The 70,393-nt window shown below is 41.8% G+C and overlaps 4 protein-coding genes, 2 long non-coding RNA genes and 5 other non-coding genes across 12 annotated transcripts in view; 6 read left to right on the top strand and 5 right to left on the bottom strand.

The window, feature by feature from the left end:
• LOC139559911 (uncharacterized) overlaps positions 1-1,128 on the bottom strand; it is a 1,619-nt gene extending 491 nt beyond the window's left edge. Inside the window, exons 1-3 of the long non-coding RNA XR_011671845.1 lie at positions 957-1,128; positions 351-458; positions 176-252 (exon numbers count right to left, since the gene is read on the bottom strand). This is a non-coding gene — a long non-coding RNA (uncharacterized lncRNA). The remainder of the gene's footprint in view (positions 1-175; positions 253-350; positions 459-956) is intronic.
• A 9,063-nt stretch (positions 1,129-10,191) lies between these two features.
• LOC139560114 (uncharacterized) lies at positions 10,192-11,610 on the bottom strand. Its single transcript, XR_011671868.1, has 4 exons — positions 11,491-11,610; positions 11,034-11,141; positions 10,859-10,935; positions 10,192-10,619 (listed from the first exon to the last, which is right to left on the bottom strand). It is a non-coding gene; the product is annotated as an uncharacterized lncRNA (long non-coding RNA).
• Positions 11,611-12,443: 833 nt separating this feature from the next.
• ccdc39 (coiled-coil domain 39 molecular ruler complex subunit) lies at positions 12,444-30,036 on the bottom strand. Its single transcript, XM_071376629.1, has 20 exons — positions 29,826-30,036; positions 29,453-29,572; positions 29,061-29,207; positions 28,694-28,852; positions 28,397-28,489; positions 28,028-28,156; positions 27,412-27,603; positions 27,017-27,120; positions 26,597-26,729; positions 25,922-26,116; positions 24,182-24,346; positions 23,762-23,899; positions 23,401-23,609; positions 22,549-22,672; positions 20,625-20,784; positions 18,816-18,922; positions 18,216-18,356; positions 17,769-17,948; positions 17,092-17,180; positions 12,444-12,735 (listed from the first exon to the last, which is right to left on the bottom strand). The coding sequence occupies exons 1-20, from the start codon at positions 29,913-29,915 to the stop codon at positions 12,558-12,560; spliced, it is 2,853 nt and encodes a 950-aa protein (XP_071232730.1). The 5' UTR covers positions 29,916-30,036; the 3' UTR covers positions 12,444-12,557.
• A 558-nt stretch (positions 30,037-30,594) lies between these two features.
• On the bottom strand, positions 30,595-34,113 carry LOC139560113 (DCN1-like protein 1). 2 transcript variants are annotated; one of them, XM_071376630.1, is made up of 7 exons: positions 33,957-34,113; positions 32,923-33,136; positions 32,306-32,474; positions 31,934-32,064; positions 31,748-31,830; positions 31,488-31,584; positions 30,595-31,241 (listed from the first exon to the last, which is right to left on the bottom strand). In XM_071376630.1, the coding sequence occupies exons 1-7, from the start codon at positions 34,056-34,058 to the stop codon at positions 31,165-31,167; spliced, it is 873 nt and encodes a 290-aa protein (XP_071232731.1). In that variant the 5' UTR covers positions 34,059-34,113; the 3' UTR covers positions 30,595-31,164. The 2 variants fall into 2 exon arrangements, with proteins under 2 accessions (XP_071232731.1, XP_071232732.1); XM_071376631.1 differs by having other exon boundaries at positions 31,161-31,300; positions 33,957-34,103.
• Positions 34,114-35,381: 1,268 nt separating this feature from the next.
• Positions 35,382-41,241, top strand: LOC139559645 (eukaryotic initiation factor 4A-II-like). The gene is made up of 10 exons (XM_071375818.1): positions 35,382-35,476; positions 36,284-36,341; positions 37,583-37,774; positions 38,063-38,219; positions 38,453-38,556; positions 38,949-39,090; positions 39,525-39,653; positions 39,764-39,853; positions 40,120-40,196; positions 40,299-41,241. Exons 1-4 carry the CDS (start codon positions 35,448-35,450, stop codon positions 38,117-38,119), a joined length of 336 nt encoding a protein of 111 aa, XP_071231919.1. The 5' UTR covers positions 35,382-35,447; the 3' UTR covers positions 38,120-38,219; positions 38,453-38,556; positions 38,949-39,090; positions 39,525-39,653; positions 39,764-39,853; positions 40,120-40,196; positions 40,299-41,241.
• Positions 36,472-36,542, top strand: LOC139560691 (small nucleolar RNA SNORD2). Its single transcript, XR_011672030.1, has one exon. It is a non-coding gene; the product is annotated as a small nucleolar RNA SNORD2 (small nucleolar RNA).
• LOC139560693 (small nucleolar RNA SNORD2) lies at positions 37,442-37,517 on the top strand. The gene has a single exon (XR_011672032.1). It is a non-coding gene; the product is annotated as a small nucleolar RNA SNORD2 (small nucleolar RNA).
• On the top strand, positions 37,913-37,983 carry LOC139560692 (small nucleolar RNA SNORD2). The gene has a single exon (XR_011672031.1). It is a non-coding gene; the product is annotated as a small nucleolar RNA SNORD2 (small nucleolar RNA).
• Positions 38,698-38,878, top strand: LOC139560688 (small nucleolar RNA SNORA81). The gene has a single exon (XR_011672027.1). It is a non-coding gene; the product is annotated as a small nucleolar RNA SNORA81 (small nucleolar RNA).
• On the top strand, positions 39,258-39,437 carry LOC139560689 (small nucleolar RNA SNORA81). The gene has a single exon (XR_011672028.1). It is a non-coding gene; the product is annotated as a small nucleolar RNA SNORA81 (small nucleolar RNA).
• Positions 41,242-47,372: 6,131 nt separating the features above from the next.
• LOC139560053 (lactosylceramide 1,3-N-acetyl-beta-D-glucosaminyltransferase A-like) lies at positions 47,373-49,124 on the bottom strand. Its single transcript, XM_071376546.1, has one exon. The coding sequence runs from the start codon at positions 48,813-48,815 to the stop codon at positions 47,664-47,666; it is 1,152 nt and encodes a 383-aa protein (XP_071232647.1). The 5' UTR covers positions 48,816-49,124; the 3' UTR covers positions 47,373-47,663.
• Between the last annotated feature and the right edge of the window lie 21,269 nt (positions 49,125-70,393).

Here is a 70,393-nt window from a genome sequence, read left to right as displayed (position 1 = left end):
CCAATATATATACTTGTATAATAGATAAATCATATGCATTGGAACTTTATATAAAATATATACATACATTGCTACCTGGGATATAGATAAGAAAGAAAAAAAAAGCAAACCACCATGATTGAATGAGGAAATGTCACCTGACTCAAGACGGGATCAACTGTGGTCTAAATATTACCTGACTCAAGACTGGATCAACTGTGGTCTCATTTAGCTCCTGATAAGATTGGACAGCGATCTGAAGAATTGCAAATCCTATATTTGGGCAAGAATATTCAAATTATTTCAGTAAATTAAAGACAATTAGCCGAGTATCATAATTCAATGTATTTACTTTATGCTTAAATACCCACCACTTTCCAGGGGTTTAGTACCAAAAGGTGGGTCCACGTAAGGGGTAGTAAGAGTTGGAGGTGTTGTCACCTGTGTCGTGATAGTCCTTGGTCCCATTGTAGTTGAAGCTGATGGGGTAAATATTGACATGAAGCTGTATCTCTCATTAGCCTGAAATCCAAACCTGTTTTAGGCTAAACATTCCACTCCCTGTACTCCGTGTCTTATGCAAAACATTACATTATAAGGAGTGGAATGATAGCACAAACAGACTAGTACCCATTCTAGTATATCTACTTTATGATCACAACAAGCAATACAAATATACAAAATAACGTCGTTTTCACAGTAGTCATCACACTTCTCTACTTCCTACTATATTTTAAATATCAGCATTTGATCCACATTCAATCATCTGATTTGTTCAATTGTATTGTTCTATTCTTTTCCACACATCATTTTTGTTGTTGTTGACTTACTCATGCTCACTACTAATGACTGGAAGACACGTCTTCACTGATATCTGAGTTTGGTCATGCTTCAACAGTCACTGTTTTCTGGACTAAACCTCTGACATTTTCTTTTCAAATCATGAACATTAAAAACATGTTAAATTGATAACTTACCAGAGGATTGCCCTGCAGACAAAGCAACACATCCAACACAAAATAATAGGAAAAGCATGATGTTGTTTCAGAAGACAGAGCACCGACTGAGCTGTGATGTGGGAAGATTCTGTTCAGCGATTCCGTCTGACAATCTTTGTTCAGCATGAGGAAGTTGTCTCCTCTATTCATTGTGGGAGGGATTTGCCTTTTAAATAATGCCCAGGTTTTCAAAAATTCATTTGAGGCACAAGTGATTTCAGAAAAAGGTCTGACCGCCTCCTCTTGAACTATTTTAATAGCTACGAGGAAGGTGTTCCATATATCTGTCTCACAAGATTTTATGTCAAAACCTCAACCAGTATTTTTTAAAGGTCCAATGAAGCCGTTTTTTTATCTCAATATCACATCATTTCTGGGTAACAATTAAGCACCTTACTGGGATTGTTTTCAATTAAAATTTCAAAAATAAACAAAAATTGCTTCTTAACAAAGAGCAATTTCTCAAACAAGAATTTTGTCACCAGGCAGGCCAAAACACCATCCCACCAAAACAGTCTGAAACTTCAGGTGGCCTTTTCAAACAGCTCTTACTCTAAAAGGGCATTATCATAATTTTTACAGTATTATTCCAACCTCATCGTGTGGAAATATATAGAAAACACAGAAAAAACACGTTTTTTGACTACATTGGGCATTTAAACAAAACAAGTGTATTATCAACTAATTGATCATTCTGACAAGCAACCATCAATTTTATTGGGATATATCCAGAAACACATTGCCAGGAGTACAAATTAATTTACAAAGAGTACATAATTTTTATGCACATTTACAATACAATTCTATAAAGGTTAGCTGACAAATGGAAAATATGTGCATTTCAAAGAAAGGTTTAATCATATATTATTTAAGTGTATTTCTCATATCACTGCCAGTTGTCCCAGTTTGTAAAAAAAAAACGTAAAAACATGCAAACAAGCTATTTTCAGGTCTCTCCAGAGATGTTTGATCGGGTTCAAGTCCAGGCTCTGGCTGGGCCACTCAAGGATATTCATTAACTTGTCCCGAAGCTACTCCTGCGCTGTCTTGGCTGTCTGCTTAGGGTCGTTGTCCTGTTGGAAAGTGAACCTTCGCCCCAGTCTGAGGTCCTGAGCACCCTGGAGCAGGTTTTCATCAAGGATCTCTCTGTACTTTGCTCCGTTCATCTTTCCCTCGATCCTGACTAGTCTCCCAGTCCCTGCCTCTGAAAAACATCCCCACAGCATGATGCTTCCACCACCGTGCTTCACCGTAGGGATGGTGCCAGGTTTTCTCTAGACGTGATGCTTGGTATTTAGGCCAAAAAGTTCAATCTCGGTTTCATCAAACTACAGAATTGTGTCTCTCATGGTGTGAGAGTCTTTAGGTTCCCTTTGACAAACTCCAAGCAGGCTGTCATGTGCCTTTTACTGAGGAGTGGCTTCTGTCTGGACACTCATTCATAAAGGCCTGATTAGTGGAGTGCTGCAGAGATGGTTGTCCTTCTGGAAGGATCTCCCATCTCCACAGAGGAACTCTGGAGCTCTGTCAGTGTCCAACGGGTTCTTGGTCACCTCCCTGACCAAGGCCCTTCTTCCTCATTTTCTCAGTTTAGCCGGGTGACCAGCTCTAGGAAGAGTCTTGGTGGTTCCAAACTTCTTCCATTTAAGAATGATGGAGGCCACTGTGTTCTTGGGGACCTTCAATGCTGCAGAAATGTTTTGGTACCATTCCCCAGATCTGTGCCTCAACACAATACTGTCTCTGAGCTCTTTAGACAATTCCTTCGTCCTCATAGCTTGGTTTTTGCTCTGTTAATGCACTGTCAACTGTGGGACCTTATATAGACAGGTTTGTGCCTTTCCAAATCACGTCCAATCATTTGAATTTATCATAGGTGGACTCCAATCAAGTTGTAGAAACATCTCAAGGATGATCAATGGAAACAGGATGCGCCTGAGTATCATAGAAAAGGGTCTGAATAATTATGTAAATAAGGTATTTCTGTATTGTTATTTTTTTACATTTGCAATAAAAAAAATATTATGGGGTATTGTGTGTAGATGAATGATAATTTGCTTTAATTTAATCAATTTTAGAATAAGGCTGTAATGTAACAAAATGCAGAAAAAGGGAAAGTGTCTGAATACTTTCGTAATGCACGGTATGTATTACAAGAACATTTACTAGCCCGTCTTTGGTACACTACATGGTAATACAAAGTTGGAGTTTCTTAAAGATCCCAGTCAAAGTAGTGAGCACTTGTCATGATTTGGTTTCAGACCGGATAGATTGGCAAAACCATCTAAATCTTTGGTGAGTGCACTTATGGAGGCCGCTCGAGGACAGAGATGGAAGGTGGCATCTTCTGCAAAGGTAGAAATCTTGGTCATAAATTCATACATGTCTAATCCTTCGATCTTTATACTATTTATTAACTTTATAGCTCGTATTTCAATTCCAATTCCAGATAGATACAGTGAGAGCGAGCAACCCTGTCTCACTGCACTTGATAGTTTTAAACTATCAGAGATGTATCCATTATCTACTTCTCTAGTGAGCCGACTCCGAGCTGGGGTAGTTTGTTCGGCCTGTTCCGCGAGAGGACAGAGTTAGCCGTTTGAGAGTGGTGAATTTGCTGCTAAAAAACAAATCCAGGGGACGCAGGATAACATAACGAACAAACGACTGTTCATCATTCCAGTTGTTTGCAAAGGAGCAGGCGTGATTAGAACTCAGGGTGTGTTCGTAAATTCAATCTGGAGTGCCAGAGTGCACTCTGGGTGTTCGTAAATTCAGAGCATTGTCAGATTGTCCGTTCGGAAAGTCATCAGTTATTCTGCGTTCTGGCACACTCAGACAACAGTGCTCTGGAATCGGAGTAGACAGCCAGAGCGAATTTATGAACGCACCCCAAGAATATAAGCGTTCTGAGCTTTGATCAACGCTGGGAGCAATATTTAGATGGTGACCCATAATTGATTTCCATTGTCTACAAAATATATATTTCTATGAATCAAAAAAAAAATTAATTAGGAAAATTTACAGAGGTCCTTGATGTCCTCATATAGATACGGTCATGATTGAGACGCAGTCCGATCAAAAAACAGATATCTCTTTCTTAAACAGACAGACTTTGAACAATTTTTTATTTGAATTATTATGACTTGAGCAAAGAAATTATTTGAATACGTTTTTATATACACTACCGTTCAAAAGTTTGGGGTCACTTAGAAATGTCCTTGTTTTTAAAAGAAAAGCCAATTTTTTGTCCAGAAAAATAACATCAAATTGATCAAAAATACAGTGTAGACATTGTTAATGTTGTAAATTACTATTGTAGCTGGAAACGGTTGATTTTTGTATGGAATATCTACATATGCGTACAGAGGCCCATTATCAGCAACCATCACTCCGGTGTTCCAATGGCACGTTGTGTTAGCTAATCCAAGTTGATCATTTTAAAAGGTTAATTGATCATTAGAAAACCCTTTTACAATTATGTTAGCACAGCTGAAAACAGTTGTGCTGATTAAATGAAACAATAAAACTGGCCTTCTTTAGCCTAGTTGAGTGTCTGGAGCATCGGCATTTGTGGGTTTGATTACAGGCTCAAAATGGCCAGAAACAAAGACCTTTCTTCTGAAACTCGTCAGTCTATTCTTGTTCTGAAAAATGAAGACTATTCCGATTCAGAGGGGTTGGGTTAAATGTGGAAGGCACATTTCAGTTGTACAACTGACTAGGTATCCTACATTCCCCATACGGAAGAGTACATTTTTCCCATTAACACTACATTCCCCATACTGAATAGTACATTTTTCCCATTAATGCTACTCCATGCTTATCCATACTGAATAGTCTCGGAAATTCCAGACCTAGTGTATGCTGAAACATTGGTTACATTGTGGGAGGCAACTCATCTGTCTAGAGAGACTACAAACAGAATAGTACCTCTTTGTCCATTGTGAAATGGATATTTGCCTCTTGCAGTCTTGTTTAAAAATCCTGACGGTAAGCCCTTGAACACCAAACACATACACATGCCTTGAAAAACAAACACATCCACATCAGTGGACGCTCCTCAGTGAATTTCATAAAAATAAAAATGGTAAAACATTAAAGTTATCCTTTTTAGATAAAACTATACTAAATATAATCACGTCACCAAAGAATTGATTAAAACACACTATTTTCCAAATAAGGTCTACGGTAGCATCAACAGCACTCTGTAGGGTAGCACCATGGTGTAGCCGGAGGACAGCTAGCTTCCGTCCTCTGGGTACATTGACTTCAATACAAAACCTAGGAGGCTCATGGTTCTCACCCCCTTCCATAGACTTACACAGTAATTATGACAACTTCCGGAGGACGCCCTCCAACCTATCAGAGCTCTTGCAGCATGAACTGACATGTAGTCCATCCAATCAAAGGATCAGATAATTAATCTAGTACTGGAAGCATAAACTACAGCTAGCTAGCACTGCAGGGCATAAAATGTGGTGAGTAGTTGACTCAAAGAGAGAGAAAGACAGTAGTTGAACAGTTTTCAACAAATCAATTTCTTTAAAAATGAAGGAGAAGCAAGAGAGAAATAGTGTATTTCTTTTCACTTTCAGTTTGACTTACTTAGCTAGCAAATGCAGCTAGCTAGTTTAGCCCACTGAAACACCCTGCTCAAACAGAGGGATGCTATGTTAGCTAGCTGGCTATGATTTTCCAACACAGCACTGGAACTCTTCCAAGTCAAGGTAAGCTTTTGGTTTTACGATTTGTTTTGCCACCGGGGCCCGCTGGTGTAACTGCTTACTTGACTGTACAATGTAACGTTACTGCATGATTGTAGCGGGTTTACAAACGCGTTAGTTCTATTAGCTGTGCTGACTATGACGTTACTTTAGTTACTATGTTGACAACGATGTAGGCTGTGTGTAGCGGTTTGGCATGGAAAGGTTTTTTCACCTGGTCACATACAGTTAATATGTTATGCAAGTCCACAAGCCAAGGGAAGAGGTGAGAGGAGAAGAGCACATAGATGCTAGAAGGAATACAACGTGGCTTCTATGAAAGTGAACTGTGTCTCAAATCAAATAAAAATGTATTTGTCACGTGCCAAATAGAACAGGTGTACATTTCACCTTACAGTGAAATGCTTACTTACAAGCCCTAACCAACAATGCAGTTAAAAATAAATAAATATATAAAAAATTACATATATACCTAAAAAAAATAAGAATGAGAAATAAAAGTAACAAATATTTAAAGTAGTAAAATAACAACAGTGAGGCTATATACAGAGGGTACTGGTACTGGTACAGAATCAATGTGAGGGGGCACCGGTTAGTCGAGGTATTTGAGGTAATATGTACATGTAGGTAGAATTATTAAAGTGACTATGCATAGATAATAACAGAGAGTGCAGCAGTGTAAAAGGGGGGGGGGGACAATCCAAATAGTCTGGGTAGCCATTTGATTAGATGTTCGGTAGTTTCATGCCTTGCAGGTTGAAGCTATTTAGAAGCCTCTTGGACCTAGACTTGGCGCTCTGGTACCGCTTGCCATGAGTTAGCAGAGAGAACAGTCTATGACTAGGGTGGCTGGAGTCTTTGACCATTTTTAGGGCCTTCCTCTGACACCGCCTGGTATAGAGGTCCTGGATGGCAGGAAGCTTGGCCCCAGTGATGTACTGGGCTGTTCGCACTACCCTCTGTAGTGCCTTGCGGTCGGAGGCCGAGCAGTTGCCATGCCAGGCAATGATGCAACCAGTCAGGATGCTCTCGATGGTGCAGCTGTAGAACCTTTTGAGGATTTGTGGACCCATGACAAATCTTTTCAGTCTCCTGAGGGGAGACCCTCTTCACGACTGTCTTGGTATGCTTGGAACATGTTAGTTTGTTGGTGATGTGGACACCAATGAACATGAAGCTCTCAACCTGCTCCACTACAGCCTCGTCGATGAGAATGGGAGCGTGCTCGGTCCTCCTTTTCCTGTAGTCCACAATTATCTCCTTTGTATTGCTCACGTTGAGCGAGAGGTTGTTGTCCTGGTGCCACACGGCCAGGTCTCTGACCTCCTCCCTATAGGCTGTCTCATACAGGAGGGGACTGAGCACGCACCCCTGAGGGGCCCCGTGTTGAGGATCAGCGTGGCGGATGTGTTGTTACCTACCCTTACCACCTGGGGGTGGCCTGTCAGGAAGTCCAGGATCCAGTTGCAGAGGGAATGGTTTAGTCCCAGGGTACTTAGCTTAGTGATGAGCTTTGAGGGCACTATGGTGTTGAGCGCTGAGCTGTAGTCAATGAATAGCATTCTCACATAGGTGTTCCTTTTGTCCAGGTGGGAAAGGGCGGTATGCAAATTGGAGTGGGTCGAGGGTTTCTGGGATAATGGTGTTGATGTGAGCCATGACCAGCCTTTCAAAGCACTTCATGGCTACAGACGTGAGTGCTATGGGTCGGTAGTCATTTAGGCAGGTTACCTTAGGGTTCTTGGGCACAGGGACTATGGTGGTCTGCTTATAACATGTTGGTATTACAGACTCGGACAGGGAGAGGTTGAAAATGTCAGTGAAGACACTTGCCAGTTGGTCAGCGCATGCTCGCAGTACACATCCTGGTAATCCGTCTGGCCCTGCGGCCTTGTGAATGTTGACCTGTTTAAAGGTCTTACTCACATCGGCTGCGGAGAGCGTGATCACACAGTTGTCCGGAACAGCTGGTGCTCTCATGCATGTTTCAGTGTTATTTGCCTTGAAGCGAGCATAGAAGTAGTTTAGCTCGTCTGGTAGGCTCGTGTCACTGGGCAGCTCTTGGCTGTGCTTTCCTTTGTAGTCTGTAATGGTTTGCAAGACCTGCCACATCCGACGTGCGTCGGAGCCGGTGTAGTACAATTCGAACTTAGTCCTCTATTGATGCTTTGCCTGTCTGATGGTTTGTCGGAGGGCATAGCGGGATTTCTCATAAGCTTCCGGGTTAGAGTCCCGCTCCTTGAAAGCGGCAGCTCTATCTATGCATGATCAGGATTGTATCCATTCCGCCGATTCTGTTGAAAAACGTTTCTTAAATCGGAAGCAAACGGAACAAAACGGGGATAAACATACCTGAATTTCTCCAATAGAAACTTTCGTTTAGGGCTGTTGGGGTGACCATATTACCGCCACACCTGCGGTCACGAGTCATGGAGGCAGTCAAATTCCAGATGATCGTTTAGTCACGGTAATTAGGTTTCTCCAAGCTCTGATGCTGGTCAATAGTAGCTTACCAAACTTTCTAACTGCCTGGTACTCATTACTCTATTGTCCGTCTAATCACTCGGACAGCAATGCAAATGTGTTTTAAAATCTAATCAAACACTTCATGAGAGCCCATGAACTCATGTTGCGCAACATTTCTATAGGCTATGCAATTGCCTGAGATAACAGATTGATGGCTGCTAATAAAAAGAGGAGGATCCCATCAACTTTCTATATGCTAGGCCCACTATATTTCTTTCTCAACTTTCCTAATATTAAGCACATGTCTTATATTTGCAACAGGAGTATAGACTATCTGGCTGGCATGAAAATAAACCACGGGGAAAAGCGTCCATTCTAAATCAAAACAAATTACACACATATATTATGTAGTATATGTAAAGGAGTATAGACTATAGACTGTAAAAAATTAAATCAAGAATAGTCTGATGGGTGACAATATTAGCCTACCACTTGTGAATTATATATTATTACTTGTGAATGATGCCCAGCATAAGAAACAAAGCCTCTTTTTGGCAACTTTTTTTAATCATAGTCACACACCTCATGTAGACTAGCCCATAGGCCTATATGTTTTAATAAGTTGCAGTGCGTTCGGCGTGGTGTATACCTTGGATTTATCGAACGTATGCGTCAAACTGTCTGCGTAGACGGCTTCATAGAAAAGGTAGCAGAAGGAAAATGTTAAACTGTTGTTGCATACATATCCAGATGATGCTGCGTCCTGTTTTGCGTATTGATACTGTCGGTGTGTTCGAAGTGTAATACAAATTGAAACTCAAGTCCCCACTAAATGACAATACAATGGGTGCGTTCGTAAAAAATAATAATATCTACTCTGATTTCAGAGCACTCTCGTCTGTGTGCCAGAGCGCAGAATAAATGAACGCTCAACACCGGTTGAATATGGCCGGTGTCAGTAATTGTCGGTTAAAAAAAGTGTAATTAAATTGTTGCCAGTCACCAACGCTCTGGATAACATGAAAACAGCCTAACCAGCTATGCTAGGGCGAGTAAAATGGTCAGTGTGAGATTGTTCTCTCATTTGTGTTTGGAAGTAGCTAGCAAGCTAGCCAACGTTAGCTAGTTAGCTTGACTGTCGTTGTGAGGTCAGAAGGCTCGTATCAACCCTAGTCCACGGCCAGGGCGTCCAGTGTGCGATAGCGAAACGCTCTGAATTTACGAACGCCCATAGCACTCTCTGGCTCTCCAGATTGAATTTACGAACACACCCAATGTCAAACATACTCCACAATCTGATTCTAGCCCTGCCTGTCTAATGCTTTTGCAGGAAGTGGGCTCAGTAAAATTAAAGAATTACACCAACAACTGGATTTTCTCATCTACAGCATCGACCTGGGGAATAGTTACAGGGGAGAGGAACGGGCCAATTGTAAACTGGGGATGATTAGGAGGCCATGATGGTATGAAGGCCAGATTGGGAATTTAGCCAGAACACCAGGGTTAACACCCCTACTCTTATGATAAGTGCCAATGGATTTTTTTGTGACCACAGAGTCAGGACACCCATTTAACATCCCATCCGAAAGATGGCACCCTACACAGGACAATCTCCCCAATCGCTGCCCTGGGGCATTGGGATATATTTTTTTTAGACCAAAGGAAAAGGTGCCTCCTACTGGCCCTCCAACACCACTTCCAGCAGCATCTGGTCTCCCATCCAAGGACAACCCTGATTGGCTTCAGAAGTAAGCCAGCAGTGGGATGCAGGATGGTATGCTGCTGGCTACTCAGGTAAAATAAAATAGGCTAAACTCTCTGGAGCCCTCTGGTTCAGTATGTTCATAATAACATAGGCCTACGTGACTTAGTTTCAAACATCGTTCTAAAATGTACATGGTACATTTTTTACGTTGATATTTGTGAATACTCAATTAAAAACACTTAACAATTTTATGTTTGAAGTTAAAAAAAGACTTGAAGTCACTGGATCTGTTGAATTAACATGAGTGTGAGAACAGTTGCAGTATTTGTAACATGTTTATAGCCAAAGAAAAGATTACAGTAGTTAGGACTATTCAGTCCAACATCAAATCCATCAGAAAACACTGGAAACAGATGACAAGATTCTATGAAAGTGGGAAAAGTTGTGACATAACTCTTGAATTACAGCTCCTCCCCCAGATGGTGACAGGAATGTGCAGCATGTCAATATAAGTCAATTAAATGATAAGTTCAAATATATTATTAACATGAATATAATGACTGATATTAAACAGCATAAAATCATTGAAAATACAGTACAATAGTTCACATCTGCAGAACATGATGTACCATTAGAACTTCAATCTGCTATGCCTTGGATCATAATCCATCAAACTTTCTGGACAGTTTTCACAGTCAGTCGAATATTCAGATCAGGTTGCTGTGCCCGAAAGATGTTGTAGAGCTAGTAGAGAAAATAGATCACTATTTAGTTCAACTCAAGCTCATCTAATCTAGATCTAATTTTCCAATATATATACTTGTATAATAGATAAATCATATGCATTGGAACTTTATATAAAATATATACATACATTGCTACCTGGGATATAGATAAGAAAAATAAAAAAAAGCAAACCACCATGATTGAATGAGGAAATGTCACCTGACTCAAGACGGGATCAACTGTGGTCTAAATATTACCTGACTCAAGACTGGATCAACTGTGGTCTCATTTAGCTCCTGATAAGATTGGACAGCGATCTGAAGAATTGCAAATCCTATATTTGGGCAAGAATATTCAAATTATTTCAGTAAATTAAAGACAATTAGCCGAGTATCATAATTCAATGTATTTACTTTATGCTTAAATACCCACCACTTTCCAGGGGTTTAGTACCAAAAGGTGGGTCCACGTAAGGGGTAGTAAGAGTTGGAGGTGTTGTCACCTGTGTCGTGATAGTCCTTGGTCCCATTGTAGTTGAAGCTGATGGGGTAAATATTGACATGAAGCTGTATCTCTCATTAGCCTGAAATCCAAACCTGTTTTAGGCTAAACATTCCACTCCCTGTACTCCGTGTCTTATGCAAAACATTACATTATAAGGAGTGGAATGATAGCCCAAACAGACTAGTACCCATTCTAGTATATCTACTTTATGATCACAACAAGCAATACAAAAATACATAATAACGTTGTTTTCACAGTAGTCATCACACTTCTCTACTTCCTACTATATTTTAAATATCAGCATTTGATCCACATTCAATCATCTGATTTGTTCAATTGTATTCTTCTATTCTTTTCCACACAATTTTTGTTGTTGTTGACTTACTCATGCTCACTACTAATGACTGGAAGACACATCTTCACTGATATCTGGGTTTGGTCATGCTTCAACAGTCACTGTTTTCTGGACTAAACCTCTGACAGATTCTGTTCAGCGAGTCCGTCTGACAATCTTTGTTCAGCATGAGGAAGTTGTCTCCTCTATTCATTGTGGGAGGGATTTGCCTTTTAAATAATGCCCAGGTTTTCAAAAATTCATTTGAGGCACAAGTGATTTCAGAAAAAGGTCTGACCGCCTCCTCTTGAACTATTTTAATAGCTATGAGGAAGGTGTTCCATATATCTGTCTCACGAGATTTTATGTCAAAACCTCAACCAGTATTTTTTAAAGGTCCAATGAAGCCGTTTTTTTATCTCAATATCACATCATTTCTGGGTAACAATTAAGCACCTTACTGGGATTGTTTTCAATAAAAATGTCAAAAATAAACAAAAATTGCTTGTTAACAAAGAGCAATTTCTCAAGCAAGAATTTTTGTCACCAGGCAGGCCAAAACACCATCCCACCAAAACAGTCTGAAACTTCAGGTGGTCTTTTCAAACAGCTCTTACGCTAAAAGGGCATTATCATAATTTTTACAGTATTATTCCAACCTCATCGTGTGGATATATATATTAAACACAGAAAAAAAACACGTTTTTGACTACATTGGGCATTTAAACAAAACAAGTGTATTATCAACTAATTGATCATTCTGACAAGCAACCATCAATTTTATTGGGATATATCCAGAAACACATTGCCAGGAGTAAAAATTAATTTAGAAAAAGTACATATTTTTATGCACATTTACAATACAATTCTATAAAGGTTAGCTGACAAATGGAGAATATGTGCCTTTCAAAAAAAAGGTAAATCATATATTATATATATATTATTTAAGTGTATTTCTCATATCACATGCAAAACATGAAAAACATGCAAATCAATCAACTCACCAAACGGTTGTTCAGTACACATTGAACAGTGACACACATTCTCTTTCCTAATGGCACTACAGTCACATTAGCCTTCTGGTGCTGTAAGTGAGGCTGTCCTATTGTAGGGTTTCTCTATGGGCTCTGGCGCTTGCTGCCGCTGCTGCTGGTGGAGCTGGGTGTATGGGAGTCCCGTGGAGAGGTGAGAGGAGGGGACGTAACAGACAACCCCAAGCCCAGCTCCAGAGTCTTAACAGGGGGAGACTGCACTGACGACGCCCTTGGGCTGCTGCTTGTTGAAGACCCAGCTGACCTGCAGTGGAAAAATACATTTAAGAAGCTATATTTTACAAGAACATATTGACACACAATGAGTGTACAAAACATGCTCTTTCCATGACAGACTGACCAGGTGAATCCAGATGAAAGCTATGATCCCTTATTGATGTCACCTGTTAAATCAACTTCAATCAGTAGAAGACAGGTTAAGGAAGGATTTCTGAGCCTTAAGACAATTGAGATATGGATTGTGTACAGTGCATTCGGAAAGTATTCAGACCCCTTGACTTTTTCCACATTTTGTTACATTATAGCTTTATTCTAAAATGGATTAAATCGTTTTTTCCCCTCATCAATCTACACACAATAACCCATAACGACAAAGCCAAAAATATTTTAAAAAATTAAGTTTGCAAATAAATAATTAAAATAAACGGAGCATCGCTGCACAGCTATTTTCAGGTCTCTCCAGAGATGTTTGATCGGGTTCAAGTCCAGGCTCTGGCTGGGCCACTCAAGGACATTCAGAGACTTGTCCCGAAGCTACTCTTGCATTGTCTTGGCTGTCTGCTTAGGGTTGTTGTCCTGTTGGAAGGTGAACCTTTACCCCAGTCTGAGGTCCTGAGCACTCTGGAGAAGGTTTTCATCAAGGATCTCTCTGTACTTTGCTCCATTGATCTTTCCCTCGATCCTGACTAGTCTCCCAGTCCCAGCCTCTGAAAACATCCCCACAGCATGGTGCTGCCACCACCAAGCTTCACCGTAGGGATGGTGCCAGGTATTCGTCCAGACGTGATGCTTGGCATTCAGGCCAAAGAGTTCAATCTTGGTTTCATCAGACCAGAGAATCTTGTTTCTCATGGTCTGAGAGTCCTTTAGGGGCCTTTTGGCAAACTCCAACCGGGCTGTTATGTGCCTTTTACTGAGGAGTGGCTTCCGTCTGGCCACTCTACCATAAAGGCCTGATTGGTGGAGTGCTGCAGAGATGGTTGTTGCTCTGGAATGTTCTCCCATCTGTCAGAGCGACCATCGGGTTATTGGTCAACTCCCTGACCAGTAGTGTGTTCGAAAATTCATTCTGGCCATTTACTCTGATTTCAGAGCACTATTGTCTGAGTGTGCCAGAGCGCAGTATAACTGATGAATTTACGAACGTTCAACACCAGCAGAATATGGCCAGTGTCGATAAACATCGGCAAAAAAGCGTAATTCAATTGTTGCCAGCAGCACAGTTAGTCACCAATGCTCTGGATAACTCTGCAAGGGCGAGTAAAATGGTTAGAGTGAGGTGTTCTCTCATTTGTGTCTGGAAGTAGCTAGCAAGCTAGCCAACTTTAGCAGTGTGCATTCTGAACGCTCCGAGAGCGAAACACTCCGAATTTACGAACAGACAATTTTACAATTTTACAATTGACTCAAGGTCATAAACGACATCGTAACCGCCATCGATAGGAAACAATACTGTGCAGCCGTATTCATTGACCTGGCCAAGGCTTTTGACTCTGTCAATCACCACATCCTCATTGGCAGACTCGACAGCCTTGGTTTCTCTAATGATTGCCTCGCCTGGTTCACCAACTACTTCTCTGATCGAGTTCAGTGTGTCAAATCGGAGGGTCTGTTGTCCGGGCCTCTGGCAGTCTCTATGGGGGTGCCACAGGGTTCAATTCTTGGACCGACTCTCTTCTCTGTATACATCAATGATGTCGCTCTTGCTGCTGGTGATTCTCTGATCCACCTCTACGCAGACGACACTATTCTGTATACTTCTGGCCCTTCTTTTGACACTGTGTTAACAACTCTCCAGGCGAGCTTCAATGCCATACAACTCTCCTTCCGTGGCCTCCAACTGCTCTTAAATACAAGTAAAACCAAATGCATGCTCTTCAACCGATCGCTGCCTGCCCCTGCCCGCCTGTCCAACATCACTACTTTGGACGGTTCTGACTTAGAATATGTGGACAACTACAAATACCTAGGTGTCTGGTTAGACTGTAAACTCTCCTTCCAGACTCACATCAAACATCTCCAATCCAAAGTCAAATCTAGAATTGGCTTCCTATTCCGCAACAAAGCATCCTTTACTCATGCTGCCAAACATACCCTTGTAAAACTGACCATCCTACCAATCCTCGACTTCGGTGATGTCATTTACAAAATAGCCTCCAAAACCCTACTCAATAAATTGGATGCAGTCTATCACAGTGCCATCCGTTTTGTCACCAAAGCCCCATATACTACCCACCACTGCGACCTGTACACTCTCGTTGGCTGGCCCTCGCTTCATACTCGTCGCCAAACCCACTGGTTCCAGGTCATCTACAAGACCCTGCTAGGTAAAGTCCCCCCTTATCTCTGCTCGCTGGTCACCATAGCAGCACCTATCTGTAGCACGCGCTCCAGCAGGTATATCTCTCTAGTCACCCCCAAAACCAATTCTTCCTTTGGACGCCTCTCCTTCCAGTTCTCTGCTGCCAATGACTGGAACGAACTACAAAAATCTCTGAAATTGGAAACACCTATCTCCCTCACTAGCTTTAAGCACCAGCTGTCAGAGCAGCTCATAGATTACTGCACCTGTACATAACCCATCTACAATTTAGCCCAAACAACTACCTCTTTACCTACTGTATTTATTTTATTAATTTATTTTGCTCCTTTGCACCCCATTATTTTCTGTCTCTACTTTGCACTTTCTTCCGCTGCAAACCAACCATTCCAGGGTTTTTTTTTAGTTTTATTTTACTTGCTGTGTTGTATTCACTTCACCTCCATGGCCTTTTATATTTTTATTTATTTATTTTATTTATTTATACATATATTTGTTTGCCTTCACCTCCCTTATCTCACCTCACTTGCTCACATTGTATATAGACTTTTTTTCACTGTATTATTGACTATATGTTTGTTTTACTCCATGTGTAACTATGTGTTGTTGTATGTGTCGAACTGCTTTGCTTTATCTTGGCCAGGTCGCAATTGTAAATGAGAACGTGTTCTCAATTTGCCTACCTGGTTAAATAAAGGTTAAATAAAAAAAAATAAAAAAACAACGCTCTGAATTTCCGAACGCCCCGAGCGCACTCTGAGCCCACTCTGGCACTCCAGATTGAATTTATGAACACACCCCAAGGCCCTTCTCCCCCGATTGCTCAGTTTGGCCAGGCAGCCAGCTCTAGGAAGAGTCTTGGTGGTTCCAAACGTCTTCCATTTAAAAATGATGGAGGCCACTGTGTTCTTGGGGACCTTCAACGCTACAGAAATGTTTTTGTACCCTTCCCTAGATCTGTGCCTCAACACAATCCTGTCTCTGAGCTCTATGGACAATTCCTTCAACCTCATGGCTTGGTTTTTGCTCTGGCATGCACTGTCAACTGTGGGACCTTATATAGACAGGTGTGTGCCTTTTCAAATCATGTTCAATAAATTGAATTTACCACAGATGGACTCCAATCAAGTTGTAGAAACATCTCAAGGATGATCAATGGAAACAGGAAGCATCTGAGCTCAATTTTGAGTCTCATAGCAAAGGATCTGAATAGTTCTGCAAATAAGGCATCTGTTTTTTAATTTTTTAATAATTTTGCAAACATTTCTAAAAACCTGACTTTCACTTTGTCATTATGGGGTATTGTGTGTAGATTGATGATGAAAGAAATTAATTTAATCCATTTTATAATAAGACTGTAACACAATGTGGAAAAAGGGAAGGGGTCTGAATACTTTCCGAATGCACTGTATGTGTGCCATTGAAAGGGTGAATGACCAAGACAAAAGATTAAGTGCGTTTGAACGGTGTATGGTATTAGGTGCCAGGCGCACCGGTTTGTGTCAAGAACTGCAACGCTGCTGGGTTTTTCACACTCTACAGTTTCCCATGTATATCAAGAATGGTCCACCACCCAAAGGAAATCCAGCCAACTTCACACAACTGTGGGAAACATTGGAGTCAACATGGGCCAGCATCCCTGTGGAATGCTTTGGACACCTTGTAGAGTCCATGCTCTGACGAATTGAGGCTGTTCTGAGGGCAAAAGGGTGGTTCAACTCAATATTAGGAAGGTGTTCAAATGTTTTGTACACTCTGTGTAAATTATCAGTAGATAATATTGGAAACTTTGAGACTCAGAAATAACAGTATGGACAATTCCGTTGTAGCAGTCTAAAAACAAGACATCCAAAAAACAGCTAAACAGGAAAAACCTTTGGGGTTTTAAAATGTGTCAAGAAGAAAAGGAATGTAGCTTTCAAATATGCTCCTAACTGTGAGTCTCTTTCATTTTTTTTTACCCGTCGGCCCCCAAAAATTGTCTCTAGAGGGTATTTGGCTACGGAATGTATATTGTAGACCCCTGAGCTAGATTGACTGTGTAAAATAGTTGTGACGTACCTGAGAGAGACGGAGCTGCGAGCAGAGTTAGTCTTTGAGCTTTGTCGGCTGGCAGGGGTGGAGGCAGGAGACGGCAGGGGCAAGTTGGCCTGAGACACATACAGTACACACAAATTAAATTAGACCTTTTTAGTCCTGAGTAAAAGGCCATCCAAAATGAGACTTAATGGGATGGGTCAACTTCTTGTTTGCTTTTAGAGTAAGTTGCCAGAAATTGATTAGTTTTGTTTTATTAGATTTGTTTGAAACTTAGCTGTCCCTAAAACCTAACATTTAGCATTTCCTTGAATCAACTAACATCAGTGCAATTTGCTGTCAGAATTCCAGAATGGAGTCATTGCCTTGCCAAACTCTACAAGGTTAAAAAGGTATAATTTGCACACCTACACTTTTAGAAGAAAAAAAATCTTTGTTTCTCCCCATAGGAGAACCCTTTGGTTGTGAAAAATGTTCTACTTAGAATATTTTAGTGGTAAAAGGTTTCACGTAGAACCTCGTATTAGTGAAAGGATTCTACTTGAAACCAAAAATTGTTATTTTCAGAGGGTTCTTCTATGGGGACAATTGAAGAACCCTTCTTGGTTCTAGGCGGCATCTTTTTTCGAAGAGTGTATAGTATTATCAGCTGCATGGAGAAAAACGTCATACTTTTTATAGTAAAAAGAAAAGAAGGCTACCTGGACAAAGTACATGTGTAGAGCTGATCTGAGGTCAGGCTGTTCCTCCATGGCAACCAGCAGCATCTTGTTGATATTCTTATTGAAGTCCTTCAGCTCCCTCAGCTCAATGTCCCTCTCCTCAAACGTCTCCTCCTTGGCCTTCTTGCCCGACCGGATCTCTTTGGTCAGTTTGGAGCACTGTCATGGAGAATAGCAAGGGATGAACACAGAGCAGTGATAAGTAGGGCCAGGATTTTTTCCTGACCCTATGACCAATTCATGTTCATGACTGCCTATGACAGACGTTATATGTATTGTGTAGCTGTTATAAAGGCTTTATGAATGCATACATAAGGGGGACTATAGTAAAGTACATTTCGTATTTCATGTTTTTCTTTCGTCATTGAAGAATGGTGTGAACACACTTGTTGCGATGGTGTGAATTGTTGGGTGGTGGTATCAAACCTGCTTAGTGACCCTGTGTAGTTTCTCCTGCTGGGAAACCAGTTCTCTGTTCAGAGACATGATACGTGACTGGGTCTCTTCAGTCCTCACATTCTGAACGGCCTCCTCTTGAAGCAGGTTGTCGAGTGTATTGTTCATGCCCTACCGATTTAATCACACACACACACACACACACACACACACACACACACACACACACACACACACACACACACACACACACACACACACACCACAGTTATGATTGCACTGTATGATAGTTAAGAGTGAGTTGTCAGACAAGTCTATATTGGACCTGTTGTTCTTGGACACGAGCAGCCAATGTAAGGCGTGTGATGAAGACAAAAGAGATCATGATAGGGCTTAGGACAGATCTAACACACTGCACATGGGAAAGGCAGAGAGAGACAGAGAGGTAAAGTAACAACATGGAAATGAAGTACACAAAAGATGATTCTACTCCAGTTTCATGTGAGAAGATGATGGCCTGGTGGAAAACCCACGCTCACGTCAAGGCTAGGACCAGGAGTTTTCCTGATCAGGTTAAGTAGTCCAGTAAAACTCCTGGCCCCAGTCATGTTTGCTTTGGTGGAGAAGTACCTGAATGTCCTCCTGCAGTTCTCGGATCTGCCTCCTCTTGTACTTGTACTTCTCCTCAACGGCTCTCTTCTGCTCATCCAGCTTCAGTTTCTCCTGATACTCCTCACCTTCAAAACAGAGTTTTGGGTTCATTGTTTACTTCTATAAAAACATTAAAGAGTTGTACCAACACACTTTACAGCATGAAGCAAGAAATAAAAACCGGCCTCCCGGGTGGCGCAGTGGTCTAGAGCACTGCATCGCAGTGCTATGCTGCGCCACCAGAGTCTGGGTTCGCGCCCAGGCTCTGTCGCAGCCGGCCGCGACCGGGAGGTCCGTGGGGCGACGCACAATTGGCTTAGCGTCGTCCGGGTTAGGGAGGGTTTGGCCGGTAGGGATATCCTTGTCTCATCGCGCTCCAGCGACTCCTGTGGCGGGCCGGGCGCAGTGCGCGCTAACCGAGGGGGCGGGTGCACGGTGTTTCCTCCGACACATTGGTGCGGCTGGCTTCCGGGTTGGAGGCGCGCTGTGTTAAGAAGCAGTGCGGCTAGGTTGGGTTGTGCTTCGGAGGACGCATGACTTTCGACCTTCGTCTCTCCCGAGCCCGTACGGGAGTTGTAGCGATGAGACAAGATAGTAATTACTAGCGATTGGATACCACGAAAAATTGGGGAGAAAAGGGGATAAAAATTAAAAAAAATAAAAGAAAAAAAAGAAAAAAAAAGAAATAAAAACCAAAATAGCGTATAAAAGGAAGGCCTCCCGAGTGGCACAGCAGTCTAAGGCACTGCAGTGCTTGAGGTATCACTACAGATCCGGGTTCAATCCCGGGCCGTGTCGCAGCCGGACGCGAATGGGAGACCCATGAAGCGACGCACAATTGGACAACCGTCGCCCGGGAAGCATTTGGCCGGCCGGGATGTCCTTGTCCCATCACGCTATAGCGAATCCTGTGGCGGGCCAGGCACATGCACAATGACACGTCGCCAGTTGTGAGGTGTTTCCTCCGACACATTGGTGCGGCTGGCTTCCGGTTTAAGCGGGCACTGTGTCAAGAAGCAGTGCGGCTTGGCGGGGTCGTGTTTTCGGAGGACGCATGGCTCTCGACCTTCGCCTCGTCCGAGTCCGTATGGGAGTTGCAGCGATGGGACAAGACTGTAGCTACCAATTGGGGAGAAAAAGGAGTAAAAAAGGATCTGAACAGAACAACAGTACAAAATAACCACCACATTAAAGTTATAAAATAGTTTATAAATAGTATATCCTCTCATCTGATTATGTTGGGTTTTCCCTTCATAGATATAGAACACTGATAACATTGATGTGTGTGTTACTATGGTGATGGCATAGAGTCAATATTTGTTGCTGGCATATTTGTGTCATCTTTTTTTGGGGTGAGGGGGAGGCATAGAGTCCGAGGCTCAATCTCTAGCCACTTCAATAATTGGATGTAATAAATGTATCACTAGTCACTTAAACAATGACACTTTATATAATGTTTACATACCCTACACTACTCATCTCATATGTATATACTGTACTCTATACCATCTACTGCATCTTGCCTATGCCGTTCGACCATCGCTCATCCATATATTTATATGTACACATTCTTAATCATTCCTTTAGACTTGTGTGTGTATAAGGTAGTTGTTGTGAAATTGTTAGATTACTTGTTAGATATTACTGCATGGTTGGAACTAAAAGCACAAGCATTTCGCTACACTCGCATTAACATCTGCTAACCATGTGTATGTGACCAATAAATGTTGATTTGATTTGTTGGAATCAGTTTCTCTCACAGGGAACCTTTCCTCATACAGTACGCACTGGACTCAGTCACTTTGTTGAAGGATTTGCGATAGGTTGTGTTGCGGCTGTTGACGACGTGGAGAGTGTTCTCCAGCGCTCGGATCTCCTTCTCCATCTTGCGGATCTTGGCGTCCAAATCGTCTCCCTCACGTTGGAGCTCCTCTTTCTCTTGGGCAGCCTTATGAAAAGCACATTACCCACGGTAGAAAGTAAAATGGTACAACGTTTTTCTCAATTGATTTGTAAACAAAGTTCCATGTTCTCAAAACAATTAACAACTGTCAAAACTACAGTTGCAAGAAAAAGTATGTGAACCCTTTGGAATTACCTGGAATTCTGCATAAATTGGTCAAGAAATGTGATCTGATCTTCTTCTAAGTCACAACAATAGACAAACACAGTGTTCTTAAACTAATAACACACAAATTATTGTATTTTTCTTGTCTATATTGAATACATAATTTAAACATTCAGTATAGGTTGGAAAAAGTATGTGAACCCCTAGGCTAATGACTTCTCCAAAAGCTAATTGGAGTCAGGTGTCAGCTAACCTGGAGTCCAATCAATGAGATGAGATTGGAGATTTTGGTTAGAGCTGCCCTGCAATATAAAAAACGCTCACAAAATCTGATTTTGCTATTCACATGAAGCATTGCCTGATGTGAAACATGCCTCGAACAAAAGAGATCTCAAAAGACCTAAGATTAAGAATTGTTGACTTGCATTAAGCTGGAAAGGGTTACAAAAGTATCTCTAATAGCCTTGATGTTCATCAGTCCACGGTAAGACAAATTGTCTATAAATGGAGAAAGTTCAACACTGTTGCTACTCTCCCTAGGAGTGGCCGTCCTGCAAAGATGACTGCAAGAGCACAGCGCAGCATGCTCAATGAGGTTAAGAAGAATCCTAGAGTGTCAGCTAAAGACTTACAGAAATCTCTGGAACATGCTAACTTCTCTGTTGACGAGTCTACAACACGTAAAACACTAAAGAATGGTTTTCATGGGAGGACCATGGAAGAAGCCACTGCTGTCCAAAAAAACCATTGCTGCACGTCTGAAGTTCGCAAAAGAGCACCTGGATGTTCCACAGCGCTACTGGCAAAATATTCTGTGGACAGATGAAACTACAGTTGAGTTGTTTGAAAGGAACACAACACTATGTGGAGAGAAAAAAAGCACACCAACATCAAAACCTCATCCCAACTGTAAACTATGGTGAAGGGAGCATCATGGTTTGGGCTCCTTTGCCGCCTCAGGGCCTGGACAACTTGCTATCATTGACAGAAAAATGAATTCCCATGTTTATCAAGACATTTTGCAGGAGAATGTAAGGCTATCTGTCCGCCAATTGAAGCTCAACAGAAGTTGTGTGATGCAACAGGACAACGACCCAAAACACAGAAGTAAATCAACAACAGAATGGCTTCAACAGAAGAAAATCCTGACCTCAACCCGATGGAGATGCTATGGCATGACCTCGAGAGCGGTTCACACCAGACATCCCAAGAATATTGCTGAACTGAAACAGTTTTGTAAAGAGGAATGGTCCAAAATTTCTCCTGACCGTTGTGCAGGTCTGATCCACAACTATAGAAAACGTTTGGTTGAGGTTATTGCTGCCAAAGGAGGGTCAACCAGTTATTAAATCCAAGGGTTCACATACCGTACTTTTCCCACCCTCCACTGTGAATGTTCACACGGTGTGTTCAATAAAGACATAAAAACGTATAATTGTTTGTGTGTTATTAGATTAAGCAGACTGTGTTTGTCTATTGTTGTCAAATTATATGACCAATTTATGCAGAAATCCAGGTAATTCCAAAGAGTTCACATACTTTTTCATGCCACTGTATATATTTTTTCACAATAAGCCAAATCAATTATTAACTGAAGCAATAGTTGGCTGGTGAAGTTTTTTTGGTGTCTGAAGGAATTCTCACCTTGATCACATAATAAGCCTGTGATTTTTCCTCTTCTCCCTCGGGAGCAGCCATCGAGACAGTCATAATCTCATAGCGCTTCCTCATCTTGTCGACCTTGGACAGTCTCTCATGCACCTCAGCACTGAAATTAACCAATCAGTGTACGCATAGAATCAGTTGAGAGTGCTCTTCTCGACCATTGACGGCCTGATAAATCCTACCCCCGTAAACCTATGTGAAATTTCCTCCACATTTAAAATGTGCTGAGCTTGAGGCATATTTCAGAGAAGTTTTTATTGTTATTCTTATGTAGTAAATATTTTAGTTTTCATTTTCATTGTTTTTATAAATTTTTTCCTGTGACGCACATTGCATTGCATGTCTGAAATGTGCTGTATAAATAAAGCTCGATTTGATTAAACATAGAGTATACACAATGGCTCAAAACACCAAGTGTCTGGCTATCCTGTGTTCAATTCATTTGACAGCTTTCTTTTCAAGTGCCGCATTACCACTTTATATGAGCCTTGGGCAAAACAAACACAACCCCCCTCGTATGGCACTGGATCATCAAGCCCTGTATTCAGAGAGCATCTCAGAGTAGGAGTGCTGATCTGGAATCAGCCCCCCCTCGTCCATACAATCTTATTCATTATGATCTAAAAATATGAATATGGGCCCAGGTATGTTAGTACTGGGAAGGAGAAAAAGGCTGCACACCCTGTGGATCCCCATGACCAGGTTCAGGGTTTAAAGGCATCAGATAAATAGCCCCCACAGCCAAAATCCCAAAGTATCCCTTTAAGAACACTGAATTCACTATACTGTCTGGGTAATAGGGTATCTTTTGGGAGCCAGTCTTAGACATACCTGAGTCCTTGGCGCTCCTGGTCAGTGATCTTGACCTGCTTGTTGAGCATCTCCCGGTGCGCTTTAATCTCCTCCTCCCGTTCCCTCATGGCCGTCTGCAGCTGCAGCCGCCGCTTCTCCAGCGAGAGCACGCTGTCCGCCTTGTTGTACAGCAGGTCACGCAGACGCTTGATCTCCAGCTTCAGGATGTTGTCCTCCACCATGGTGTCCTGAAGGTCAAAGGTCAGAGGCAACGTGTGGCTGTGTAAGAGTATGAGTTTCACATAATCGTTTTATTTAATCAGATTGATAAAGTCAAGGTTGGCTGAATAAAACTGCAGTGACAGTGACTGTGTGTGTGCGCATGCGCCTGCGTTCTCACCTGCTTCTTGAGCCGGAGCTTCTTCAGTTCCTTGTCGGAGATGTGGTTGAACAGGTGCAGCTCCTCGATCTTGGTGGTTAGGTCTCTCTTCTCAGCTCCTGTCTTCTCCGCCTCTTTCCTCACACAGCGAATATCATCCTGTCAGACGACAGAAACAGTCAAATCACAGAATGTCTATAAAGATTTTTTTATAATGATTAGTTAAAATGTAATTATATGGTAACTGTAAATAGAGACTAATTTGAAAACAGAAAATCTGAGAGAGAAAAACCACCAACAATTTTTGATGATTTCTATGATAAGATAGGGTTGCAAGAAATAGTCTTCCTACTTTTAAGGTGACAAAAACAACAGAAATGCCCAAATCATCAGGAAAAATAGTATCAAGAACATTCTACAGTACGAGAGAGGTCTGTCCACCTGGAGCTTCTTGAGTTGGGTGGTGAGCATGGTGGCCGTCCTCTTCTTCTCCTCCAGCCTGTGGGCCAGCTTTTGGGCCTTCTTCTCCAGGACCTGCTTCTCCTCCGTGTTCACCTCGCCACGCAGACGCAACATCTTCCTCTCCAGCAGCTGGATCTGGAAGTCCTGGAGTAGCAACGTTTGAGGTGGAGAGGGAGTTAGTGATGTACCCACTACACCAAGCATACACCTCAAGACCAGCTGTATAGGTCGTGAAGAGGGCACGACAACACCTTCCCCCCCTCAGGACACTGAAAAGATTTGATTTGTATACCCCAATGGTAGAAGGAGATGTGATGACATTAGGGCGAACGCTAGCTATAATGGTCATGGTGGTAGAAATAGATAATGATCATATGACAGTGGTCTAAGGGCTATCTGAAAGCGTCTGTTGAATGACCATGCTGTTATTACTATTCAAATCAAATGTTATTTGTCACACGCGCCGAATACAACAGGTGTAGACCTTACAGTGAAATGTTTAATTACAAGCCCTTAACCAACAATGCAGTTAAGAAAAATATGAGTTAAGAAAAAAACATTTACTAAATAAACTAAAGTAAAAAATAAAAGAGCAACAATAAAATAACAATAACGAGGCTATATACAGGGGGTACAGGTTAGTCGAGGTAATTGAGGTAATATGTACACGTAGTGTGGGGGATGAATCAGAATTAGTTGGGTAACATAGATAAATAAGATGTTTTATTTATCTAATATGCTTATGTGAGATACTTGTCATTAGAATGTCTCCCTTTGGACTATACTGTTGGCAGTTGCACTTTTCCCTTCTCAGCTAGGGAAAAGTCACTTGGGGCCTAGAGAGGGGAGAGGTCAGGCTTGTCTTCATATGTGAATGTATCTGTTAAACCATCTGGTGCTATGCAGAATATCAGAAGTGGAGGAGGACAGAATGGAACATTGTCTTCTTATGTGAATGTGTCTTTATCTATTTTTAAACCATGTGAAGGGATGGCGTGATTAATGGGGAACCAGTTAGTTGTCTCCACAATGTCTGTACGCCAGTCACTCCCTCCTTTTCCCATTGGGGGGAGGAGTATGGCAGTGTCTGGAACCATTGTATGTCCCCTCTGATGTTGCACTTATCTTGAGCTAGTATATGACCTAGAGGCTCACTCCCCTTAGTGAGCTTGTCCAGGAGTGGAGTGTATTTGAGATGGGAGAATATAGAGTTGAGAATTGAGTTATGCCTTGGATGAGGTAATGTTTTGGTACTATGAAGTACCAGGAACGAGATTAGAACCTCGTCTTAGAGACCAAACTGAACGATAATTTATAGCTAATGCTATCTGGCTATGGGATACTCCTTTCTCAAGTAAAAGGCCCTTTGTGAAGTTTTCCTAAGATCTGTGGTTCGTCATGTAAGTTGAAAGGGGTGTATCTTGGCTATAAAAGATCTTGGTATTCTTTTGTAGGGACTCTCAGAATTCATTATAGACACTGAATTGATCTGAGAGTCAAAGTTCGATTTTGAAGCTCATATTATTAAAGATGAAATTTAAGTATAACTCTGACTGGTATGTGGTTTATAACTCTCCTCATTCGGTAATACAGGAAACTGCCACGACAGTAGATAGGGGTAAAGTGACTATGCATAGATAATAAACAGGGTGGGTATTGCATATTGTTAGTGATAGGAAAATAACAACTAGAGAAAGACTAGTGTTTCTGCTGTCTAGCCTGGTTGTAGATGATCTCCTGCTGCTTGAGGGAGTTCTGGTCCAGTTTACTGAGGCGGCTGTCCAGGTTGGAGAGGGCCACCCGGCTCCCAGAGAGCACGGCCATGGAGTCCTTCTCCTTCAACCTCAGGGCCTGTACCTCCTGGCTCTCACGGAATAGCACCTCGCGGTGGCGGTGCAGCTGGGCGTCCATGTCCTGCAGCCCACGACAGACGCAGAATGAGACAGTTCACCACAACATGGTCATGAGTACATTAACCAACACAATGTGACACTGAAGTCAACACATGGTTCACCAGCTCCAAAGAAAGACATCCGAGATGTGTCCCCGTTTGGCAAAATTACGAAAGAGAACCACAACACAATGTAACACTACATTCCTCATGGGAATGAATAGAATGACATCAGAGCATCTAAATGAAAATATCTAAATGTGAGAATACAGTCAGTCAGAATGGGATTTAATATATCAGTTTGATTGATACAATGTTCATATACTTCTAAATATCTAGCGATATCGAGTTCATATTGTGACCATGTGAATTGCTAGGTAAAATGCACAAGTTAGCTCAACGCAACTGCAGCCTGCCATTCCCAGAACCATGCAGACACTCTTTCCGATAAACATACTGATATTATAACAAAAACATTGTTTTATCATGTGGAGTGCACTCACTTTGATAGTTTGCTCCTCTTCCTTCAGTACTTGCTCCATCTGAGCGGCCCTCTCCTCCACGCTGAGGGTCGTCTCAGTCACTGTCTTCAGCTTCTCCTCCAGGGCTGTGTTATGAAGCTTGGCCCCCTTTAGCCTGGACCAGGTTTTTTTACACACACACACACACACACACACACACACACACACACACACACACACACACACACACACACACACACACACACACACACACACACACACACACACACACACACACACACACACACCAGAACTAATGAGAGGGTGGGTATTCCACAGAATTACATAAAGAATCCCTGTGAGGGAATTCATTTAAATGTAAACGGTTAGTTCCCACCAAAACGATGCCTCCAATTATTCCTATTTGACTGGTACTGAGGCCTGCCGATCTCTATGTCTCACTTGTTGTTTTTGTCCTGGATGTCCTTTTTCATGTTGGATAGCTGGGACCTCATGGACTCGACATCAGTAGCTGCTCTGTCCACTGTCCCTTTCAGACTCTCCAACTAGAAAGAGATACGTGATAATAAAATATAAGACAAGCCATCATTCCCATAGAAAGAAGTCATACAGAATAAAAAAACCTGTCAGCAGAAAGCATTGACTAAATGATTTGGTTACACTTTTTTAATCACTTTCTTGAAGACACTATAAATGTAATTACATGCGTATAAATGCTGATGAATTGCAATGTTATAATGCCTATAAATATATGCAAATTATGAAATACTAATTTGTTAATGTTTCGTCCTGGGAAGAAAGCTCTGGACAGACAGACACACAGCAGACAGACTCACCTCGTCCTGTAGTCTGGTGCGGTTACTCTCCTGCTCCTGGAACTCCCGTCTCAGCTTGGCCGCCTGCCGGTCGGCCATGGCTATCTTCTTCTCGTACTCCTTGTTGTTCTCCGTCTCGCTCTCCAGGAAGGTCTTCTTCTCCTTGATCACTCCATTCTTCTCTCTGATGTCCTGGTTGACTTGGGTGAGAAGCTGGAAATATATAGCAAAATCCATTGCTTACATTGTCAGACCATTATTTTAGAAACTTCACAGTTGTACATCAGTCACTTTCATGTAGCCTTTTTAATGATTTTGATAGATTCATCTTAAGGTGTCGTAATATAAAAAGGGGTGTTGAAACAGTGTTGTTTCAACTATAAAATACCTATAAAATATATCTAATCGTTTCTGGACCAAGTGAGTATGTGAAAAAGTAAACTAGTGAACTCGTGTCTTTACAATAGTTTCTAACTGCTATAATATTCCTAGCCTGGTTGAACTTGACAAAATGATAGTGAAGCAAAGTGAGTGTAGCATTCAATCTGGTTTATCCAGGCTATGATATCCCATCGTCAGCTCAAATATTGTATGACTGACTGACTGTAATAACTGCAGGCTGCCATCTAGTGGTTACCATTGAACACTGCTGCATCTCGCTGTCTCTCTTCTTCATCTGCTCGATGGTGTTCTCCCACTGGTGGATCAGCTCCTGTCTCTCTAGGTGAGCCTGGCGGAAGTTTTCTGCTGTCTTATCCAGACCAATCTGTTGGCAGAGCACAACTACAATAAATGAGACACACTCTGATGTATATCAACAAGGAAGAATAAATGCTTTCTGTTTGATGTGGGACGTATAAATCTCTAGTGTGTCATCAATGGACACAAAGTAGCTTAAATGTCAACAAAAGAATCTCAGTTGCGGGTGAATGAACATTGACTGATATTCCTGTGTTGTTCTGTACTAGTTAATGTACTGAACTGTAAGATAGCTGGGGTTTTAGACCTGTGCTGATATGGTCTCAGTCAGTTCATTGTCCAGTGCCTTGTGCTTTTGGTTGGCCTCAAGCGTCATCTTCTCTATCAACAAGGTGAGCTCCTGTAAACAAAGAATGCAAACAGTAGTTTAGAAAATATATTGTACTGTTCATTAAAAAATATCCCATTGTCAGTGAACTGTTCATTCTAGAGGATCCTGAAAGGAATGTAGTTGCTTGCCACTGTAACTGAGATCCAAGACCACGCAGGGTACCCGGGTTTACGTACCCCCATCAGTCGGTCACTCACAACACCCATGACGTACCCGTATCCTGCTCTCGTCCTGCTGGGCGTACTTGATGATGGCCATGGTGTCCTCGTCCTTGTGTGCCGACTCCTCAAGCCAGGCATCCAGGGTCTGCTGGTCCCAATTCAGCTGGCTTTTCAGCTCTTCCAGCTTCTGGGTGGCTTTGAAGATGTTGTTCTGAGGAAACAGATGGCTAGACATTTATCTAATACAGTGGAACATACACTGAATATGTTGTATGTTCCAGTGAATACTAACAGTTGGAAATAGAACAACAGGCCAGATAATTCTCAGTCACAGAGAGAGAGAGAGACCCATGTTGTTTTGAGGAAAGACCTCTGTTTTAGAACAGAAAGACCAGGATGTTGATGGTATGTAGAATAACCTCTTGTGCATTCTTCTTCTCCCTCAGTGCTCCAAGCTCGTTGTCGAGCTGTGTAATCTCCTGATGCAGGCGGCCCACCTCTCTCTCCGCCAGGGCCTTGAAATGCATCTCCGACTCAGTCTCTTTCTCCCTGGCTTTGCACAGAGCCTAACAAAGTACAGATAAAAATAAACCAGTTATAGGATAGCATTTCAGAGTTGTTGCAAAAAGATTACTGTCATACCTGTGTTCACATGGCATTATTCATTGATCCTTGCATAAACAGAATTACTTAGCAATATAACTACTACTCATACAGTAATGTTCTAGATCTATGCATGAGCTAAATAGTTTTGGGTCAGAACCTCAGAAGTCTCTTTTTATGGAATTCCAAAATGGCCAAGTAGCTTTACCTGAGTTTGAGATAACTCCTGCCTAACATTTTTCAGGTGTTCAGCCATGGCTTGTATTCTATCCTTGTATCCACCAAGTTTGTTCTCCAGTTGTAACTTCTGATTTTGTTTCATTTGAAGCTGTGGAGAGGTAGGAAGTGCAAATGACAGTCATATTTCACATTGGACTGATGTTCATCCCAGCTAACGTTAGCTGTTTCGTTTTAGCTAGCTAACGTTCGCTAACTAACGTTAACGTTAGATACCTACCTACTGTCCGCTATGTAACTGGGGCATAAATATGTCGATTTATATCAAATACAGATGAAACAAATGAAATGTCAGATATTCTGGTACAAATAAGCTAATAAACTGTTAGCTAACAGACACTTACCTCATCTTCCAAACATTTATTTTCTGCATTGGCAACTGGGATGGCAAAGCCCTCGTCCCAGCCTACCTCCGATAAAAGTATGTTCGACATTTTTTCTCTAAGGCTAAATTCCAAGTTTTAGAACTGAATATCAAGCCAGCCCAATGTACCAACTAATTATTTACAATAAGTAACAAATTGCTACTTTGTTCTATTTTTGACAACTTGTAAGGGTCATAACATGCTACAAAACCGCTGTGTTGTCAATGCTGGCCCCTAGCAACCGTGTCAGGTGGCTAGTTACCACATCATCCGGTTGTAAAAAAAATCGCACGCGTCACAAGAGGGCCACACAACTACTACCACTTGGCAATGCATGCAACCGGAGTCACTATACTCAGTTTATCCACTAAAAACTTTGTGAATCACACCAAAAGGTTATACTATTACTATTTTACAATAAACCATCCTGCCTATTTTCTATCCAAACAACATACTTAACATTGTAGGTCATCATTGTAAATAAGAATTTGTTCTTAACTGACTTGCCTAGATAACTAAAATAAATTAACCGCATTAAAGAATAGTTAATTCACTCTCAAGCCAGTAGCGTACAAAGGCCATCACTATTTGAGAAACATCTGTAGTAAAATTAAACAATTGAAAGAATAGTACATCCTTTTAACATAAGAGATACAAGTTCATATGCAGGTTTCGGGTATCAGCTTTGGTAGAGAGAAATATGACAGACAAGAGTGCATCACCATTATCAACACACATCAAAGAAATATAAAATCGAAACATTTATTACCTTGTACTTTTGTACTGGAATAGCATTATGCTTAAAACTAACAAAAATTACAATCAAATGTTTTTGTACTGTTCTGTCACACAAGTCTCATAAAACAAAATTCATATTCATAGCAGGAATGCACACAAAGTATTAAAATGTAATTTAATATTTAAAGAATGACATTCCCTCACGGACCCTCGTGTTTAGAATACGATACAATTGTATTTGTCTTTTCGGGGTGTCGGTTTGCTTCACATGAACCTCGACTGTGTCAACTAAACACTGGGACAGGAACTGTAAGGTCCAGGATGGCGACTCCTCTCCAGTTGGCTAGAGTTGACACGAAAAAAGCCCCATACTAAAGATAAAATCCCAAACCACCACAAGACGACCGACGAGGAGATATGCCTTTTATATTGTCTGTTGTGTAAAACATCTCAGTCCTGAGGGTTGGAAAAGGCAACATAGATCTCAGCTCAGTGCAGTCCCCTGTGCTCCGTTTCTCCGCCTCGGTTGTGTTTTTTGTATAAACAAACGCATGGACGTTCCTCCGAGTTTGGGCGGTCCCTAGACAGCGGTGCTTTTGGTCCCGATGTGCAGTCGTGCAAACTCCACAAAATCGTCAATGAGGACTGGCCATGCTCCTTGGAGGAAGGAGACAAAAATGACAGATGTTTCATGCATAAAATTCAACTTGCTTTATCTAAAAGGAAACACAACAGATATAGGGTTAAGCAAGAAAAAATTACTTTTCAACTCTGGTGGTTGTTGGGAGAGGCAACAAGTGGGCTGGCTCCATATTATTCCATTCACAACTGTTTCCATTGTCATGCACCTGACCTGAGGCAATGGGTTGCTATAGTTCAGCCATAGTACACAAAAACACAAACCTTCCTCGTCGTAATTGGACATGTCATCAGTTATCATTGTACTGAAGTCTAACAAGAGGTTCCAGGTGTCCTTAGGGATTGATCGTTTATGGTGCTCCTGCAGGGAAAGTAGAAGAAAACATAAAAATGTGCATTAAAAGAAACAACTAGCCTTCATTTATCATGTTTATTGAAGCCTTCAATTGAAGCAAACCCATCCAATTTCCACTTTGTGTGGATCAATAAAGTATACTCAATTCAATTAAGACAAAATAACTTACCACTAAAAATTTGTTCCACAGCTCCAGGAATTTGAATCTTCCAGCCAGTACTAAATTCCAATACGCAATTGCCATTTCTAAGTCTAGAAAATGCACAACAATGAGGACATGTCTGAGAGAAATCCAAGTCCAATGAGCAGAGTAGACTATGAAAATAGATCAGGAATGTCAAAATGTATTGCTTACCCAAACCTTTCTGGCCAGGATTCTTTGCAAAGTTAAATGTAAACTGGTAAAAGTCCTTAAATTTCCCATGGTCTTTTAACTCCTGCTCCATTTTTGGTAGTTGGGCTTTTAGTTTCTCTATACTGTCACACCTGAGGAGAACAAAATAAGCTTTAGCACCAAGTACAAGTTTAAGGGTTAGCCTATCTGATGTGGAGAAAGAAGAGCTTAGTCTACATTCTGTTACACAACTCAGTGGCTGATGGACGACAACAAACAATTTCCTCTATAATTACATGATGAAATAAATGAACACAACACACACACTTGTTGTCAATTAAATTGGCCCCAGAAATTAAGTGAAACCTCTCTCTCTTCAAAGGCCCTCCTCACCCTTGTTCTGCCATCCCATCCATGAACTCCTGCCTGGAGAACTCGCACTGTGTTGCAGCCCGGAACTTCCAGGCAATGAAGAGCACACTAATACTGGCCGGGTCCAGGCCCAGGTCGTCACAGAACTGCTGGATACCATCTATACCAATCTTGTTGTCATCTTGTGGGTCTGAGTGAAGGATAAGGTAAAAATATGGTGTTCAATTAATACTTTGCCACTTTTGAGCAACTTGACTGACAAAGGGGTAAATTGACTGACAAATATATGTCTTTATTTGATTATATCAATTTTATTTGATTTTGGTGGTCAAAGGTGAGTTATGTGTTTCGACATCATGCATGGCCTATGGCAGTTTTTATTTTTAGTCAGTTATACTGCTATTGTTTTTACTTACAGTACAATAGTACTGTCTTGTGCACTTGACAAGCCCTCTGTAGCTCAGTTGGTAGAGCCTGGTGCTTGCAATGCCAGGATGGTGGGTTCGATGGGACCACCCATACTTAAAAATGTATGCACGCATGACCAAGTCGCGTTGGATAAAAGTGTCTGCTAAATGGCATATATTATTATAGTACATCCAGCATAGACAGAGATGTGAAAAAAAGTTGACACTTACCTCTGTATCTGTTGTAGAGCTGTTCTAACCTTTTCTTGTCCAACACTCCCTTTAGATTTGAATGGTAGAGATCTGGATTTTGGAAAAAGTTGTCTGTGGAGACATCTAGTTTCCAGTCATTCTGTGACAGACAGGTCAATGCCGTCTTCTCATTTGATTGTGTGAAGATCATGAACTGTCGAACTTTATCCTTCTGTGAGGACTTCAGCTTGTTCTGAGGAACAACACAGACGTTTACAGAACAAACACAATGACCGAAATGTAGCTCTACTCATGCTCAGAATTGTGAGCTTTCAAAACTGTATAGCCTTGGGTAGAAGTCTGCAAACCTGACAATACATGCATTGCACACTTCTTCTGGTGTCATCTTGCCAAGCAATAAGCATAATCTTGGATGCATGTTATAATAGCTGGCTTATAGCCACGGAGGTCGTTTTGGAAAGCTACTTAGCCTAATGACTTTCCTCTAGGTATCAACAGTGCAAAACTGCTTCATCGACTATACATGAATGGTTAGGATGCAGAAAAGTATTGGCATGACATACGGGGGCTGAGCACAACAATTAAGTTATTGTGGCATTCACACATTCTTTCCAATATCCACTCTTAACTTAGCCACGGCGTTCATAGGCAAAACAAACAGGCCTAGTCAAAGCTATGATCCGCGACGGCGCATAATGTTCATTTGAACGACCAGCTAGCCGAGATTGGCCGGCTTCTTTAGCAACGTTTTAATCTTTAGATAGCTAAACTTACTGTCTAGTAACTGTTGTTGACTAGAACTGTCTGACAACCTACCTATGCTGCAGTATTGACAAGCCACCTAGGTTGTTCAATGACAACGAACCGAAATACAGTCGAGTTGCTGAAACGCTAGCTAGCTAACAACTAGCTAACGTTACCTTTGCAATGCTAACAGGTAACATTTTAAACAAGTTTGTTTAAATTCAGTGTTTAGGGTGTTCATTTGATCAACGGTGTATTGGATAACAAAAATAAACATAAAAAACGAGATAAATAAACGTATTCTTCACCATGTTTGTAATTGCCCGACTCCCTTTTTCCCATCCAGCTGCCTCGCTCTCTTCCACCTTTTTCCGCTCATGCGCAGTTTGGACACAACAGATGCCTGTCATGTTGGTGGAGCTACATATCACTTTTCCAGGTCGCCATATTTAGTCAGACATGGTTCGTATGTATGTCAACGGACTACGGTTGACAGACTGTAGTATAGTGTATCTTATTACACATAATGGTTGGTTAGTGTATCTTAATCATTGACATAATGGTTGGTTGGTGGTGGACACTATTTGTGAGTGGGGCAGAAATGCTATGCTAGTATACCAGACATAGAATTTACTAGATCAGATACCACACCAAAACATTAATCCTGCCTGGATACCAGATTCTTATATTTCAAACTGAACAGATAGACAGACACACAATACCTCTTTACCAGCCCCAACCATAAGAATACAATACAGAATATGTAAATTGCATATATTACAATATCTCTCAAAAGTATTATCAATATAGCTACTATTGTAATTAGTATTCTGTTCCCATGATATTGCAGTGTGCTATCCCCAAGATATATATTGTATAATAATGCTCTATCTATACCACTCATTACACAAACACTGGAATCAATGCCAACCAATTACATATTTTTTGTAATGTACTCCATGTTCCCCATTGAGTCTCATTAAAAGATGCAGTAATGATCACAATGAACTGCAAACAGAGAGTTTGCTGTAGGTTTTTTATTTATGCATTTTCTTGCACTTAGATTTTTTGGGCCACCAATGATGTTTAAATAAACATCTTTATTTTGCATTCAAGCCTCAGTTTTGCATTTTTGACATGGGGCTAGGGCCGGGACAGCTATAACTAGTTTGATAATAATCCAAAATATTCCAGATGTATGAATGGTAAAACAGGCAATTTTGACATGAGAAAAATAGGAGTCTGTTTGAGGTTAGAAATTATTTCATAAAGCTGATACAGTATGTTGTCTTGGCAAAGGTACTCCTGCATCCTTGCTATCACAGATCCTTGGGACGTCCCAACCCCATTGAAGTTGACATTTAAAATGGTTAAGGTTAGGGTTAGGTAAGGGTTATGGTAAGGGTAGGAGTTAAGGTTAGGATTAGGGTTAGGATTTAGGGTAGGGACGTCCCCAGGAATCCAGATAACATTGACCATTACATTTTCCATTGCCATAATTTTGACATGATGAGGACGCCGTAGCAACCGAAGCACATGCAATTTGTGCTGTAATATCATTCCGTTATAAAATATAGTCTAAATCTTTAAAAAAACATCTTTATAGAATGAAACTTCACAGTATTAACACATAAAATATAAGAATTTGTATATTAAAAAATATTGTGTTGTTGTGTTGAGAAAGTCTTGTCGGATAAATAGAATTTTTACATTTCAGTGAAAATAGTCCGGCTATATAAAAGCGCTTGTCCTCCTCCACATAGATCTTTCCAGTCGCATGTTGAAGTTTGAGAAGGATCATGGCTAGCGACTCTCTTGATTACAACAGGTAAAACAAAAAAGGAACTTGTTTCATTTACAATTATTGTCACAAATTAAAATGACATGTATTTATAGATATGCGTTTTCCATGCATCTTGCAGATATTCAGAGGAAATTAGGTGGTTTACGCTGGACCCATTGGCATTCACTTAGCTAACGTTATCTAGTTAATGTTAGCTACTTTAAATATCTGCGAAGATGGCAGTATACATCCGACTCGTGTAGTTTCGTGTAACGTTAGTATGCAAAGAATATGCAGTAAAATATAGTAGTTACCAAGACATCACTTGTACATTTAACTGATGTAATCAGACCTATGACTAATAACTTTTGTTATCCTTGGCCTAGTTCCAGCTTGCTCGGCTAAACTAACGTTAACTTGCGACGCACTGAGTTGGCTGGCCGTAGGATTAAAATACACATTTATAAGGAAAGAATATTAGCGAATAATGTGAGTTCATCTTGTCGAAATTCGGGGGCATGTCAGCCTCAACTGAGAATACCGTACGAGACACGTGCGCGCCCAACCAACAAAGTTGGTGAAATTGGACAGCACAGGCCTAGCTCAATAAAGCAAGTCATCTATAATTTTTGGACGAAGTTTTAAATACTGGCATACCATCTTTCGGAACTGAAACTTGTTATCTGTGTAAAACTTTTTGTCTTTTTACTGTATCGCACATTTTTTTAACTTCCCACGTGGCTAACTTGGGGTTTCCTGTAATTGATTCAACCCTTAACTATTTAAGTGAATTAAGTTTTTTTTGGTTTCTCAGTTTTTCCATCTCTGACCTGACCCTTATTTCTCCAATAGTTCAAGAGATCGTGAACATGATGGGCCTGAGGGGATGGAGGCTGATGCCGTCATAGAGGTATGCTTAGTTAGTTTACAATAGAGATCTGATTGGTTTAGTCAGTCCATGTAGTCATTGGTCTGAAAGTTGACCTAATTCTTTTTGAGTACCACTTGTTATAGTGGATTTCAGTTCTGTTGGGAGTGTTGAGTGAAATGATGGCATTTCATCTTTCGGGACAGACCTGATAATGGTGACAACTTTTAATACTGATCACTCAAACCTCAAGCGTAGGCCTGCAGTTAACTCAATGTCATCGAAACAATGTGTGAACAGAATACTCTTATTGTGCAGTGCATCTAAAATGAGATTAGACAACTTTGAAGACATGGCCCTGAAGGAGACACTCTTAGGGGTATCTGAGTATGGGTTTCAGAAGCCATCAGCCATTGAGGGCAATCATTCCTTGTATCAAAGGTATGCAAATCAATGGCTTGTTGATAAATATACTGAACAAAAATATAAAATTAACAATTTCAAATATTACTCAGTTACAGTTCATAGAAATCAATTTAATTGACATAAATTCATTAGGCCCTAACCTATGGATTTCATATGACTGGGCAGGGGCGCAGCCATGGGTGGACTTGGATGAGCGTAGGCCACTCACTTGGTAACCAGGCCCAGCACGCAAGGGCTTTATTAGACAGAAATACCCACCAGTGAAAAAGCTGGATGTGGAGGTCCTGGACTGGTGTGGCTACACGTGGTCTGCAGTTGTGGGTGGTTGGACATGGTGCCACATTTTCTACCATAAGTGTTTTAGAAATTAACATTACACTATCTGGCAAAAGCTCTGGTTGGCATTCTTGCAGTCAGCATGCCAATTGCGCAGTCAACTTGATGTCTGCCATTGTGACAACTGCACATTTGTGGCCTTTCATTGTACCTGGCACAAGTCACACCCGTGTAATTATCATGCTGTTTAATTAGCTTCTTGGTGTGCTCACTAAAGGCTGTAAATTAAAAAAAATATGCCCAAATTGAGTAATGCTTTAAAATAGGTAGGCATTTTCCGTCATCTTATTTCTTATTTCAGCTCATGAAACATGGGACCAACACTTAACGTGTTTATATTTTGGTTCAGTATAATTGCAAGTTGAAAACTATTGTCTATTGATTGACAAGATGCCATACCATCTTTCGGGACTGACAGCAATGGAGAACTACCCTTTTTAGTATTACTGATCACTCAAGTCAATTGTCACTGGACAAAGCGGGATTTAAATTCTGTTCATGAACCCCTTTTCCCTTCGCAGGCTGTGATGTCATCACCCAGGCATGGTCAAGACTGCCGCGTTTGCCATCTCTATCCTGCAGCAGCTGGACATAAAGCAGAAAAGGACCCCAGCAGGGAGCTAGCTCAGCAGGTATGCCGTACCTCAGGTCTGGACAAACTTACGTGTTTATCAGACCGAGGCGGCATATTCGGACAATCTCAAACTAAAAAGGTATATTTTTCGTGCAGAAACAGCTAATTGGGTTAAATGTGACAGTTCTCTTTTAGGATTGTTGTAGTCTGTCCATGACTGCAATGGTCTGAAAGTTGACATGACTACTTGGCATGGGATTTCTGTTCTGTAACAAGTGAGTGAAGTGATGGCATTTCATCTTTCGGGACAGACCTGATAATGGTGACAACCTGTTATACTGATCACTCAAACCTGTTTAGTCCTGTATAATGCATTGGTGCCAAGAGCAAATTGCCAACGGAGTATTTATTTGGTCTGTTTTCTTAGATCCAGAAGGGGGTTCTGGCTCTGGGGGACTACATGGGGGCTGCCTGCCATGCCTAAATTGGGGGCACTAATGTCCACAACGACATGCTGATGTGGGAACTCCAGGCCGGGTGTTTGATATGCTTAACAGGCGGTGCCTGTAGGTACTTATATCAGTGTAAGTATCTGATTTGCTCGTGTTCAAATGATATTGTATTTGTCACATGCACCGAATACTACAGGTATAGATAGACCTTACTGTGAAATGCTTGCTTATAAGCTTTTAGCCAACAATGCTGAGTTAAATTAAGAAATGTATGTGTATATATCTTGTCCATTGGCATGCTTTAGATGTCTTTTCGTTTGGCTTGACCACGGTGCAGATTTTTACGTTTGCCCTCTTACTTACAGTTCTGAAAAGCATCAAGATGTTTGTCCTGGACGAAGCTGATGAGATGCTGAGTCATGGCTTCAAGGCTCAGATGAGATCTTCCAGACACTGAGCACACGTTCAAGTAGGCCTCTTGTTGTATATTGCCCATTTTACTTGTAAATGTGTTTTGATTTCCAGGTTCCATTCTAGAGCCTTGCTTCAGAAGTTTAACCTTGTTGCCACAAGGCAATCAACATGGGCTTCTCTCTGCCCCAGTCACCCCACTTCCATAAAAAAGAACTGTGCTAAAATTGCAGAATCCAGGTAACACTTGGTTTAGGCAATAATGCTAGCAGAGTATTGTGTGGAAGGAGAGCATTTTGCACTGTGCCGGAAAAGAGTTGTGGTCGAACCTCTTTCTTAATGTTCGTTGACCTCATGTCTCAAGGCCCAGTGCAACAGTTAATCAGACTTAAGATGAGTGCATTTCTTCCAGTTGTGATTTTTACTAATGTTTCTTCTATCGCTGCGCAGGTGGTCCTCCTGTCATCCACCATGCCTACTGATGTGCTGGAGGTGACCAAGAAGTTCATGCGAGAGCCCATTCGCATTCTGGTGAAGAAACAAGATCTTGCCCTAGAGGGTATTAAGCAGTTCTACATCAATGTAGAGCGAGGTGGGTAGCGTTCAGAAAATACGTGGCTCTCTACGTGTGTTATGACATGTAATGCCATGTAATTTAATTGTGTGTTTGTATTTAACTGCCTTAATGTTGCTGGACCGCAGGAAGACAAGCTGCTGCCATTTGTAAATGAGTTTCTGTAGTCAATGTGTATAGCGTTTCCCTTCTTTTTAAAGCACCCTGCTAAAATTGTGAGGGCGAAGCCTTTGGGCTTGGCTCTTGCGGTCATGTAAGCATGGGTACACCAAGGAAGGACAGTAAAGCCAGGGTTGAAATGAGGCTTTGGCGGACCTCTTTCTTAATGTCCAGTGCCCTTTGTCTCAAGATTCTGTGCTACAATATTTCTGGAAACTTTCCATTTAGAAGTGGTTTATGTTGTAAGGCTAGTCTGGTCGGTGAAATAAGTTGTTACCCTCACATTCTTCCAGGAGTGGAAGCTGGACATTGTGACCTGTACGAGACGCAAACAATCACTCAGGCAGGCATCTTCCTCAACACCAGGAGGAAGGTCGGCTGGCTGACAGATGCACTCAAAGGACTTCACCATCTCTGCTCTGGTAAGACCATCAAACATTGCTCCCTGAATTATAATGCTGCTATAATTACTGTTGTGTTGGTCATGGGGTTGTTTAAAATGCAGGTTGAAATAACGTACTTTGTTTTCCAGCATGGTGACATGGACCAGAAGGAGAGGGATGTGATCATGAGGGAGTTCAGGTCTGGCTAAAGCAGAGTACTCATCACTACTGACTTATTGGTGAGGGTAGAATCTCACTCTTATCCAACTGTAATGAGTGACTTGTTATGGTTACATGTAATTATTATCCCAAATGGTTTTTCTCTGCGACTGCCTTTTCATGGCTTAGCAGTAACACCTTTTGGGAGATGAAATGTCTGTTCTCCACCACGGGCTTCTCTCTCTGTAGGAATCTGTTACTTAAAGTCAGACTACATTTACAGTGAAATGTTTTGTAAATCTGATTGTTTAAACTTGATTCTAACTCGTGTTTGCTTTGATATCAGGCCCGAGGAATTGATGTGCAGCAGGTTTCCCTGGTCAGAAACTGACCTTTTACAAAGAGGGAGGATTTTATTCACAGGTATGTACAGTCCCTGCATAAATGGAAGATGTGCTCAGACTGTATTGTATTTGGAAAGCAGACCTGGACCTAAATATTGTTCCTCCTCCCCCATTTCTCCAGAATTGGTCGTGGTGGCGGTTTTGGCAGAAAAGGAGTGGCTATAAACTGACTGAGGAGGACAAGCATATTCTTCGGGACATCGAGATGTTTTACAATACAACAGTGGATGAGATGCCTTTGAATGCGGCTGACCTGATTTGAAACTGGGTGTTGAGGATTTTGATGCATTGCTGGCGGTTTTACACATTGTGTTCATTTGAGGAAAACGTCACTCAATGCTATCCTTGAATCAGACTTCTGATATGTGTAAGATGGTGGTCTCATGGACAGTTGTAGATTTTAACCTTGAGAGTTTGCTGGTTGAAACCACAAGCTGTGGAGACTAGAGGTCGACCTCTAGTGGAGACTAAACAATATTGTTCCTAACAGTAATTTATTTCATTGTACAATTAAGGTGTACAGGATTTCTTCACCATTTAGATTTACTATTGGACTAAAAGGTACAAGTGTAGTATTAAGTCTGCCAATTATTTTATGCTAACTTGTGTGCAATGAGGCTGCTCCAATGTTATTGATTTGGCTCACCTGGATGTTATTTTAGACTTAATTTAAGTGTACCAATCACGCTTTGTCAAATCCTCAGTTTGACTATTTTGTGGAATGTTTTTCCTGTTTGAACTTGTTTTGAGTCTAGCCATTTTCCCTAAAACTGAGTCTTAATTAAATATACTTGCTGTACTAAATGATACCATATTTGGTGAAGAACCTACTTGTTACTATGACACAATTGCATATTTGAGTCTAGACCAGTGGTTCCAACAATTAAGCTTGGGGCCCCCAAACCGGCTAGGGCTGCCTGTCTGCATGTGGGTTTGTAGACCTGCTAGCCACTGTTCAGATGTGTTGCCCCCATCAGTTTCCCATCCCCGGTGTATCTGATAATGACCCGTGTCCAATAAATTGTATTTGTTGCATGCGCTGAATACAACCGGAGTAGATCTAACTGGAATGCTTGCAGGCCCTTATTAACAAACAATTCCGTTTAAAGGAAATTATTTACTACATAAAGTGTGGCAATTGGTACTTTTTCCCACTACTGCCCCTCATCAATATACATAGCATAATGACAAAGCAAAAACAGGGTGACAATTTATAATAAATCACATTTACAACGGTTTTCAGACCCGTTGCGCAGTACTTTGATGCACCTTTGGCAGCGACTACATCATTGAATCTTGGGTATGAGGCTACAGGCTGGGCACCTGTTTTGGGGTGTAGATCTTACTGTGAAATGCTTACATAAAAGCCCTTTAACCAACAATGCAATTAAGAAAAATATTTACGAAATAAAATATCACAAGGTTATACCGAGGGGTACTGAGTCAATGTGTGGTGGTACACGGCTGATTAAACTAGTTGCAGGCTATTCGCTCATTGTGTGATGGCTTCGGTGGTTTTAGCATGTACGTCTTTGTGGTGCATACTCTTTTGTGCCACCAATACATTAATTGTGCTATAACGGTGACACTGCCCACAAACTGTTAGGGCCTACAACAGCAGAGCTTTCTTTTCACAATGGGGTGAAACCTTACGACTGCTACACCTGGCCATCAGCGGAGCCTTGTCTGACAGCAAAACAGTTCATTCAGCCTTATATACTACCTTTGATAAAACAAAATTAAACATGACTGACATGTGTTTTATAACTGACAATTGATGTTCATACTATGGCGTAAGGGGATGAGTGGAAAAGAGACTAATGGTAAATTTTGATTAAGAAATGAGCGAGCTAGGCCGGCTGTAGTCAACTATAACTTTGTTCAGCACTTCCAAGTCAGAACCGTAGGCTAAGGGGGGCATATAAGCAGACAATGAAAGCTCATGCAATATTGGTGCACATATAGGCTGTGCACCAAAAGATAGCGGCTTACTACACAATGTACACTTTCTTAGCTACAGTATACAGTCCCTTCAGAAAGTTTTCAGACCCGCTGACTTTACCCACATTTTATGTTAGATTTATTGTGCTTGTTTTTCCCCCTCAGTGGTGTAAAGTAATTAAGTAAAAATACTTAAGTACTACACAATGTATTTTTTTAGGATATCTGTACTCTTTGTATTTTTCCAACTTTTACTTTCCTACATTCCTAAAGAAAATTTATTTTTTTACTCCATACATTTTCCCTGCCACTCAATTTGTTTCATTTTGAATGCTTAGCAGGCCAGGCAAATTGTCTAATTCACACACTTATCAAGAGATCATCCATGGTCATTCCTACTGCCTCTGATCTGGCAGACTCACCAAACCCATGCTTTGTCAATTATGTTAGTTGGAGAATGTGGCTTTCTGCTTGGGTATGACGCTACAGGCTTGGAACCTGTATTTGGGGAGTTTCTGCCATTTTTCAATGCAGATCAAATCAAATTGTATTTGTAACATGCGCTGAATACAACAGGTGTAGACCTTACAGTGAAACGCTCATTTACAAGCCCTTAACCAATGATGCAATCTTTAAAAATATGAGTAAAGAAAAATAAATAGCAGCAGTAAATAAGAATAGCGGGGCTATATACAGGGGGTACCGGTACAGAGCCCTCTCAAGCTCTGTCAGGTTGGATGGGGAGTGTTGCTGCACAGCTATTTTCAGTCTCCAGAGATGTTCAAGTCCGGGCTCTGGCTGGGCCACTCAAGGACATTTAGAGACTTGTCCCAAAGCCACTCCTGCTTTGTCTTGGCTGTGTGCTTAGGGTCGTTGTCCTGTTAGAAGGTGAACCTTCGCCCCAGTCTGAGGTCATGAGCACTCTGGAGCAGGTTTTCATCAAGGATCTCTGTACTTTGCTCCGTTCATCTCCCTCGATCCTGACTGGTCTTCCAGTTCCTGCTGCTGAAAAACATCTCCACAGCATGATGCTGCCACCACCATGCTTCACCTTAAGGATGTTGTCTGGCTTCTTCCAGATGTGATGCTTGGCATTCAGGCCAAAGAGTTCAATCCTGGTTTCATCAGACCAGAGTCTTGTTGCTCAAGGTCTGAGAGTCTTTAGGTGCCTTTTGACAAACTCCAAGCGGGTTGTCCTGCCTTTTACTGAGGAGTGGCTTCTGTCTGGCCACTCTACCATAAAGGCCTGATTGGTGGAGTGCTGCAGAGATGGTTGTCCTTCTGGAAGGTTCTCCCATCTCCACAGAGGAACTCTAGAGCTCTGTCAGAGTGACTATCAGGTTCTTGGTCACCTCCCTGACCAAGGCCCTTCTCCCCCGATTGCTCAGCTTGAGAACAGGAAGGATTGGAGTGATGTTAAAACGTGAGGATTAGACTGGGACAAGGCACAGGGACTGCCTGTTAGCTGATATGTCACTCAAGACATTGTAGACAGTAGATGGGTAAAATATAAAAAGCAGACATTGAATATCCCTTTGAGCATGGTGAAGTTATTAATTACACTTTGGATGGTATATCAATACACCCAGTCACTACAAAGACACAAGCGTCCTTCTTAACAGTTCCCGGAGAGGAAGGAAACTGCTCAGAGATTTCACCATGAGGCCGACTAAAACAGCTACAGTTTATTGACTGTGACGAGAACTAAGGATGGATCAACAACATTGTAGTTCCTCCATAGCACTGATCTAATTCACAGTGTAATACAAAGTGTTATGTTTGGGGCAAATCCAATATAACACATTACTGAGTACCACACTCCATATTTTCAAGTATAGTGGTGGCTGCATCATGTTATGGATATGCTTGTAATCGTTAAGGACTGGGGAATTTTTCTGGATAAATAAGAAATGGAATTGAGCTAAGCACAGACAAAATCCTAGAGGAAAACCTGGTTCAGTCTGCTTTCCACCAGACACTGGGGGACGAATTCACCTTTCAGCAGGACAATAACAAAACACAAGTCCAAATATACACTGGAGTTGCTTACCAAGAATACAGTGAATGTTCCTGAGTGGCCGAGTTACAGTTTTGACTTAAATCTCCTTGAAAATCTATGGCAAGACTTGAAAATGGTTGTCTAGCAATGATCTACAACCAATTTGACAGAGCTTGAAGAATTTTGAAAAGAATAAATCGGCAAATGTTGCACAATACAGGTGTGGAAAGCTTTTGAAGACTTACCCAGAAAGACTCAGAGGTGTAATTGCTGCCAAAGGTGATTCTAACATGTATTAACTCAGTGCGTTGAATACTTATCTAATCAAGATATATTCATATTTTATTTTTGATTACTTTTTTACAAATGTTAGAATTTTTCTTCCACTTTGACATTACAGAGTATTTTGTGTAGATTGTTCACAGACGACAATTCCATTTTAATCCCACTTTATAACACAAAATGTGGAAAAAGTCTATGGGTGTGAAAACTTTTCTGAAAGCACTGTACAGATCACAATAGTACTGTTTCTGTTTGTAGCAATAAAGCAGGCAAGTTTGTATGGCCTTTAGTTTAATCTGTTGAATTTATCTAGGTGGATACGCACTCAGGCATGTTTGTATAAATTCTCCATATCTCTGTGCCTCTGTGTAAATTGGAGGCAGGCAGGTTAGTTATAATTATAGTCTGCCTCAGGGGCACTGAGTGAATGTGTAATTGGCTATGATATGGTAAATGCATGTATTTTGAGCACATCAACTTTGTTCTTTGACTCCCACGTTCACAGAAGTCAATGCAATTATGCTGGCAGGACCGCATTGGGAGGGTAGAGAGAAGACAAAATAAACTAATTGGACATTTGGATAGAGATTGGCTGATTCCACCTGGACCAGTTCTCCTGCATTGTTAAATGTTTTTCGGATTGAGAAGCCGTTCTTCCAAAGGACTGGAGAAAAACTGGTTGACCATTGTAAAGCTCCGATAATATCTTAAAAGTGATGCAAACAAGAAAATGGAATATATTTGGGTAGTTGAGTCACTCTGAACAGGACCTTTCAATGGCAAAATGAAAGTTACATGTGCACTGCAGTAGTACCTATGAATTGTGAGAGGTAGGTTGTTGGACCGTGTTTTGGGCCCCTCTTAATCATTTGTGTGAATTATTCTCGTTGTGCAGTCGCCTTGGAAACAGGCCAGATGTTTGGAGAACGGCTAATCCCAAAGATATTCCAACGCACCTCTTTCAGAACAAGTCGTGGGCCATTATACAAAGAAAATGCACAAATAGGAAAAAGGCCCACGAGAAAATATGCCCAAAACAGAAAGAAAGGGGGATTTTTTGGGGTCCGTGATTTTGGGATATCTCTCCCCTATTGAACTTGACATTTTAAAGTAAAGGTTAGGGTTTAGGATAGGGGCGTCCCAAGTATCCTTCATAGCACTGACCAATTTATTTGGTTTTGAACGATTCAACCAATTCTTATCTGACTTATGCAACAGATCAGAAATGCACTTCTTCAAAACTATTTGTGACTGTCATTATGGAGACAGAAAAGTCCCAAGTTTTAAAGTTTTACATCAACAACAATAGAGCTATAGTTTTGAGGCTACTGTCTCTGAGGCATGTATGACGTCATGCTGTAGCAATGGGCTAGATGCCTTTTCAACTCTCCCCCACAAGTCTTTGAGTCAGCCTGATCTGGAAAGACAAAAACATTTGAAGCTGATACACTACATGACCAAAAGTATGTGGACACCTGCTCGTCGAACATCTAATTCCAAAATTAATATGGAGTTGGTCCCCGCCTTTGCTGCTATAACAGCCTCCACTCTTCTGGGAAGGCTTTCCACTAGATGTTGGAACATTGCTGCAGGGACTTGCTTCAATTCAGCCATAAGAGCATTAGTCAGGTTAGGCACTGATGTGGGCAATTAGGCCTGGCTCGCAGTCGGCATTCCAATTCATCCCAAAGGTGTTCGATGGGGTTGAGGTCAGGGCTCTGTGCAGGTTTTTCCACACCGATCTCAACAAAACATTTCTGTTTGGACTTGCTTTGTGCACTGGGGCATTGTCATGCTAAAACAGGAAAGGGCCTTCCCCAAACTGTTCCCAAAAAGTTGGAAGCACAGAATCGTCTAGAACAGTGGTCGCCAGCACGTCGATCACGTCAAGGCATTCCTAGTCGATCACCAAATATTTCTGTAGAAAAACCAACAAACGATAAAGGCTTGCGCTCGTTTTTAAAAATCATATTGAGCTGTTGCCGGTAGGTGTACTAGATTCAAAAGTCCTGCGCACCGGGCAAGCAAAGTGTTCCCATGAGACAAGCTCCGCCTACCCGGCGGACCGGCAAATCTGTGACTAAATCGAGTGCACCTACTGCGCTGCCCAATCGGATAGCTCAAATCACCGTGGCTACAGAGCTTCCATGACCCTGGCTACAGCCAAGTTTAATAGGCTACTAGCCTACGTAAGATTTAATATATTTTAAAACCATGACCACAAAGAGACTGTCAACATACAGCAAAGAGCTGCTGTTTTTCTGAGTGAGTTCAAATTCAGGACTGTCACAGTTTTTATTCAAGACTACTTATTATTATTATAATAAGACTATTATGGTATCTTCCTTTTAACTTTAGCAAACCTTACTGTGTAACGACAGACAATGAGCCAATTGTGTCCATCCACAGTTAGTTTTAAACCACAGCAGCATAACCAACAGAATAACATAATTTTAGGCCAGAGAATCATTCTCTCAATTAGTTTAATTGAAGGAGATGAGGTAGTGGAAGCGGAAATTCACTTAGAATCCTATTTGCCATCCTTATCTCTGGATAGCATCTCCTTATTCATCACATTCAGTCTCTGCTCTTCAATACATGGTAAAGATATCAGGAACTGGACCACTGCTGGCCATATAGATAGACGGTCACTATAAAGCCATATAGATAGACGGTCACTATAAAGCCATATAGATAGACGGTCACTATAAAGCCATATAGATAGACGGTCACTATAAAGCCATATAGATAGACGGTCACTATAAAGCCATATAGATAGACGGTCACTATAAAGCCATATAGATAGACGGTCACTATAAAACCATATAGATAGACGGTCACTATAAAGCCATATAGATAGACGGTCACTATAAAGCCATATAGATAGACGGTCACTATAAAGCCATATAGATAGACGGCCACTATAAAGCCATATAGATAGACGGTCACTATAAAGCCATATAGATAGACGGTCACTATAAAGCCATATAGATAGACGGTCACTATAAAGCCATATAGATAGACGGTCACTATAAAGCCATATAGATAGACGGTCACTATAAAGCCATATAGATAGACGGCCACTGTAAAACCCAAAGTTACAGCAATAGATATGACTCATGCGTATCTTCCTCCATCAACACAAAACACAGGCCTTCCCTCCTTCAGCCTTTTCAAATGACGGGAGACCGATGAAAGAAAAATTTGGTACAAAATGATCCCTCGCTCTATTTTGGACCAATCACAGTACATAGGTTTACTGTACTACAACAAGGCTGCCTTGCAGGGGTAGCTGTTAAAGAAATACGGTCTACAAAGAAGGGTGAGTTTCACAGCTGTGCAATACAACCTCCCAAAGAGTCCTGACGTGACCCGTTTGACCTCCGGATTGGTGGCGGCTTTCCAGAGTTCGTATATGTCGGCCACGTGGCCGTGCGACGTCATCATCTTGTCGTAGATGCAAAGGTGGTAGGGCGCCTTGCCCTCACCTGAGAAGTACACATGCTCCTGCGGCAACACGCCCATGGCGTTGGCGCAGATGCCCATGAAGACATCGTCGATGTACAGCGAGGCGTTGAGGGTCAACGAAGCCTGGTAGATTTTGTTCGCCACGTCTCTCGAGACAACGTAACCCGCCCCTGCCGTGTAGTCCGGGTATGCCAACCACGGGTACATCTCGTATGAGACATAGTACTTGCTTTCCTTCCGGCGGATGGGTGGCGCGCCTCTGTGCACGCGACCGATCCAGAAGTCTGTAACGCCCTTCCTGTCTATGTCCTGAAGGTAGCGCACCAGGTTGGGCATGTGCACGAAAATGTCATCGTCAGACGTCATGAGGAAGTGGGCGTGCGGGCAGTAGGCGTGCGCCCACCGGAACTGTAGCAGAAGCTTGAGGGTTAGGTTGTGGAACGAGTCCACAAAGTCCTGTTGGATCAAGTCGCCATTCAAGCGGTCTTCACGGACAAGGTTGTCCTGGGTGCCCCCTCGGCTCCTCCGAGTATGGGCAGCTTCGTGCTGCTTGGGGAGGCCCAGCACAAAAACCACCTTCACAGTCACCCCCAGGGTCTGGCGGATGTAGGTCTCGTTGCCCCACGTCGACCGTATGGCTCGCCGTCTCTCGATGTTCTCTGGGGAGGACTTGACTAGCAGCAGCAGTAAAACGTTCTTCTCTCCTGAGCACTTATACGGGTGGTTGAGCAGGTAGCGGTGGTTGCTGAACATGTGGGCCTCCTGCCGCGGGATGGTGAAGCTCTTGTTGATGAAGGTGTAGCGGTTGACCAGGTAGTGGTAGGAGTAGGACTTGACGTGGCTCACCACGCTGCCATCCCAGCACACCATCACCACCGACAGCACCAGGCACGTGGTCATTAGCTGCAAGCACTGGCACTTGCGGATCCGCCGAAAATTCACAAACATACCGGAAAATTGGTTCAGTAAAATTCTGGGGTTCTTCCTCTGTCAGGTCTGAGCGGTGGTGTGTGTCAGAGTGTGTGAAAGAGCGGCTGCAGACGCAGTTGTCCCAGTGACTGTGCATAGCAGTGTGTGTGTTCCATCCTAGGGTTCCCACATGGAGCAGGAGGCATGGGTGTGTCAGGGAGAATCACATGAGGAGCCTCCCGGAAACAATCGCCTCCGTCCGGCAAGTCACTCACACTCCTGTTGTTACTGACTCGCACACAGCCGTCCTCATAGTTGCTCAGACTCATCCAGCATCCCCAGGGTGCAGAGCATTGCTCTGAAATGGAAGAGAGAGTACACGTTTTACTCTAATGGCCCAATGTGGTGAGAGTTAAGTGTAATAACATCCTCCTTAGAGAAAAGCAGACAAACAGATCAATCAACTAGTCTGAAACTGAATTTTACAATTTTGCCTTTTGGGTGTGTTAGAGTTCTTAAACATTTGGTAACTGTTTACGTTAGGCTGCTCTTCTACCTGTGTAGTTACTCTGTAATTTCTCTAACTAGAATGTATTAAGTTCTTAATAGAATGTTGTTGTTTAAAGATGCAATATGCAGAAATCGCTCCGCCATTTCCTGGTTGGTAAAATTCTAATAGTTTGCCTAATTTCAGTTGATGTGACAAAACAAGCAGTCATTGTGAAGAGAATCATTGTACCATCTAAACCACTGTGAAATATCTTTTCCATAACCAAAAATATAGTTTTTTCAGCTGTTTGAAGCTGGTGTACAAAACCCAAAGTAAAAGATGCAAAAACTAAACTAAAGGACAGGATGCATAGAAATAGCGAATGATGAGATTGAAAGCTCTATAACTAATATTTCTATGTGCATTTGTTCGGTCTCCCTAAAAAAGTTACATATTGCAGCTTTAATACAACATCATTACTAGAGCAATTACAACACAGGTACAAAAGCAACTTAATGTAAAGACTTACCAATTTTTTTTTTTAATGAAAAGTTGTAGTATTTACTCTTATTTAGCATAGCTTTTGCTTCTATAATCTCCATGCTTTTTTTAAGCTAGTCAGGCTAATTAAGTGTCATAATGATGAATTGTGGGGCCATTTAGTCATGCAGGCACACAGATACATGTTTCATTGTCCAAGCCACTGTATGTATGTTAAGGTAATATATATTGAGCTGTGTCTATTCTGACTGTGTCTAATAGTGTAATGGTCATAAATAGATTGCCTGCCAGGGCTTTCAAGGATGATTCATTACTGGGGAGGTTAACATGCAGTAGTGATGTCATTAACAAAACCAATAATGAAATAGTACCTCAACAAAATAGTATGATGAAATATATATACTGTGGGAAGAAAAAGTATGTGAACCCTTTAAAATGACCTGGATTTCTGCATAAATTGGTCGTACAATTGTATCTGATCTTCATCTAAGTCACAACAATAGACAAACACACTCTGCTTAAACTAATAACACAAAACAATTATAATTGTTCATGTCTTTATTGAACACACCGTGTAAACATTCACAGTGCAGGTTGGGAAAAAGTATGTGAACCCTTGGATTTAATAACCGGTTGACCCTCATTTGGCAGCAATAACCTCAATCAAACGTTTTCTGTAGTTGCGGATCAGACCTGCACAACGGTCAGGAGGAATTTTGGACCATACCTCTTTACAAAACTTTTAGTTACACAATATTCTTGGGATGTCTGGTGTGAACCGCTCTTGAGGTCCTGCCACAGCATCTCCATCGGGTTGAGGTCAGGACTGACTGGGCCACTCCAGAAGGTGTATTTTCTTCTGTTCTGTTGATTTACTTCTGTCTTTTGGGTTGTTGTCCTGTTGCATCACCTAACTTCTGTTGAGCTTCAATTGGCGAACAGATAGCCTTACATTCTCCTGCAAAATGTCTTGATAAACTTGGGAATAAATTTTTCTGTCGATGATAGCAAGCTGTCCAGTTGGGATGAAGTTTTGATGTTGGTGTGCTGTATCTTTTTTTTCTACACACATAGTGTTATGTGTTCCTTCCAAACAACACAACTTTAGTTTCATCTGTCCACAGAATATTTTGCCAGTAGTGTTGTTGAACATCCAGGTGTTCTTTTGCGAACTTCAGATGTGCAGCAATGTTTTTTTTTGACAGCAGTGGCTCCTCCCCTGAACACCATTCTTGTTTAGTGTTTTACGTGTTGTAGATTCGTCAACAGAGAAGTTAGCATCTTCCAGAGATTTCTGTAAGTTTTTAGCTGACACTAGGATTCTTCTTAACCTCATTGAGCATTCTGCGCTGTGCTCTTGCAGTCATCTTTGCAGGACGGCCACTCCTAGGGAGAGTAGCAACAGTGCTGAACTTTCTCCATTTATAGACAATTTGTCTTACCGTGGACTGACTTTTAGAGATACTTTTGTAACCCTTTCCAGCTTTATGCAAGGCAACAATTCTTAATCTTGGGTCTTCTGAGATCTCTTTTGTTCGAGGCATGGTTCACATCAGGCAGTGCTTCTTGTTAATAGCAAACTCAAATTTTGTGAGTGTTTTTTTTATGGTGCAGGGCAGCTCTAACCAACATCTCCTATCTCGTCTCATTGATTGGACTCCAGGTTTGCTGACTCCTGATGAAAAGTCTTCAAAGTAGCAACCCTTTGCCTTGAGAGCTTTGCACACTCTTGGCATTCTCTCAACCAGCTTCATGAGGTAGTCACCTGGAATGCATTTCAATTAACAGGTGTGCCTTGTTCGAAGTTCAATTGTGGAATTTCTTTCCTTAATGCGTTTGAGCCAATCAGTTGTGTTGTGAAAAGTTAGGGGTGGTATACAGAAGATAGCCCTATTTGGTAAAAGACCAAGTCCATATTATGGCAAGAACAGTTCAAATAAGCAAAGAGAAACGACAGTCCATCATTACTTTAAGACATGAAGGTCAGTCAATCCGTAAAATTTCAAGAACTTTGAAAGTTTTTTCAAGTGCAGTCGCAAAAACCATCAAGCGCTATGATGAAACTGGCTCTCATGAGGACCGCCACAGGAAAGGAAGACCTAGAGTTACCTCTGCTGCAGAGGATAAGTTCATTAAGAGTTATTGCAGCCCAAATAAATGCCTCACAGAGTTCAAGTTACGGACACATCTCAGCATCAACTGTTCAGAGGAGACTGCGTGAATCAGGCCTTCTTGGTCGAATTGCTGCAAAGAAACCACTACTAAAGAACACCAATAAGAAGAAGAGACTTTAGACCAGTGGAAATCTGTCCTTTGGTCTGATGAGTTCAAATTTGCGATTTTTGGTCCAATTGCCCTGTCTTTGTGAGAAGCAGAGTAGGTGAACGGATGATCTCTGCATGTGTGGTTCCCACCGTGAAGCATGGAGGAGGTGGTGTGATGGTGTGGGGTGCTTTGCTGGTGACACTGTCTGTGATTTTAACCAGCATGGCTACCACAGCATTCTGCAGCGATATGCCATCCCATCTGGTTTGCGCTAAGTGGGATTATCATTTGTTTTTCAACAGGACAATGACCCAACACCTCCAGGTTGTGTAAGGGCTATTTGACCAAGAAGGAGAGTGATGAGTGCCTCATCAGATGACCTGGCTTCCACAATCACCCACCTCAAGCCAATTGAGATGGTTTGGGGTGAGTAGGACCGCAGAGTGAAGGAAAAGCAGCCAATAAGTGCTCAGCATATGTGGGAACTCTTTCAAGACTGTTGGAAAAGCGTTCCAGGTGAAGCTGGTTGAGAGAATGCCAATTAGTTGATTTCCAGTTAAGTATCCTTTTTTTTCAAGATGATTGATGAGAAAAGTATCGTCCAACCCATCAGGTATCTCATGGCACACTCATATGCCATGTCTTGAAATATGCAAACAGACGGATTAAAAGTAGATTTACATTGTCATTTTTCTGACAGCCAACTTTCTAACTCTGCACATAACTTTTGGACTTTATAGCATTCCCAGAAGGCGTGGATTATTGAGTTATTGTTAGTTTTACACTTAATAAGACGTGACTGCTGTGAATTTTGTCTCTTGTGTAATAAATTCTATACATAAGTTTATACTGGATTAAGTGTAAATATTCATTAACTGTAATTTTGTTCCAACATTCCCTCCATCTTGTGGCAATATCAGTTGTTTCTAAGTCTTGGTTCCAATAGTTTATATATTTTTTTCTTAGAGATTGTCAGTTGGATATGCTCTGTCTGTAAGTTTGTGTGTTTCTTTTGTTTTCCTCTTAGTGGGCAAATTTTGTGGGTGCTCACGGTGGGTGTCTTTTAGGTTCCAGTTGTTCTTGCTATGCAATTTTCAATGAACACCCCTATGAGAGTCTTTTATAACCCCTCCTAAAACCCCACCTGTTTTGTTTTGGTTGTTGTCACTGACTCTTTGTTAGTTCCCTTTTCTGTTTGAGTGACACTTTTGGTTTTCTTGCTGGGGGAACGTAACACCATCCTCAGACTTAAGGTGTAGAACTTTCCTTTTTATTCTATTTTTATTTGCCTATATGAAGTTTTATGACCAAGTATACTTTTTTTTTAAAGAATGTCTTCGGTGTGGTAACCGAGAAATAAATATACAACTTTGAGAGCCATGCCAGAGGAATTCTACTTGTAAGATTTATGGGAAGATTATTCCATTTAATTAGACCTGCTTTCATATTGTTGAGTAATTAGACACATTTCTTTATGTATTTGTTTGTCACTTATTTAGCATACTAATAAGTATTTTATATTTTTTTGTGGTCCACTAAAGGATTGCTGTAGATCATGAATTGTTGTTTTTCCTATTGCCATTATTTTAGGGTTTTCCAAGTTAATTTTATATCCTGAGATTTGACTATTCTGAAACTATATTTAGCAATAATAGCATTGAGTTTTCGGTATTGGTCAGGTATATCAGGAGTTCGCCTGCAATCAAGTTTAGAGAGTCATAGTATGAATACATAGTTATTGTATACATTACATATATAGAGCATGTGGGCTGAGCAAACATTTAACAGAACAACACAACAAAAAATCTAGCAATTATTTGTACTTTGAGGCACTTTTAAACTCCAACTCCTCTCCTAATGTACCGAAAATCTGTGGATTATGTCGTTGTACATACATTGGAGGAAGACTGTCAGTTAAGGGTGCGTTCGTAAATTCACTCTGGCTATCTACTCTGATTTCAGAGCACTCTCGTCTGACTGTGCCAGAGCGCAGAATAACTGATGAATTTACGAATGCTCAACACCCGTTGAATATGGCCGGTGCCGGTAAACATCGGCAAAACAAAGCACACTTAAATTGTTGCCAGCAGCACAGTTAGTCACCAATGCTCTGGATAACATGAAAGCACCCTAACCAGTTCTGATAGGGTGAGTAAAATGGTCAGAGTGAGGTTCTCTCATTCGTGTCTGGAAGTGGCTAGCCAACGTTAGCCAGTTAGCTTGGGTGCTTGACTGCTGTTGTGAGGTCAACGCTCGGATCAGCCCTACTCCTCGGCCAGCGCGTCTAGTGTGCGTTCTGAACGCTCCAAGAGCGAAACTGACAATGCTCGGGAATTTATGAACGCCCAGAGCGCACTCTGGCACTCCAGATTGAATTTACGGACACACCCTGAGTATTGTGGTCAGGTAGCCTAGCGGTTGAGAGTGTTGGAGCAGAAACTTAAAGGTTGCTGGTTCGAATCCCTGACATAACTAGGTGAAGAATCTGTCAATGTGCCCTTGAGCAAGACACTTTACCCTAATTGCTCCTGTAAGTCGCTCTGGATAAGAGCGTCAGCTAAATTACTAAAATGTAAATTAAAATATAGTGGCTGGTGGGGTTCTACTTGGGGAGAGTGGGTCCACCGAGAGACTGAAGTGATGAGTCGAGGCCCCACACACCTCAGAGAAGCTGCCCTGCCAGTCACCCAATCCCTCTATACCTGTTTTAAATCTATAGGCTTATCATATAAACTAAATCAGTTTCATATCATAAAAACAAGTACTTCTGTTGTGTGCTTCTCCTCTGATTTCCTAGTGTGGCTTTGTGTGACATTAGCTGAGAAGTCCAAAATGTGGCCGGTGAATGGTAAAAGCCAGCGCAGCAAATGTGGTGCTGGGGGTTCTCCCATAATAGAGGGGTTTATGGCGACGATCCATCAACTCCTGAGAGCTGCGGAAAGCGTTCGGCACACAATGGAGGGCATCAGGATAGCTCTGGGAGCACAATGACAGTGAGAGCAGGGATGAGAATAGGCTGTTTCTGTCCGTTTGGCCTGGGTAAAAACCAAGGGGGATCATGGATGGGCCTGGGACTCCCAGCACATCACCACGCTGCTGCCCCCCCGAGAGCTTTTATCATTAGCTACCCACTGCCTAATAGGGTCACTCGCTCAGAATCTCGTATCTTTCTCTGTCTCCTCTCACCCCTCTCCATTTCTCCCTCTCTCTATCCTTATCTCTTCCTGTGACTCCCTCTTTGCCTGAGTAAGATGAGGAGATATTGCTGTCTTGTCTAACCTCAGCTTCCCCATTTCAACCCGAAAAAGCTTTCAGAAGCCCCTCCCCCTTCCCCCAGCCACTCCCCCTCGTGTGTTAATGAGAATGTTGACTGTCTGTGTGTTACAGTACTGTCCACGCCTGCATGAATCTGTGTTTACTAATTAAGTGTCATTATCTCATAAAGGATAATGGTTCAAGAAACAATCGTCTGCAAATTGTATGATTCAAGTAAATGTGTAGTTACCTGGAAAGGGACGTTCAGTTACACCGCTCCACTCGCCACCGCTTACCGTACATGACACTGGGGTCATTTTGCTCCACTCACCACCGCTTACCGTACATGACACTGGGGTCATTTTGCTCCACTCACCACCGCTTACCGTACATGACACTGGGGTCATTTTGCTCCACTCACCACCGCTTACCGTACATGACACTGGGGTCATTTTGCTCCACTCACCACCGCTTACCGTACATGACACTGGGGTCATTTTGCTCCACTCACCACCGCTTACCGTACATGACACTGGGGTCATTTTGCTCCACTCACCACCGCTTCCCGTACATGACACTGGGGTCATTTTGCTCCACTCACCACCGCTTACCGTACATGACACTGGGGTCATTTTGCTCCACTCACCACCGCTTCCCGTACATGACACTGGGGTCATTTTGCTCCACTCACCACCGCTTACCGTACATGACACTGGGGTCATTTTGCTCCACTCACCACCGCTAACCGTACATGACACTGGGGTCATTTTGCTCCACTCACTACCGCTTACCGTACATGAAACTGGGGTCATTTTGCTCCACTCACTACCGCTTACCGTACATGAAACTGGGGTCATTTTGCTCCACTCACCACCGCTTACCGTACATGACACTGGGGTCATTTTGCTCCACTCACCACCGCTTACCGTACATGACACTGGGGTCATTTTGCTCCACTCACTACCGCTTACCGTACATGAAACTGGGGTCATTTTGCTCCACTCACTACCGCTTACCGTACATGAAACTGGGGTCATTTTGCTCCACTCACTACCGCTTACCGTACATGAAACTGGGGTCATTTTGCTCCACTCACCACCGCTTACCGTACATGACACTGGGGTCATTTTGCTCCACTCACCACCGCTTACCGTACATGAAACTGGGGTCATTTTGCTCCACTCACTACCGCTTACCGTACATGAAACTGGGGTCATTTTGCTCCACTCACTACCGCTTACCGTACATGACACTGGGGTCATTTTGCTCCACTCACTACCGCTTACCGTACATGACACTGGGGTCATTTTGCTCCACTCAGCACCGCTTACCGTACATGACACTGGGGTCATTTTGCTCCACTCACCACCGCTTACCGTACATGACACTGGGGTCATTTTGCTCCACTCACCACCGCTTACCGTACATGACACTGGGGTCATTTTGCTCCACTCACCACCGCTTACCGTACATGACACTGGGGTCATTTTGCTCCACTCACCACCGCTTACCGTACATGACACTGGGGTCATTTTGCTTCCCTCACCACCGCTTACCGTACATGACACTGGTGTCATTTTGCTCCACTCACCACCGCTTACCGTACATGAAACTGGGGTCATTTTGCATTGGTAAATGAAAGAACAGTGAGATAGAAGTAGAGACATGCTAAAATAAATGGCTCTGGATATCAGTATTGTCTTACTATGATGTATTCTTTTGTGCTTCATGTACTTGTGTGTGTGTACCGGTGTCTGACATAAGACACTGATTATAAACTGGGTGGTTCGAGCCCTGAATGCTGATTGGCTGACAGCCATGGTATATCAGACCGTATACCATGGGTATGACAAAACATTTATTTTTACTGCTCTAATTACGTTGGTAACCAGTTCAGAATAGCAATAAGGCACCTTGGGGTTTATGGCCAATATGGCCAATATACCACGGCTAGTGGCTGTTCTTAGGCACGACGCAACAGCCGTGGTATGTTGGCCATATACCACACCCCCTCGAGCCTTATTGCTTAAGTATACTTCCCAGGCACTTAAGTACTCCATTGTAAATACCAGTCTTTATTGGCTTTCCTGCCGATGGTGTCATGGCCACGATACCATGTCCATCTAACAAAGACAAAGGTGTGTCTTGCCTCTCAAGTCTCATCATTGACATCTGCCAGTAAAACTGCCTATTTGTTCTGCAAGTTTTCTTGTTGACTGTTGAAAGTCAAATATGCTTTACCTCACAGGTGTGTTTGGTTTGTAATATGTGTTGTGACTTATACCTTTACTTAGGCTACTTTCTACTAATGTTTAACCTTTCAAGTAGTTATTTGTATTATTATTTGTATTTTATTTTGTAATTTAGTCTTACAGTTACTGCATTCATCTTAAGGTACGGTAACTTGGTAGGAAAACCACATATCACAGTCATAGTGTCACGACTTCCGCCGAAGTCGGGTCCTCTCCTTGTTTGGTCGGCGTCGCCGGTCTTCTAGCCATCATCGATCCACTTTACATTTTCTATGTGTTTTGTCTTGTTTTTCCTCACACCTGGTTTCAATTCCCTCAATCATTTGTTGTGTATTTAACCCTCTGTTTCCCCCATGTCTTTGTGTGGGATTGTTTATTTGTAAGTGCTTGTGCACGTGTTGTTTGGTGCGCGTCGGGTTTTTCTACCCAATTATTCTTGTTATTTTTATGCCGTGGGTTTTGCTATTAAACTGCTCCGGCTATTACCAAGTTCTGTTCTCCTGCGTCTGACTTCCCTGCCACCGATTACGCACCCCTTACACATAGTAAGTTCATTTTTACTCAAAGTAGTTATCAACAATGTCAGAGCTAGTAAGGGGAGAAAACAGTTGGGCAGATGGATCCTTTTCTTTTTAGACTTCAGTGCAGCTTTTGACATTATCGATCATAGTCTGCTGCTGGAAAACTGATGTGTAATGGCTTTACACCCCCTGCTATAATGTGGATAAAGAGTTACTTGTCTTACAAAACACAGAGGGTGTTCTATAATGGAAGCCTCTCAAACATAATCCAGGTAGAAGCAGGAATTCCCCAGGTTAGCTGTTAAGGCCCCTTGCTTTTTTCAATCTTTACTAACGACATGCCACTGGCTTTGAGTAAGGCCAGTGTGTCTATGTATGTAGGGAATTTTTGATAGGATTAAATGTCAGGAATTGTGAAAAACTGAGTTTAAATGTATTTGGCTAAAGTGTATGTAAACTTCCAACTTCAACTGTAGTTTGTTTGGCGTCTTTTCAAGGGTGTCACCATCCTCAGCATACACTCTGAAACCGTTGATACAGGTTTGTCCAAATTTTGAGAATATTAGCATACCTTTAACACACGGGAAACCCTCTTTTCACGACACTACGGTAATGACTTTTTCGTAGAAGGTGAGGAATACTTATGCAGCAGGTTAGGAGACTGAGGTTAAGGTTAGCAAAGGGGATAGGGTTAGCGGGAAATGCTCTCCTAACCTGCTACATAAATCACTTTGTATCGAAATGCCGTGAAAAGTGTCTGTCGCTTCAACACATACAGTCGTGGCCAAAAGTTTTGAGAATGACACCAATATTAATTTTCACAAAGTCTACTGCCTCAGTTTGTATGATGGCAATTCGATGTACTCCAGAATGTTATGAAGAGTGATCAGATGAATTGCAAAGTCCCTCTTTGCCATGCAAATGAACTGAATCCCCCCAAAAAACATTTCCACTGCATTTCAGCCCCACCACAAAAGGACCAGCTGACATGTCAATGATTCTCTCGTTAACACAGGTGTGAGTGTTGACAAGGACAAGGCTGGAGATCACTCTGTCATGCTGATTGAGTTCGAATAACAGACTGGAAGCTTCGAAAGGAGGGTGGTGCTTGGAATCATTGTTCTTCCTCTGTCAATCATGGTTAGGTAACACGTGCCGGAAACACGTGCCATCATCATTGCTTTGCACAAAAAGGGCTTCACAGGCAAGGATATTGCTGCCAGTAAGATTGCACCTAAATCAACCATTTATTGGATCAACAAGAACTTCAAGGAGAGCGGTTCAATTGTTGTGAAGAAGGCTTCAGGGCGCCCAAGAAAGTCCAGCAAGCGCAAAAGGTACAGGTATTGGACTGCTGAGGACTGGGGTAAAGTCATTTTCTCTGATGAATACCCTTTCCGATTGTTTGGGGCATCCGGAAAAAAGCTAATTAAGTTAATTGACAGCATGCCAGGGCAGATTGCAGAGTTCTTGAAAAAGAAGGGTCAACACTGCAAATATTGACTCTTTGCATCAACTTCATGTAATTGTCAATAAAAGCCTTTGACATTTATGAAATGCTTGTAATTATACTTCAGTATTCCATATGTAACGGATGTGAAATGGCTAGCTAGTTAGCGGGTACGCGCTACTAGCGTTTCAATCAGTTACGTCACTTGCTCTGAAACCTAGAAGTAGGGTTGCCCCTTGCTCTGCAAGGGCCGCGGCTTTTGTGGAGCGATGGGTAACGACGCTTCTTGGGTGACTGTTGTTGATGTGTGCAGAAGGTCCCTGGTTCGCGCCCGGGTATGGGCGAGGGGACGGTATAAAGTTATACTGTTACACATAGTAACATCTGACAAAAATATCTAAAGACACTGAAGCAGCAAACTTTGTAAATTAATATTTGTGTCATTCTCAACTTTTGGCCACGACTGTACACTCACACACAGTCACAAACCTGTACTTGAAACTCTAACCGGGAGTGCAAATTGAAAAATCCTCCTCATGGGTTCCCAACTCTGTCTAAATACAGTTTGTGTGAAAGTGAGCCTTCTATGTCAGCATAGTTTCAAAGTACAAGCACAAATTAAAGCAGGAAGCACCAGTGACTAGATCAATAAAAAAGTGGGCAGAAGGAGCAGATGCTAAGCTTCAGGACTGCTTTGCTAGCACAGACTGGAATCTGTTCCGGGATTCCTCCGATGGCATTGGGGAGTACACCACATCAGTCATTGGCTTCATCAATAAGTGCATTGATGACGTCGTCCCCACAGTGACCGTATGTACATACCCCTCAGATCCTCAAAAGGATCAGCTGCACCATCGAGAGCATTCTGACTGGTTGCATCACTGCCTGGTATGGCAACTGCTCGGCCTCCGACCGCAAGTCACTACAGAGGGTAATGCGAACGGCCCAGTACATCACTGGGACCAAGGTTCCTGCCATCCAGGACCTCTATACCAGGCGGTGTCAGAGGAAGCCCCTAAAAATTGTCAAAGACTCCAGCCACCCTAGACATAGACTGTTCTCTCTGCTAACTCATGGCAAGGGGTACCGGAGCGCCAAGTCTAGATCCAAGAGGCTACTAAACAGCTTCTACCCCCAAGCCATAAGACGCCTGAACATCTAAACAAATGGCTACCCAAACTTTTTGCATTGCCCCCCCCCCCCCTTTACACTGCTGCTACTCTCTGTTGTTATCATCTATGCATAGTCACTACCTACATGTACATATTACCTCAACTAACCGGTGCCCCCACACATTGACTCTCTACAGGTAGCCCCCTGTATATAGTCTCACTATTGTTATTTTACTGCTGCTCTTTAATTACTTGTTACTTTTATTTCTTATTATTATCTGTATTTTTTTTAACTGCATTGTTGTTTAGGGGCTCATAAGTAAGCATTTCACTGTAAGGTGAATATTCGGAGCATGTGTCTAAAATTAGATTTGATGGTCAGATTTGCCAAATGGAGGGAGAGGTTTGTACGCGTCTCTGTGTGTGGAGTAAAGGTGGTCTAGAGTTTTTTTTATTATTATATATTTTTTTATTCTTCTATAGTTGCACATTTAACACGCTGGTAGAAATTAGGTAAAACGGATTTTAGTTTCCCTGCATTAATGGCCCCGGCCACTAAAAGCGCTGCCTCTGGATGAGCGTTTTCCTGTTTGCTTATGGACGTATACAGCTCATTGAGGTGCATTTTTTTCTTTCATCTTTGAAATGCAAGAGAAAGGCCATACTTTGAGATAGGAGTCTAGGTGTAATTTATATTTTGGCCACCAGACGGCAGCAGTGTGTGCAAAGTTTCCAACTGATCCAGTGAAGAATTACATTACTGTACAATATTTTGTATCAAGTCTGCCAGGAGTTTGCCCAAATGTGCCGAATTAGTCAATTGATACATTTTCAAGTACATAACTATAGAGAACATACAAAAATGCTATGGTAATAAATTTAAAAAAATACATTTACACACTCCCAGGAATGTCATACATGATGGATCATTAGTTTATACACTAACTTTCACACATCTAGATGGCCGGGCGTGGTGGGTGTGGAGCCAGAGACAGCAGTGGGGTCAGTTCCTACATTTGGACATAAACATTTATTTATCAAACAAAACTATGCTACATTTTATCTCTGAGACCTTCAGGATGACAAATCAGAGCAAGATTAATGAATGTAAGTACATTATTTACCTTCAAGGGTGAATGTATCAAACCAGTTGCCGTGATAAAAGAGATGAAACAAATCAAAATATAGTTTAGATTTTAGATTCTTCATAGTAGCCACCCTTTGCCTTGATGACAGCTTTGCACACTCTTGGCATTCTCTCAACCAGCTTCACCTGGAATGCTAAGCACATGTTGGCTGCTTTTTCTTCACTCTGCGGTCCAACTCATCCCAAACCATCTCAATTGGGTTGAGGTCGGGTGATTGTAGAAGCCAGGTCATGTGATGCAGCACTCCATCACTCTCCTTGTTGGTCAAATAGCCCTTATACAGCCTGGAGTTGTGATGGGTCATTGTCCTGTTGAAAAACAAATGATAGTCCCACTAAGTGCAAACCAGATGCGATGGCGTATAGCTGCAGAATTCTGTGGTAGCCATGCTGGTTAAGTGTGCCTTGAATTCTAAATAAATCACTGACAGTGTCACCAGCAAAACACCATCACACCTACTCCATTCTTCACGGTGAGAACCACACATGTGGAGATCATATGTTCGCCTACTCTGCGTCTCACAAAGACACAGCGGTTGGAACCAAAAATCTCAAATTTGGACTCATCAGACCAAAGGACAGATTTCCACTGGTCTAATGTCTATTGCTCGTGTTTCTTGGCCCAGGCAAGTCTCTTCTTTATTATTGGTGTCCTTTAGTAGTGGCGGCTTTGCAGCAATTCGACCACGAAGGCTTGATTCACGCAGTCTTCTCTGAACAGTTGATGTTGAGATGTCTCTGTTACTTGAACTCTGTGAAACATTTATTTGGGCTACAATTCCTGAGGCTGGTAACCTGAGGCTGGTAACCTGAGGCTGGTAACCTGAGGCTGGTAACCTGAGGCTGGTAACCTGAGGCTGGTAACTCAAACTCTGGGTCTTCATTTTCTGTGGCGGTCCTCCATAAGAGCCAGTTTCATCATAGCACTTGATGGTTTTTGCGACTGCACTTGAAGAAACTTTCTAAGTTCTTGAAATGTTCCGTATTGTCTGACATTCATGTCTTAAAGTATTGATGGACTGTCGTTTTTCTTTGCTTATTTGAGCTGTTCTTGCCATAATATGGATTTGGTCTTTTACCATATAGGGCTATCTTCTGTATACCACCCCTACCTTGTCACAACACAACAGATTGGCTCAAACGCAATAAGAAGGAAAGAAATTCCACAAATGAACTTTGAACAAGGCACACCTGTTAATTGAAATGCATTCTAGGTGACTACCTCACGAAGCTGGTTGAGAGAATGCCAAGAGACTGTCATCAAGGCAAAGGGTGGCTACTTTGGAGAATCTCAAATATAAAATATATTTTGATATGTTTCTCACTTTTTTTAGTTACTACATGATTCCATATGTTATTTCATAGTTTGTCTTCACTATTATTCTTCAATGTAGAAAATAGTACAAATTAAAGAAAAAACCTGGAATGAGTAGGTGTGTCCAAACTTTTGACTGGTACTGTATATATATTTTTTAATGTATTCACAAATGTAGTGCACTGGGCCTTTACTAGTCCTGTATTAGCAGACCGATATAGCCCTCGTTAGGGCGGAGAGACGTGTATCTTGTCAGTATATCCATAATATTTGCTCCAGCTAAACTTAGAGGACAGTAGGCCTAACTACTTTCAAAAAGCATGTTTAAAAATATATATTTTATTGTCACCAGATCGGTGCAGTGTAATGTGTTGTTCTGATGAGAAGTACGCAAATGGCGTTATTAGACTGAAAGATTATAAGGTAATTTGGTCAAATTTGTGAGCCTCTCCATGCTTATTAGTTGCTCATTCAAAATATTTGCTGCTACTTCACTCAATCCCGTTTTAACCGTTTCCCTTCCTAACTGTTTTACTGTTTTAGATCAACCAGAAACGTTTCATTGGCCAAATATTCTAAGATTTTCATAAAAATGCCACATATGTGGAGGCAAAAAGAGTTGGGTAGGTGCAGCGGTCCGGAGCGCATGGAGTTTCGCTCTGCCACTTCTCGCAATGGTGCTCCTTTAGTAGTTAGATCAAAGCTGAATCAATGTCTTGGAAGATCACATAATAAATCATTAGTATTCTACATAAATAACAAAACATTTTCCCACCGCTATGGTCACAGGTCGTATAAATAGATCTCAAACTGGAAAGAATCACTGCCGAGCACGCGCGTCAACACGGCACTTACCGCTGTTATGTATAATATCCAAATGATATTAGTCCCAATGTCAACCGACTCCTGTTGAGTTTTCCCCTCCTGTACAGATTCTCTTCTTGTATAGCTCTGGAAGTTTTTCTGTCTACCTGGAGTGATTGGAGTGGAGTCACACTCCAACTCCTCTCTAGAAGCAGCGGCAGCAGCTGCCAGTTAAACGGAGTGTGTCAGCATCACTCTGTCCAGAGCGTGGGAATACCGTCCTTGTGGGTGTTGCCACCCACAACACATTCTTAGTTACAATGGTGGCCTACCGGGGAACAGTGGGTTAACTGCCTTGTTCAGGGGCAGAACAACATTTTTTTTTACCTTGCCAGGTCCGGGATTTGATCCAGCAATCTTCCGGTTACTGGCCCAACGCTCTAACCACCGCCCCAATCATATAAAGTATCATCTATCATATAGTAAAAGTAAAGACAAAGGAAATAATCTGAGTTTCCCAACAAATAATACTGTCTTAAAAAAAAAAATATTAGATCAAAGGAAATTATCTGTCATGCATCTATTATTATATAATTATATATTATATAAAAATGATATTTGAAAATAAAAGAAACAACAAGTGAGATATTGGCAAAACACACTAACAGTTAAAACTAAGTAAATTTAAATAAACATATCTAGTAATGGCACAATGAAGTCACAGTCAATTGTGTGGCGACAACGGTTTCTCAGAATCGTATCCTGTCTTTCAATCTGAAACCATTATACTCATCTAGTACAAAGAGAGTAGAGACAAAGGAAATGATCTATCATGCATCTAGTATTAGCTAGCTATTAACAGAGGGAGGAGACACTGTCAAGGCCTCTTCCTGTTCTCTCTCTCACCATAATGAAGGGTTTTTCTTGATGTTCTAGTCTAGTCTTGTTCTGGGCTAGTGTCATGTTCTGGGCTGCTGGGTATTTTGTTAACCAGCTAAATGTAACTACATGTAATCTACGTAATCCCCAAAAGTAATTATTTATCAGGGGAGGGCCATAAACAATAACTAGTAATGATGCATACTCAAAGAAAGGTTCAAATCTCAGCTTTCTGGTAAACATAGTTATAAATTGCTGAGGTGTAGTCACTTTTGATGACACATGCTCAAGTATCTATCTGTCATGCATCTATTATTCTTCCTGTTCTCTCTCTCACCACAGTGAATGTTCAGTGTTCTACTAGTCTTGTCCTGGGCGAGTGTCATGTTCTGGGCGGCTGGGTCTTTTGTTAACCAGTTAAATGTAACTAAATGTAATCTTCATTTATCATGAGAGGGCCATATACAGTAACTAGTAAAGCCTACTCAAAGGCTCAAATCTCACCTTTCTCTTAAACATAGTTTATACATTGTTGAGGTATAGTCACTTTTGAGCACACAAACTCAAGTACACAGTACAAATAGGATACAAATATGAAAATAGAAAATATTTTATACAATGTATTTCCTATTCAACAAACTGTATGAATAAGGGCTTGAAATTAGGTTATATGCTTTCTAAATATAGCATGATAAAAAACGACTAAGTATAAGATTTCAACTTCCTTATAACTGTAAAATACATATTTGTATGTCTAGTGTTAGAGAAAATGTGCATATTTTCTAAAGGTCTCTCTTGATCAAAACGTCTGCCCCCACCGCTGTGAATGTTTCACAGAGCTCTAGCGTAGCTTCCTGAACTCATTAAGAACCCGCCTTTCATCTAATATTAATATTGTCCCTCTATGACAAACTGTTTTTGATTTAAAATCTATTAATTATTTGAGATGAATGGCTATAAATCGATCTCTGAATGTGATACCCGTGATGAAAACACACTCCTGCTGCGCTACGATGTAACGATTGCAAGCATGTGCTTTGTCAGTGGCTGTGATGTTTAGGTTTCAGCCAGTAGTTGATGTACAGTCAGAACAAAAAATGAAATTGTAGGAGGGACATCCTAGCTTCAAGTGCTTTCAGATTTCACATCCTAAGTCACACAGGCTCAGAAAAAATACTACTGTGTCCGTGGGAACCCGGGACTCAACGCAAGCCATTTCGATCTACGGAATCCACAGATCGATTTATAAGTGACAAAACGGAACTGGTACCAGAACCACCTAAAAAGGGGACCTTACACCTAAGAGGTTTTAACTAAAGGGCTACTAGACAATAGCAGACAAGACAACAACAAAACGATTCATCCTCAATTCAACTCGCAGAGGATTTTTAAACCTGTTCAAAAACATAATTAGCCCTGATTTAATAAAAAAAAAATATATATAACCAGTGTGTGATTCTATTTGGAGACAGCAGAATAATTAGTCTGGATCATGACTCAGTGACATCAGTTATGATTATGAAGATCTGTAAATACTTAAACTCATTACCACATGGAATCTGTTGCAAGGGTTCACATGCTATGATCTGGTTGAGCACAGTTTAACTATGGTGTTTTATTAGGAAAATATGACACGTGTATCTGACCAATCACAGGCCTCTGTCTATAACAAAACATTTTTAAATCCAATGTTTGTCACAATGGCTGTGGACCAAACACACATACCATACAGTGCATTCGAAAAGGATTCAGACCCCTTGACTTTTTCCACATTTTTTTTTATCCCCTAAATCTACACACAATACCCCTTAATGATAAAGCAAAAACAGGTTTTTAGAATTTTTTGCAAATTTATAACAAATACAAATCCGAAATATCACATTTACATAAGTATTCAGACCCTTTACTCAGTACTTTGTTGAAGCACCTTTGGCAGCGAATACAGCCTCGAGTCTTCTTGGGTATGACGTTACAAGCTTGGCACACATGTATTTGGGGAGTTCCTCCCATTCTTCTCTGCAGATCTTCTCAAGCTCTGCCAGGTTGGACGGGGAGCGTCGCTGCACAGCTATTTTCAGGTCTCTCCAGAGATGTTCGATCAGGTTCAAGTCCGGGCTCTGGCTGGGCCACTCAAGGGCATTCAGAGACTTGTCCCGAAGTCACTCCTACATTGTCTTGGCTGTGTGCTTAGGGTCATTGTTCTGTTGGAAGGTGAACTGTCACCCCCAGTCTGAGGTCCTGAGCGCTCTGGAGAAGGTTTTCATCAAGAATATCTCTGTACTTTGCTCAGTTCATCTTTCCCTCGATCCTGACTAGTCTCTCAGTCCCTGCCGCTGAAAAACATCCCCAAAGCATGATGCTACCACCACCAAGCTTTACTGTAGGGATGGTGCCAGGTATCCTCCAGACATGACGCTTGGCATTCAGGCCAGAGAGTTCAATCTTGGTTTCGTCAGACCAGAGAATCTTGTTTCTCAATAGTCAGAGTTCTTTAGGTGCCTTTTGGCTCCAAGCGAGCTGTCATGTGCCTTTTACTGAGGAGTGGCTTCCGTCTGGAATATTAGATTGGGTTTCTGTTACATAGAGGAGAAAGTCATCTGCATACAGAGATCTTATTTAGAGTATCTTTAGTATTATAGCCGTGTATTGTTGTGTGAGATCTGATCACTTGAGTGAGAGGTTCAACGGCTAGAGCAAAAAGCAGAGGCGACAGCACACAACCCAGCCTTGTCCCTCTATGATGGTTAAATCGGTGCGACAATGATTGGTTATTGAGTATTCCCGCGCAGGGGTTCCTATATAGAAGCTGAATCCATTTTATGAACCCGATAGGACCACTCAACTTGGTCAAAGGCCTTTTCAATGTCAATAGATATAACGGCAAGGTCCACGTTAGGTAACCTCTGAGAATACATAATGTTGAAGAGGTGCCTGAGATTGAAGAATGAGTTTCTGTTGGGGATAAAGCCGGTCTAGTCTGAATGGACCCATTTGCCCATTAAAGTGCTAGGCCTGTTAGCCAGAGTTTTTGCTAAGATCTTCTGGTCTGTATTGAGGAGAGATATTGGTCTGTATGACCCTACTTCTTCCGTATCTTTACCTTTTTTATGTATAACTCGAATAACCAACTCATACAAGGTAGGTTGGAGAGCTCCATCCTCATTGGCCTGAACAAACAGTTTGTACAGGTAGGGAGAATATGCCCAGAACTCACTTTCTCTCCTCCACCGGGCTGACTCCCTTCCAATGTGTCCTGGGATATCAGCCGGCCCTGGCTCCATGGACTCCGAGCCAGACCGAGGCCCCTGCAGTAGACGAGTGGTTCCGGCGCGCAGAGGTGTGGATCAGAGCCCCCGGTTTGTGGGGCCCTTCAATGTCCTCCGGAGGGTCAAAAGGGTAACCTATCGTCTAAAACTCCCCACCAACTACCGGATCTCACCCTCCTTTCATGTTTCCTTCCTCAGGCTGGTGGTTCCTGGTCCCCTGGCTTAAGCCGTCCCCTACGACACCCCTCCGCCTCCCCTGGACATCGGGGGAACCCCACCTATGCTGTTAGGGCCCTCCTGGACTCCCGATGTCATGGGGGTCGACAACAGTACCTGGTGGACTGGGAGGGTACGGTCCCGAGAAGCGCTCTTGGGTCCCGGTGGCGGACATCTTGGACCCCAACATCATCCGGGATTTCCATCTTTATTTAGCCCTGAGTTGACATCAGTCATTAGGTAATATTGTTTTCTCTCACGTTCTGTATCATTGCTTTATTAAACTCACCTGCTTCCTGACTCCTGGCATATTATGATACACTGGAGTAAAAGTGCCGCCTGGAATTAAGTGAATGTTGGTTTTATCTTTAAAGTTCAGTTTTTCAACAGAGGTCTTCCCTTCTGTCCACACTCAGTGCTGGTAAATGTCAAATATTATATGCTGTCTAGGAGTGACTTTATGGTAGAATCTTCTCTTTTAACTGTACTGTAGATCTGACCAAATCAGTTCGGCACCTGCATGTGCGCATATGACTGTGTGCTACAGGATTCCGTACATTGTGTGCCTTGCATTCACTTCCTCCTGGAGTGTCAGTAAGAAGTGTTGTACAGAATCACCCTTACAGTAACTTCAGAAAGAATTCACACCCCTTGACTTTTTCCAATTTTTGTTGCGTTACAGCCTGAATTTGGATTGAATTGAGATTCTGTGTCACTGGCCTACACATACATTTTTACAAATGTATAAAAAAAACATGTCTCAAGTCAATAAATATTCAACCCCTTTGTTATGGCAAGACTAAAAGTTCAGGAGTAAAAATGTGCTTAACAAGTCACATAATAAGCTGCATTGACTCACTCTGTGTGTAATAACAGTGTTTTAACCTGATTTTTGAATGACTACCTCATCTCTGTACCCTACACATACAATCATCTGCAAGGTCCTTCAATCGAGCAGTGAATTGCAAACACAGATTAAACCACAAAAATCTAAATGTTAACAAGCAAACATTGAATATACCTTCGAGCGTGGCGAAGTTATTAACCGCGCCCTAGGGCGGAGTGGTCTAAGGCACTGCATCTCAGTGCAAGAGGTGTCACTACAGTTCCTGGTTTGAATCCGGGCTGAATCATATCTGACCGTGATTGGGAGTCCTATAGGAGCTCACCATTGGCCCAGTGTCGGCTGGGGTAAGAATTTGTTCTTAACTGACTTGCCAAGTGAAATAAAGATTGGGAAGGACTAGGAAGTTTTTTGGGGGATAAAAAGCCAAGCACAGAAAAAACTGGTTCAGTCTGCTGTCCAACAGACACTGGGAGACAAATTCACCTTTCCACAGGACAATAACCTAAAACACAAGGCCACATCTACGCTAAAGTTGCTTACCAAGACAACATTGAATGCTCCTGAGTGGCATAATTACAGTTTTGACTTAAATCTGCTAGAAAATCTATGGCAAGATTTGAAAATGGCTGTCTAGCAATGATCAACAACTAATTTGATAGAGCTTGGAAGAATTTAAAAAATAATAATCCCGGTGTGCAAATCTCTTAGAGATTTACCTAGAAAGACTCACAGCTGTATTCGCTGTCAAAGATGATTCTAACATGTATTGACTCAGGGGTGTGAATACCTATGTAAATGAGATATTTCTGTATTTCATTTTCAATAAATGCGTAAACATTTCTATAAACATGTTTTCACTTTGTCATCATGGGGTATTGTGCGTAGATGGGTGAGAAAAAATAAATGTAATCCATTTTGAATTCAAGTTGTAGCCTAACACATCAAAATGTGGAATAAGACAACGGGTATGAATACGTTCTGAAGGCACTGTAATCACTATTGCTAAGGTATTGATAATAGAATTCATAATATAATTGATATACATATTTTAATTAAAATGTTATTTTTATTAATTTATTCATACTATTCATCCTTCCACAAGATATAGTCCCGACACAATTCTAGGGTTGCTACCCAAGCCAGCTGGTCATTCGTTCTATTGGTTTGGTTGCCAGAGACGCGACCCAGTCATTCAGTCTTTTTGTTCTGTATCTATGGACGCGACCCAGTCGTTTATTCTAAATGTTCCATTGCCATACTGGCTGACAACGTTCTTATCCCTTGCTTGCTAGCTAGC

This window comes from Salvelinus alpinus, chromosome 30, assembly GCF_045679555.1.
Source record: "Salvelinus alpinus chromosome 30, SLU_Salpinus.1, whole genome shotgun sequence".
NCBI classification, from domain to species: Eukaryota; Metazoa; Chordata; class Actinopteri; order Salmoniformes; family Salmonidae; genus Salvelinus; species Salvelinus alpinus.
Note: the sequence above shows the minus strand (reverse complement) of the source record. Positions and strands in the feature narration are given on the sequence as shown.

Excerpts from the sequence above, each read along its gene's own strand:
- LOC139560053 (XM_071376546.1), bottom strand. The coding sequence starts at position 48,815 with ATGTTTGTGAATTTTCGGCGGATCCGCAAGTGCCAGTGCTTGCAGCTA.
- LOC139559645 (XM_071375818.1), top strand. The coding sequence starts at position 35,448 with ATGGCTAGCGACTCTCTTGATTACAACAG. Across the intron at positions 35,477-36,283 it reads GACTCTCTTGATTACAACAG|TTCAAGAGATCGTGAACATG; the intron begins GTAAAACAAAAA and ends TTTCTCCAATAG. Across the intron at positions 36,342-37,582 it reads AGGCTGATGCCGTCATAGAG|GCTGTGATGTCATCACCCAG; the intron begins GTATGCTTAGTT and ends TTCCCTTCGCAG.
- ccdc39 (XM_071376629.1), bottom strand. The coding sequence starts at position 29,915 with ATGTCGAACATACTTTTATCGGAGGTAGGCTGGGACGAGGGCTTTGCC. Across the intron at positions 29,208-29,452 it reads AGGAGTTATCTCAAACTCAG|GCTCTGTGCAAAGCCAGGGA; the intron begins GTAAAGCTACTT and ends GTACTTTGTTAG. Across the intron at positions 20,785-22,548 it reads AGGCTTATTATGTGATCAAG|GCTGCCCAAGAGAAAGAGGA; the intron begins GTGAGAATTCCT and ends GCTTTTCATAAG.
- LOC139560113 (XM_071376630.1), bottom strand. The coding sequence starts at position 34,058 with ATGACAGGCATCTGTTGTGTCCAAACTGCGCATGAGCGGAAAAAGGTG. Across the intron at positions 33,137-33,956 it reads GTCGGGCAATTACAAACATG|AACAAGCTGAAGTCCTCACA; the intron begins GTGAAGAATACG and ends GTTGTTCCTCAG. Across the intron at positions 31,831-31,933 it reads TCCTGGCCAGAAAGGTTTGG|ACTTAGAAATGGCAATTGCG; the intron begins GTAAGCAATACA and ends TGCATTTTCTAG.